Below are 72089 nucleotides of genomic sequence, written 5' to 3'. Positions count from 1 at the left end.
ACAAACAGCCCTTTTCACGGCTACCCAAACCTTTAAAAAAGAAATAGCAATCCATTTGCCATTGTGTGTATGTAGCGTAGTGTGAATATAAACACTGACTCTTTTTTCCTAGTGTGAGTGTATGAGTTTATGTATATGATTGTGTGTTTATAAGCGCTAGCATAGGTTATTGTGGATAGAAGATTATTGGGATTTGATTTTAATGCTTTGCGTGTGTGGATGGTAGATTTTGGATTAGTTTATTGCTGGTTCGCGTATGTGGATAGTAGATAATATGAAATGAGAAAAGTAGGGGATGTTTTCCTTCACGTCCGCGTGTTTTAAGTGATAATCTAGGTAATATAAGTTTTGGGTCTTAGGAGGATGTTTTCCTTCACGTCCGCGCTTTTCGTATAAGAACCCACAGTGTTCGTCGTTCGCACCATTCTACGGAATAACTGAGACAAAATGACTCAAGTATCAGTTTTATTTAATCTATTGAGAGACATCTACTTTTGGATAATGGATGTAGAATATGTGGTGGAAAGAATAGAAAAGGAATGGAGGCATGGAGATATGAAAGACTTGGTAACCAGTCAAGTTCAAGGTCTAAAGGCAGCCAGAGATATCATAGCAGGGATGATAGAAGAAGAAGTCAATAAGTCAAGAGGCTTCACTGACCCATCTTATGTCAGAGTGGGAAGTTTGAAGGAAGCACTGGATCATTTCATCCAAGTCCGGTGCTTCCTAGAAAAGATATTGTACTGGACAGAGTGGAGGAATGTAAAATGGGGGTTGGAAAAGATGAAGAAAGGGGAAGATCTGATGAGAAAAGTAATGGAGGAAGAAGTAGAGAAGATTAAAGAGACATTGAGTAAAGAAAGAAAAGATCAGGAAAACAAAAAGAAACAGATTTTGAGAGGCTAAATCAGGATTGGATGAAGATACAGACCAAGTTCAGAGAGTTGGGCCATCCTGACTGGTTACCAGAGTCAGAAATAAAGAAGAAGAAGAAAGGATTATTAGGAAAGATAAGGGGATTGATAAAGAAGTGGAGGAAATAGAAGAAGAGGAAAAACCAAAGGCCCTTTTCAGGGCCACTCCAATCTCTCGAAAAGACCTTGACTTTCATTGCTTACCCCTTTTTTTATTTATTTTTTTTTTTTTTTTTTTTTTTTTTGCCTATGTTAAATTTCCCTTGAGGCTCAACTTGCCCACGATTTTTTCCCATGTTAATTTCTCTTGAGGCTATCATAGCCCAGGGGTTTCCGTAATGTTAAATTTTCCATTGAGGCTATCATAGCCCAGGGTGTTTTTTTTAATGCTAATTCCCATTGAGGCTAATCTAACCCCCTTCACTACTGATGTAGTTAATAAAAAACCAATGGAATAAATACATGACCATTTACAAATGTCGTTTAATGATATCAAAACCAGAATTTGTCTTTATTCAGTGTCAAACGGTAAATCGTAAAAGGTTCCACCATTCTGAATTTTATATATATGCTAAATAAGAGCGATTAATCTCGAATTGAGACGCTTTTTACAGTATCAGCTATACACGAAGAAGTTATTTTTGGTGAAACATTGATCTGTGTTACGTGTTTTTAATTTCTAAGATGTTGCTGTAGTCTGTCACCTTATGGTATACAACTCATTTTCCCCAATTTCTGTAGCCTATCGATGCAAGTTGCCTTGCACTATAATGCGAATTGTTAGATGTGACAACAAAATTACATTCTTTCCCTAATGTCTGTAACAATCGGTAGTTATACCATCTTAACTAGGGCTTTCTGTCTGTTATCTCTCTAAAACTTCTAAATATTCGTCGTACATGGAAATCTAAGGACAGTGTCTGCAAGTAGTCTTTTTGGTATATACACTTTCATAACAATCACATATCCACTGGAACTGTCATAATTTAATACCCTGCATGTATAAACGATTCAAAATTTTCTTTAACCGTGTATATAACTTTTCATTTTGAAATGGTATATGTGACTCATCATCTTTCACTTACATGGGCACATTTTTCATTTATTTTATCAAGGATACATACATACAATGTAACTTCGTCTACTTCGAAACTTGTTTTGCCTTTGAATATGTTAAAATTCGTTTCTAATTCGTTAGTGACCTCTAACAGAATTGTATATATTCTGCATTTTCACAAGATAATTATTAAGCTTCCAAAAGTGTTAACGGTCAGTTTTTATTTCAAATTCATTTGTCACCATTGAGTGACATGGCTTGTATCATCGTTCAATCAAAAGTGTTGGTACATTCCCATTAAATGTTTTGTTATAAAAAGAAATCTAACCTAACCTGTTTGAATGAGATTTTCTTCATGCATACATGCGACAATCCATACCTAATATTCTCCAAGTATCGATCAAAATAACTCATGTTCAAAACGCTTTCAATTACCCTGGAATTAATGATATTTGATTATTTGTAAGAAGCTTTCGCACAGTTTTATACCAAGATTACAATCAGATGGTAAAATTAAATTTTCCTTATGCATATTACCGTATTTGGTGTACGTTAATTATAAGATTGTGTTTGAGTATGTATTAAAGTCATTTTGCGATCTTGAAGAGTAATATATAAATTGAACGTATTACTTTGATTATCAACTTTAATGGCATGTTGTCTGAATTAACAATTTGTATCCAATAATATTCAAACACTTGTAGTTATTGATATATTGGATCATGAAAAAGAAAATCAAGATAAAAAATGGACCTAATATATATTTCCAGTTTCCATCAAAATGAGTATCGTAAAAATCATGCACAGTTTTCGCTTTCAAAAGGTTAAAAATATCTCCTCTCTTTAGGGGGTCACGTAGGCTCTGGCAATTTATCGTACATATATCAATACCGATCAATTTGTTACTTCCATTACAGTCTTGATTGCTAAGTACATCTTATGCAAAATGCAAAACTAATCTGTTCAGAGGTCATGTTGAATAAGTTTATTGGTGTGGTCCTTCTCAGACATCATATAGGAGACCCCCTAGTGTCTAAAGTTAAAGGTTTTTATGTGCTTAATAAATCTGGATTTTATTAAGTTTTGTTCTAAGGTTTGTACACGTCCCTGACAAGTGTTTAAGTACTCTTTGACACTGGCTGGTCTTAGGGTTTAGTTTACAGAAGTGATCCGTGCCAGGGATCAGTGTTGTCCGATGTTTGCTATGTATTTCGTTATATATATATTGTTTTGTATGCTAGCATTTGTATTTTATACGGACTGGCTAGTAGAGATTAAACATTTGAGTTGTTGTTTAATTATGCAGAATTAAAGTTTGTAGAAGCAATTTAATGTAAGAAAAAGAGAATGAAGTAAATGTAATTGTTTGATTCAAAAGCGAAGCCAGGAAATTGCTTCGCGCATGAGTTCAAAATATGGTCGCTTAGTTATACGTTATTCTAGTCTAGCATTTGATAACAAGTCTGGTAAAATCATTTGGTAACTCTAAAATAATGAGTAAGCTTTATAATTATCAAGTTACTTCCTCTTGAAGTTATTTAGTAGATCTGAAATAATTCTAATAATTAATGAACGTAATACTTAGTTATAAGTTATTATAGTCTAGCAATTGGTAGCTCTAGAGTAATGAGTAAGTTTTACAATTACCAAGTTACTTTCTGTTGAAATCATTTGGTAGATCTGAAATAAGTCTAATAATCAATGAATGTAATACATAAAAAGTACTGGAATGCTTAGCGCATGAGTTCTAATTAAGGTCGCTTAATTAAAGCACGTGCAGCGCATACACTGCATGAGCTAGTGAGCACTGATCATGCAAGTTCACGTGCTGCGAGTTTATTATCAATATAGCTGATTCGGTATATGTATGTATTTGAAAAGCTCGAGTTATTGCAAATAATATCAAATCTGGTGAAATCATTTGGCAAATCTAGAGTAGTTCTAATAATTAGTACAAAAGAGCAAAACAAATGTACGTTCAAGAATCGAATTACAAATTACCGAGTTATTTTATGATGAAGTAATTTATTGAATCTAAAATGAGTCTAATAATCAATGAATGTAAATACATAAGAAGCATAATATTTTGTGTGGTGTTTGTATGTTTACAAATAGTTTAGAAGTGTTGCAGTAGTATATAAAAAGTAATTAGGAGTTAAGGAAGCTGTTAAACATGTCTCTTCATTCATTTCTGGTTATTTTCTTTAGAAGTATGAAAGTCCTTTTCCTATTGTAGAATGTCTGTTTGTTCTTGTGGAATGTACATTCATCGATATCCTGTTTCCTTCCTAGTTGTATACTTTGGTATACTTCTATCGTATTATTACCTTGTTCTCGAGTTATATGCCTCGACTTGTATACAGCTATGTTATTGAGACTTTGTATGAATTCCATTAAGAATATTTTATCCGTCGTCCTTATTAATAATAATAATAATAATAATAATGAGGACTTTGTATAGCGCCTAATCTTTAGAAGCTCTAAGTGCTTTACAACTTTAGACAACACCTATAAGATAAGAAACATAATATTATTACAAAAACAAACAACATGAAATTAGAAAAACATTATTCCGTTTTAGTTTCAGTATTGTGATATTATATAAAATTCCATCCTCCTTCATCCGACAGCATTCCTCCTGCTTGAATGAAATAGGGGCTATCCGTCTCGACGAACACCCGGGAATTTTCTCTTAAAGTATTGTTTAATATTTAGTTCCCCTTGTATCCATTGTCCGAATCATAGTCCATATTCATTCCTGGTCATGCCTTTGTAAATTGTGACCATATGTGGATATTTTACGCTATGTTATTATCAATCAAGTGGCAATAATGGCTTCTTGGTGAAATTTCAAAGTTGCCGATAAACCATATTTACTTTTAATGCGCAGAATTTCTGACTCAAACCGCGCCATATTTTTACTACGATGTGTTTACGTTTCCAAATAAGGCCTCAATGTCCTATATGGCACACAAACAAACGAGGCTGAGAACGGAAGTAATCATTATTTGAACTGATATGGCGAACGATCTTAACGAAAATATCGGATAGAAAAGGTAAACGAGATTTTACAACTATTTCTACAATGATTTTCGATACTTCTAGTATTAAATAAGAGGACTACTCGATGTATTGGATTATATGCAAGGAATATGTTCAGCTTGTTGATATTAGGCCAAACGAGCGCCGGGTGTGAATCACAACCGGTTTGCTCCATTGAAACGTATATGCTCATGTTAGTACCCTGTCCACGAGGTAGGAGTAAGGGTACTAATATTAATACTAATAGTACTGTAGCAACTGGCCATAATACATCTGAGGATGAGTTAACTCATCATTGTTGTCCATATTTGTTCAAGAAGTTAGCAAACTAAGGAGAGAGAGAGATAGAGAGAGAGAGAGAGAGAGTAAATTCCTTAGCCAATCGAATGTATCATAAGCAGGCTTTTGGAATCACCTTCATTCCATTTAATGTATTAACTAAATGGCAAGGCTTTGAGGAATCTGCCTTTGGTGTTCATTGTTTGCAACTAATTAGACGGGTTAACTTGTTTATTTTCGGATTATTCATTACCATGTAGTCATAAGGGTGGGGTGGGTGGGCGGAGTTAAGATGAGAGTCACGATGCAGCAACCTGAAGCTCCGGTATGACTAAAATGCGAAAAGTTAGGAAAAGTGCGAAAAGTTACGAAAAGTTCATTTAAAATTATAGCAAAATAATAAAATATAGACAAATAGTAATACTTACAATTACATTCTTATAAAGGATATACAACACATAAATCTTTTAATTTACATTTTTTTACATACTTGTATAGTGCCTTGGTGTTATCTTATGAATCCATTAACTTTATTTTATGAGGTTGTTCATGTCTCCATGCACAATATCTATTGGCATGAAAGAAAAAAAAATTAAGTAGAGATCTGAGTGATTATTGGTATTAGAATTTATTGCAATATTAACATTTTATACAATTTTATAGAGTTGAAGTGTTTGCCCACCATATTGCATGTTACATTTCGTACAGGTTATCAAATAAAGCACATCCATTGATACGCAGTTAGTGTTATAACGTAGGGAAAATACTTATTTTGTATTGGCGCTGCTAAAAGAAGTGCTTTCTTTTATATTTGAGAGCACCGCTGTCTGTTACATTTAGATGATGAAAACTATCTCTTTTTATTTTCTTTCTGTTTAGTTCTATTTAAATAATTCTTGCAAATTTTGGGGTCTTCTATAATCAAGAATTCAACATGATAATTTCAATTTAGTTTGTTAGTATGGATGGGAGCTATGTGCATGACGTGAAATTACTGCAGTATTTAGACTGAATTGATCCTGGTTTACATACTTATTGAATGTACCCTATTTGATTGTATAGTTTCTAATACAGTGTATTTTTGTGTGTTCCCGTTCTGATGGCAACAGTTCTGATACAGTGTTTATTGGAAATTAACCACAAAGCATTTACAAATGCATAGTACAATAGATCTTTATCGCCAATAACTTGTTAACATAAAAATGTCCCCTTTTTTGGCATAATTCGGCCTGGGTTCCAACCTGCGACCTCCCCAATCCAATGAGGAAGCTCTAACCACTTAGGACATCGGAAAGGCCGATGATAATGCTGATGACTGTGATGATGATCTCAATAATGATGCTAATGATTTTATTGAGTATGAGTTTGTTTGCTTTCAGAGCGCTAGAGAAGGTATAAAGTCATTTACATTAGCTGCTGAAAGAGAACATCTCTTTATAAAGAACACTGATTTAGACAACACGGTCATTACAAACTTTGAAGGTCTCAGACAGGATCCAGCCTCAAATACTATCATGGCGGCTTACCATATGTCTTCAAAAACTGTATTGTACAGTACTGGTGACGGAGACTGCCTGTTCAACACCTTTTCCACCTACCTCGTCGACAACGAATCAAAAAATATTGAACTCCGTTACAGATGCAGCATCAACCTTGTCCAAAACAAAGACAAAATTCTGAACCATTCCATGTATTCAGGCTTTATACTTTGCTCGCCTGACTTTCAGACGCATACCTGTCCAACGCTTTGAAGGCCTGTATCAGTTTTTTGTACGATGGCCTATTAAGTTTGTTAAATTTGAAAGTATAATCAGTGTACCGTGCAATGACTGGGTCGAAGGATTATAGTTTTGTCAAAATAAATTGTGTATTTACACCAATGTTCTGTGATCCAGAGAAACCAACCATAACCATCATGTGGAAAAACACAAATACTGCAAGCAAGAACGGTTTCATCAATGTCATGTTTACCCCGACCCAGAGTAACCCAGCTGAACATGTATAATCAAAGTAATTCTGACAAGCCATTGTTTGATGTTAAACATTGCCGCAGGCTAGCACTAATCCATTACGTAAGATTGCCGTAGCTAGAAGTGGAGAGCCGGACCTCGGAGTTGCGAAGTCACAGATAGCCAATTATCACCTAGGTGTGGAAATGTTTATCCAAGATCAAAAGAAGTTGCCTGAAGAAGTGGGAGTGTCTTAACTTATTTTCCCTGCAGACAGACAGGTTGAACTGGCCGCTAAGACGATTGGACAGGGTCACAGCGCCACCCAATCAGAATCGAGATAGGGGAGAGACCTTGATTTGGGTAGAATGATATCTCCGCGTCTTCCGGCAAGAATTAGTTCGCTAAGAGAAATTACCCAGAGTGGAGGTTAGCGTAACTCCGAATAGCCATTCGTTATTGGCGGGAAAATCTTAGAGCAGGAAATTCTAAGTACAGAGAGCTTCAAATAAGGTCAGTGGGATATTTGTTCGGTCTTTGTGGAATGCGACTGCATTTTAATTGTAGGTCGTATGTATACTTTATTATTACTAGAATCGTAGTACGAAGAATTACTTTGTTTTGTTAATATGTTTGCATATTTTGAAGAAATGAGTTGATATTTGTAAAGAATTATATAGCTTGCTAGCCATCGTAAGAGTTAATATTGTAATTCGCTATGTAGGTATTTTATAGTAGACTAACACATGTGTTCATATGATTATAGATTTTGCCATTGTTGAATATTTGTAATGTACAGACATGCGTCTGATTGTTGTCAGATTGTAGTACCATGAGGTTAAATATATATGTGTATATACTGATGTGACGCAATGTATTGATGTCTGTGTGACAATTCGCTGATACCATGTTATTACGCTATTGTTTACCCTGCAAGAAGTGTGTGGGAATTTCGATGTGTACGCATGCGTGACAGAAACCGTGATGGCCTTACCTGATGATTAATTGTCGATATAGTGTGAGGTGAGATTCGATAAAACGGATGTTAACGCCTTGTGGTTTTTCACAGGAAGCTTTGAGGGACAGACCAGTTACAGTTTGGTCCCATAGTCTCAGATAGAGAGACGGAGGAAAGGAGAAGAAAGGAGAAGTTGAAGTCCGGGAGCGAAATTGGAGGAGGAGATAGTAGAGAGGGAAACGGAAACAAAGGAGGAGTTAGAAGAACGGAAAGAAGGAAGGAGTTAGCGGGAAAGAAAGAGATGAGTAGATGCAAGGACGGGGGAAAATCGAACTCAACTGTAAATCACGGGATGAATTAGGCTGTCACTTGGTCGAGGGAAAGACGAGTGATTGGAAGTTATCGTTTTAATTAATCGAATTTATTAAATTGTTATTGATTGAATTTTCATCTTCGTGTTCTCTATAATTTAACCGTCGGCATTGCTGACTGGGGGCTCAGAGCTGTAAATCTACCTCGTCACTAATTTAACTTTCTAACCTCACGAGCCAGGGTGGAACTTTCATCATAATTTAATTAAATTATATTGGAAGAACCCCACCCCAATGCGTGCAAGCGTCACAATCAAGAAAAGAAAAGCACCGTGGATTCCCAACCACTTTTACCCCTGGTATATATGACTCAAACGTCCGAGCGCGTAGAGTTGACATCGAATTATAATGTGATCACTGCCTCGCCCAAATGCCCAAAATCGGTGGTAAAGACTCAGGCTGAACGTATCCGTGAAACCGGGATGGGATCTACAGCACGGTCTGAGAAGCCTGCTATGGAAGAAATTCCACCATCTCAATCAGCTTTAGAAATATAAGACAATCAGAGGAATACGCGCTCACAGCAAATGTGTGATTCTGAATTAAGTGACGATTGCACGTACATTCCAAATTTATCTACAATACAGCAAGAGTCATCTCCAATGCAAACAGGAAGAAAATCACTAGATGATCCTGTTCCTGACATAAACTTTGAACAAATACTCAGTTCACAAACAGACATCAATGCAACTGATTCCAAAAAAGACGATGAATTATACCTTGAGGAATATGTGCAGCTCCTTTAAAGAAGTTCATGGATCTCAAACATGTCATAGACGTGATGAAAGTTCCACAGGTTGTTCTACAAGAGATCCCATCTGTAAGAAAAGACGGCAAGTATTTTATTATCCGTAACGTCGACAACATCATGAAACGTTCTTCGGAAAAAGGTCCGAATTCTGGGACGACTGTGGCGCTTGGGCCAAGTGTGTATCACCATCCACAACATTTATTGAAATAAATGGCATTCTCTTGATGATTGTTAAACGCCAAGATGTGTACTGCATCGAGAGAAACGTCAACAAAAAGCGCATCTACGATCCATTACAACCACAACCATTAGCATAAGAGATCATATACGTTCATAGAATTTACCAAACTCAAAAGAGCTCTCCGTCCGGACCTTATCAGTTCAAGCGGCGGATAACGTGGTTCTAGAAAGCTGATAATCTCCTTCCTGATATTGCAACCAACGTCGCCCTTGCTGAATACATTGGAAAATTCTCGTCCAGAACTTATCATGCATCTGTGAAACATCCGTTGAAAAACGTAATATGCATTAGAACAAAGCATTCCGTTAGAGAAAGATTAGCAAACGAACTAGAGCACAAAATGATGAAGGTAGTAGAGAGAATGGTACATTCTGAAAGAAATGACGATTACCAGCAACCAAGAAGCGAGAAAGTACTCCGAAATATTAAACATTCAATAGCAAGAACAAAGCACAACCCGTCCAAATCAGGGAACATCGCCAACCATATTGTCTGCGTGGAATAAAGGACCAAATCAAGCAAATTCGTCCAAACTGTGAAACATATGAATGGCTTACAAAACCCAGTTGTGACTCTTTACAACGAACAACAGATCACAGACATTAAGAGGTTCTGATGTATTGAAGGCGGTAGCGTTCTTGGAATGGACAAGACTTTTTTCACGTGACTCCGACAGTTTTCAAAGACTTATCCGTTATAAAGAGATCTACAGATGACCATCCGATTGTGTTCGACCCAACTTTCATCCATACCAACTCCAGCACCAAGGCTTATTCTGCATTCCTCCATGACGTCTCTGACAACTTGACAGACAACCAGCTCGAGTTACTGACAATCGGCACAGATGAGGAATTGGAATTCAAAACCGCTCTAAAACGCTGTTTGCCTGGTAGTACACACGTTCTTTGTACTCGCCATCTAAAGAAAAGTGCAAACAGACAAATGGAATATATAGTTGTTTTTCCGTTAGAAGATCGCCAGGAAATTATTGGTTTAGTGTTTTCTCAAATGGTCTTGTACAAAAAAAAAACAGACGTTGACGCCCACCAAGAAAGACTAAACCAACTACGTTCCGTCATCAATGACAAAGACTCTCATTCCTGCGAAACAAAGTTCCGCACCTACTTTGATACAAGATTGTTGCCAGTGCTAAAAGAACACGTCATATGTCTGGTCAACAACGGCAGAATTACAAGCACATGGATAAACAACAAATCCGAGAGTGCAAATCACATCCTATAATGGCCACAAAATGGAAGCTACTCGAATTAACACAGTTTGTCAAACTGCTTCAGCAATTAGTGACCAGCGAGCAGGCAGAGAGATGTCGTTCCCCGAAAAACATGGGGAATTATCGTCTCAGTGAAATATATTTATACCACCTAGTCGACATTGATCACTGGGTCAAAATGACGGAAGAACAACGGGATAAAAAAAACTAGAAGATTTCTCACTGACTGCGATAAAGACCATCCAAATATAATGTACTCAACAGATGGCAGAAGAACTTCAACCAGATCTCCATCTGCAGGTCGGAAGCCGAACCAAATTCGAATAAAGCGGGCAGAAAGGTCTAGAACACCATTAAATAAGCCAAATGCGAAACGCAAACTGTAAAGTACAGTCTATATAAAGGAGTTATATAGCCACACCAGGTGCCGACTGTCGTCACATGATACTCAGACGAATTTTAGCTAATATTCAGACAGAATATCAAAATATATGGTGCATGGAAGCTCGTGAGAAACAGTAAAAATTAAAAACATCACTACCATTAATAACAACATCTAAAGAAGAAAGAAAATTGACAAACCAAAATAAGAATAAATAATAAAAACGAGAGACAATATTTAGCATAACTAATCGTGTTTGAATTTAAAATAGTTATACTGTTTTGAAAGAAATCTACAAAATAAAGATTATAGAAGTACTTTTAGCACCTGTTTTATCTTTATTTTTTCGAAGCTAAAATCAAGTTATTATAGCAGTTTCGAAATATGTATTTACAATGATGCAAATGAAGATAACGAAAACCTTTGCAATTACTTACTTGTTTTAATAAATGAATGTCGAGAAAATGACTTTGTTGTAACTTTGAGCGACCGAAATTTGGATGCAGTTGCGGAAACAAAATTTCTTCTGAAACATTATCAAATAAAGGAAATCTTTTATATGGCTTAATGTAATTTTAGACATAGTATATCTTTTGGGAACAAATAAGCTTAAATAATCAATTCAAGGCAACTTTTCTCGTCTTAGCTTACATTAATTTGTTGTATTTTTTTACAACTTTTTTGTGTGTAATTTTTCGTTTTTGTGACTTTTCTCAACTACTCATAACTTTTCGCACTTTAGTCATACCCCCTAAAGCTCATTTATTGTTAAAAATACTTTATGAAAACGTACAATTCAACTCATATACTTGTGGGATGGCATAGTATTGTTTACTACTCTCTGCGGCGATCTATACTGACAAATATAATATTCATGTAAGGAGTGTAGGTCACACGAGTTCCCCTACGTCAAATGCGCATGACCGTACCAAATGCGGCTATGATATAGGTTTGGCCAGATAAAAATATTATCTGAAAATGATCTTATGTTGGATTCATAAGCTGTGTCAGGCATATTTTTTTTTCTTTCTCTGAGAGTGCAATAATACGGTTTTATAATTAACTATTTGAACACCGGAAGTGCTGCAAAAGTCACTCGTTTTAGTGCAAAATACATTTGTCACCTTTTTTCATCAGAGGAACATCGTATTTCAAAATAATGAACATGATGAGGCCGGATGTCACATATGATAATATATGTATATAGGTTACTACTTTGCATTTAAATAGTTTTTATTATTTTATTGATTTGTTCGATATTACACGTTAACCGATAATACCCCGACTGACGTTAGTGAGTTCTTTCAAATTTGATGCCCAGAGTCTAGAACAACCTGTTAATTTAATTGAGAACAATCGCAGATTTACCAGAATTCAGCAGGCTAATTCGGATATAAGGGGTTTCACGATTAGTATCTCCCTTGAAAACACCAGAGGGCATATCGGTGCAACTCACTTCCGGATAGTTCAATCAATTAAGATGGCAAATGTAGATCAATAAAATGTGACAGACCGCTCACATTATGCAAGCAGGATCGATATCTCACTATTTTAAAAAGAAATTCTATCAATATTTGATCAATTTTTTTACATCTTTTTTCCCACTAACTTGCGCTGCTCCCAGCTTTCAAATAAATATTATCTGCCCATTTCAGAACTTCATTATCTTTCCATTACTACCTTATGCTCTAGTTTGTATTATTTGATTGTGGAAAAGTGTATCATCGCGTAAAAAGTTCTTGCAATTTATCACGCTTGAAGAATAACGAAAATATGTTTATTTTGTACAGCTTCAATCATAGCCGTTAATGGAGGTTGAACGACGATGAGAAAACAATTCTAACTTCTTAAGGTTATTTTATTATTGATTTAGACCAGGGGTGGGCAAACTACGACCGCATGCGGCCCGCCAAGGGTTTTCATGCGGCCTAGGAACAAGTCATCATTCGCACTGACTCTGTTTGTGTTACTCTGTTTATCAAATAAATGTGCTTCTTTTGAAGTTTAAGTTTTCAGATATTAACAACATATTAACAACTGAAAATTAATTATGATGTTATTTAGAAAAACCTTTTGTTTTTGCTATTTCAAATATTAATTATTTTACTTAAAGAACTATGCGGCCCACGACAAGGTGTACATTTGTGTATGCGGCACTTGCACTTGAAAGTTTGCCCACCTCCGATTTAGACTGTTGCTTTTCTATTAATGTTCATTATATTTTTCATGAAATAACTTGAATTGTTTTTCTTAAAATGCACAAATGTCAACCACGCTTGAACAGACAGACGCACGTACGAGTCTCCTTGATGATTATTTTAATTTTATTTCCTTGAACGGTTGGAAATTTTAGAGTATACATGTATAGGATATTTGTGGCTCTCACCTATCTGTCTGTCTGTCTGTATGTATGTTTCCTTTCATCTGGTGCATGGGTATGTATATCCTCAAAATAAAGGTGTGTTCGCATACGTATATTACATAAACATACGTTTGGTTAAAAACGAGTATAAAATGATACTAAGTTAGAAAGAGTGACTGATAGATAAAGACAACAAATATGAATATTTGTGAGTATCCATTTATTATTGAATTGTAGAGTATGTTCTTACAAGCAGTCTCTTTTTTAAATCATACTGTTTGCAATTTTACATCCGGTCACGTGGATCAATATTGATTCAAAAGGCGAACCAAAGTAATATGACGGAATCTGTGAAATAATTGGATCTTTAAAACTTACATATTTGATGCAAGGAATGTAAAACAGAATTAAACTAATTTTAAGAAGGCTGTTCTGTATGAATTTGCTGGTGGTAATCAGAAATGTTTTCTACAGACCCCAGCAAATTTGAGAGTTATTACGTGTCAGCATAAGCAAAGAAAAATCATGCTGAAAGTTATTGCATTTACCGTCCGATACTTGATGTTTCAAAAGTCAAAAAGAAAATGAAAAACAAAAAACGTCATTGGGCATGTTAATTAATCTGAATATTATACGATATTTACAGCCAAATATGAATAAATATTCCGTCTGCATTAATTACACTCATTTATCGTTATGATAGTTAATGTAATTATTGCTTTGTTAATTTCCTCTGAATACATGAAAATACTGTGTTCCATTTTTGTTTTAAACAAAAACTTTTCTGGTTTAAAATATTCAGCATTACAAATCAGCTAACTTATCGAATTCGTGATATAATTTTCTTATCGAACTTGTGTTATATTTTTCTTAACTCGTGTTATAAACGAAATATTAGGCTTGCGAAAGTAACTGATAAAGAAGGGTGTATCAACATATGAAAAATGCAAATTGTTGAGATTGTTTTCGTTAAAGTTCTATAATCAAAAATGTGCAATAAAGGTTTAAAATCGGAGAGCAGAATGAAATGTTCCTAAAAATGTATCTGAAATTATGGATAATGAATCTATATTATCAAGTATGGACAGTGTATTTAATTTAATTATTTGATATCATTTAAGTATGGAAAGTAAATATTTAATTTTCTGATACAGTGTAAATATGGACACTGAATCTAATTATCTGATTTAATGTCTATAATTATTCTCCTAGTATGAACAAAAGATGTTTGACATATATAATTGATTCATTGGTTTAACCATAATGATCTGTGTAGTACAGCTAAGATACCTTCCTTTGTTGACCATGTTTCGCTAACCAAGTGTACAACGGTGAACTATTCGGTACTGGACATTTTTTGTGGGCATGCGCATTGGAGCTAAGGGACGTAATTTTAAGCGCTACGATCAGTAACTCCGTTGAAACCGTTAAAACCCTATAGAACACAGCGGGCACAGGTGCTCGACGTGAACTTGATGTTGAGAAGAAAATAAAAACGATAATCTGAAGGGAAAAAAATCATACAGAGTGACAAAAATACTTTAGATTACTCCCATGACCCGTTCTGACATTGGACCCTCTCTATGATATAGACTGGAATTAACTTTACATTTGTAGTGAGCAGGGGCAAGTTTTTACGTACAAATTTAATGCCGCAATCAGCGACCTAGTGTAAGACAATTCATAACAAATCAAATACACAGGTGAGGTCAAAAAGGTCCATATTTGTGGATACCTATATTAAAACAAAGCATAGGGATATTATCCACTTGATCAAAGAAGTCGATGGCAGGTCGTAACAGAAGAAATGTATGCATATCAACCCATAGTCCTACAACGTAAACACATCACCCGATATTTTTGTTGTCGTTGGGGGTGGGGTTAATAAAACCAATATGTGCTATGTCGTACATTGTCGGACTACCCAACCCCAAATTTCTACCTACAATTTTCATGTCCTTACACCATGTGATGCTCAGAGTGCAAACTAGTACTACTATTAGTACCCTTACTCGTACCTCGTGGACCTCAACCACAACAAATCAAGTTGAGGCTACGACATCGTAGCTTAGTGCAAACAAGCCCTTTTCCTAGAGGACAATTCTATAAAACAGTGTGTACTATAAACAGGCTGATGCAGTTAAAAATAGTTGTCATCAAAGCTGTTTTTCAGATATTATATTTGCTCCAGACCCGTGTGTTTACTGCTATGGGAGGCTAGCGACTATTGGTATTTCACTATCAACATACTGCAGAGTAACTATGGAAGGTGTACATGCCTGAAATCAATTTCAAGAACAGCACAAGTCCAAAACACCCAGTTCACAAATATATCCATATCTTTAAATAGTAAACAATAATAGCTGAAAAAATCACACCATAGCCTTAATTAAATAAATGTGCCATGGGGCAAATTTATGAAACTATCCTGGCACCTTAAGAATTTGGCTGAAAATGGTTTATGTCAAAAGTTATGTACATATCACATATTTAGATATTATCTAGTAAAATGATATAAAGGAAAACTTTTTGTGCACAAAACTAAAAATGGTATTACGATTTTGGAAAAGTTACTACTTTGCTGCAAAAAGCACTACATTATTTACATTGTGAGTTATGACTGCATTTCTTGAAAGATTTAAAATTGTTTGCAACCTACAATGCTTTTGGTCTTTGTTTACCACCATAGCATCATGACAGAACCAAAATCCCTTTACAATGTTTCATGAATGTCTAGAAGAGATTTGGTAACCACACACATATAACTGACTGCGGCGGTTCGAGTCCAAGATTCAGCCAATGTGGGTATATGAGAAAGCTTGCCAGTAGCTTCTCGAGGGTCGGTGGTTCTTTCCGGGGTTTTCCCGGGTTCTTCCTCCACCATTAATACTGGCTGCCATGTATAGCCTATCGTGTGCTGAAAAATGGCGTTAAACCCCACAACAACAACAACAACAACAACATACAACTGACTTTAATGCTTTCTGGAGTTTACAGAATCATAGTAAATAAAAAGGTAAAACAAATACTTAGTGGAAAATTCAGTTCAAGGCAAAAAGTATTTTACCTGCTTGGCTTTTAATAAAGCACATACCATAAAACAACTCCTGCAGAAGCAAAATCTTTCCGTCAAAGTCACTCTCGTGTGCACTTAGATCAGATTGAGTATCTGGATGATATTGAAGCTATTGTTTCTTGCAGCATGACTAACCAATTAATCCTAATTTTTTACCATGCAAACTGAGACCTGCAAAAAGAAAAGAAACATGATATTGATGTGCTTTTAACATTCAATGAAAACATAAGAATTTCAGAGGAAAAACTTTATGTGTATTGTCACATGCATGAAACTGCCACTTGATATTAAGCTTTTCCACCTTTTTTAACTGAAACTAGAAATTACAAGATATATAACATTGAAGCATTCCCTATTAGCACCCAAGTCTGAGATATGACCCTCTTATGTCAACTTCACAGTGGGGTCATGAAGGTTGAAATTATGTCGGTGGGCTAAAACTTTCTTCTCACCAAAATATAGCAAGCAATGTGCCATATGCATCGCTATTTTTAAGACCATTCCACTGGTGACATTCAAAATAGTGTGTTTATGTATGATTCCTCTGAAGTCTATCTGCTCATGTGGAGTTGAATTACTTTTAACAATGCATGTTGACATGTTATATCATTGTTTCTGTGTGTCTGTATTGAAATGTGAATAATATTCATAAAAATAAGGGTGCAAACCTTGACAGCTACAAAAAGATCAAGACAGTACATTATGGTTACCATTTTGTTCCCATATTTAGTAAGTTAAGTCCAAAATATACTACTTTGTCATGATGTAAACAGTTCTCACATTGTGGTACAAAACACAGTTACCTACCTCTCCAAAGAGCATTACATACAACACTAAGTGATATATGGAAAAAGGAAGGAAATATAATGAAGCTAATGCATAAAAATTGTTTAAATAAACATAAAGAAACATGAAAGTGTAATAGATGTGGCTGACTTCACCAATAAAATTTTCAGTTTTCCTTATGGGGCAGGCATCAGTTTTTATGTACAAATTTAATGCCTCAGTCAGTGACCTAGTATAAAAAATCAAATACACAAGTGAGGTAAGAAAAAGGTCCATATTTTTGGATACATATATTAAAACAAAGCATAAGAATATTATCCATTTGACCAAAGAAGTCAATGGCAGTTCATAGCAAAGAAGTTTATGCACCACAACCCCAAATTTCTACTTGCAATTTTCATATCCGAAGGTAATTTCTGACACCATGTGATTTTCACCGTGCAAACACAAGTCCTTTTCCTAGATAACAGTTCTGCAAAACTCTGTTTTTAACAGGCTGATGCAGTAGAAAATAGTTGTCATTCAAGCTGTTTTTGAGATATTCTGTTTGGCCAAACCCATGTGTTTACTGCTATGAGAGGCTAGCTCATCTTTCTAGCCGACTATTTGTATTTCATTATCAACATACTGCAGAGTAACTATGGAAGGTGTATATGCCTGACATCAATTTAAAGAACAACACAAGCCCAAAACACCAAGTTCACAAATATAGCCATATCTTAAAATAGTAAACAATAATAGCTGATAAAGTCACATCATAGCCTAAAGTTAAGAAATTTGCCAGGGGCCAATTTATGAAACTGTATGCTGCCACCTTAGCAGTCAATGGTAGTTGGGTTACCAACTCTGCTGAGACACTTGTGCTTAAGTCCTCAACCTATAACACAAATTGTAATTACTAATACATTCTTTGACTTCTGTTTTTATTTTTTGCCTTCTTTTAGGCATCAGTGTTTAGCCCCTTCATTCTCTGGATGGCATATATCATATCCAATATATGCCTTTCAGTGATGTGATTTATATGTTGATGGATTTTCTGTGAGTTGTTATGTATGTCATTTTTTATGTCTTATATATGTTCTAATTCTTAAAAGTAAAATAATACAAAATATTTGCATGCTATGTATTGTTTAGTTTTTTAATCTTATGTGTTAGATGTGTATTGTTTCATTGTAAATGTGTTGCATCTGTTCAATTGCAAAATAAATTTGTTACATCAGTAAAATAGCATGTCCAGAACTCATTTGTTATGTATTTTAGCCAGACACGGACATTAAATAAAATTTCTTGCATCTGTTGATGAATGGCAGCTGCCATATACTGCACTCATAAAAATAATAAAAGCGTTTATGCACGTTAAAATTAAAATTTGAGTAGAGTAAAGCAGTCCATTTTGATCGGAATGATAAGATGCCAATTTTTTTGTGACTTATAAAATATTTACTTGTACGAAATTGATGATGCATTATGTACTGTATGTACTCGCATATAAGTCAAGTCCAACTGCAGACAACATAGACCCTGGTCTGCCAGCATATCAGAGTCTGCTGTACATTCTATTGATTACTCCTAACAGGCAACATATATCAAAGATATGCTGGCACATTATGTGATGGCGGCTCTGGTTCTGTGCAGTTAAACTTAACTTTAAAGCAGGTATATATGGTAATGATACCCTCACCCCTTTCATTCTCAAACCCCTTCCCTCCACTTCCATTTGATTTTAATTATGCTAAGTCTATATTATTGATACCACTGTAAATATTTTTCATACTGATATATCAATGTATTACAGCATTGTTGTGGCCGAGTGGTCTAAAGCGCTCTCCATTATGGATCACTGCCATCTCACCTCTGTCTGCATGGGTTCGAGTCTCGGATTCGGCCAATGTGGGTATGTGAGAAAGCTTGCCAGTAGCTTCTCGAGGGTTGGTGGTTCTTCCGGGGTTTTCCTTGGTTCTTCCTCCACCATTAATACTGGCCACCATGTATAGCCTATCGTGTTCTGAAAAATGGTGTTAAACCCTACAACAACAACAACAACAAAAACAACTACAGCCATTGTTATATACCATGGTTTATATTAATACTACAGTATGAAATAAAATGTACCTTATTACATAATTCCTGATGCTGGAATAGACAGCTTGCCACACTTATCCTTGGTATTTCAGTAAAGAGCAAAGTTGTCAGACACATGCTGCTCAGACAGTAAGGAATACTATAAATAAATATAAGGGTTGCAGCTCGTATTATTTCTTGTTATTTAGCCTGGTTATGGTAAAAAAAAAAAAAAATTATATGTGTGATTAATAGAGTGATTATATGAATTGCCAGAAATCTGATCTTGAGGATTTTGCCCTGCAAAAGATTATTTTAAAAGCAGTTTCAAAATTTCCTTCTGAATCAACAGTATGTCAAGTGTAGCTTATATTTTGTAATGCTTTAGTTTTTATGACAGTGTCATGACAATTTCTCTTAAATATTAATATTTTTGATTTCCAGAGAGTGTTGATACAGATTCTCTTGTCATTGCAGTGATCTCTAAAATTTTCTGACAATATCATATTTTAAGTTTCTGATAGTATTGCTACAGATCCTCTTGTCACATTAATATTTTTGATTTCTGATACATTAACACTACAGATCCTCTTGTGACATATTTTTTATTTCTGATACAGTAACACTACAGATCTTCTTGTCACATATTTTTTTATTTCTGATGCAGTAACACTACATATCATTTTGTCACATTACTATTTTTTATTTCTGATACAGTAACACTACAGATCCTCTTGTCACATACTTTTGATTTCTGATACAGTAACACTACAGATCCTCTTGTCAAATATTTTTGATTTATGATACAGTACCACTACAGATCCTTGGGGCCCTGAGTGGCCAAGTGGTCAAAAGCGCTCACCGTTATGGATCACTGCCATCGCATCTCTGTCTGTGTGGGTATCTGAGAAAGCTTGCCAGTAGCTTCTCGTGGGTCGTGGTTCTTTCGGGGGTTTTCCCAGGTTCTTCCTCCACCATTTATACTGGCCGCCATGTGTAGTCTATCTTGTGCTGAAAAATGGCGCTAAACCATATAACAACAACAACAACAACAGATACTCTTGTCACATATTTTTGATTTCTGATACATTAACGCTACAGATCCTCTTGTCACACATTTTTGATTTCTGATACAGTAACACTACATATACTCTTGTCACATTAATATTTTTTATTTCTGATACAGTAACACTACAGATCGTATTGTTACATATTAATATTTTTGATTTCTGATACAGTAACACTACAGATCGCTCGCCAGTAGCTTCTCGTGGGTTGGTGGTTCTTTCCGGGGTTTTCCCAGGTTCTTCCTCCACCATTAATACTGGCCACCATGTATAGCCTAAAGTGTGCTGAAAAATGGCGTTAAACCCTACAACAACAACAACAACAGTAACACTACAGATCCTTTTGTCACGTATTTTTTAATTCTGTTACAGTAACACTACAGATCATTTTGTCACATATTTTTGATTTCTGATAAGTAACACTACAGATCATTTTGTCACATATTTTTGATTTCTGATACAGTAACACTACAGATCCTCCTGTCACATGTTAATATTTCTTTATTTTGACAAGGTATTGCTACTGATTATCTAATTGAATATTAAGGAGAGACATCAAGAATCATATGGAGTCTGAAAGAGATTTTAATCAATCCCATTGCAAGTCTTTTCTACTGCATCAGATTCTCACCCCCCTTACTACTGAGAAACTCTTTGTGGATGTCAATAACACTATAGCAGATATATCAATCCCATTCCAAGTCTTTTCTGCTGCATCAGGTTTACAATGGTTGGCTGTCTGAGCAGACTGTTTTGGAAGCTAGGATTAGAAAGAATCAGATGTGCTGTTCCAACCAAGACCTTCACCCCCTCCCTACTCAGAAACTCTTTGTGGATGTCAATACAACACTATAGCAAGTATATAAATCCCAAGGGTAAGAGGTACAACGTGGGTGTGATTGGTGGGGGACGAATTGCTGAGGTTCACTTGCCCAACATTCTAAAAGGTCAGCGACTGGATCTAAAGTGGGTCATCGAGGACAATCCTGGCCGTGTGTCAGCGCTGAAGAATATGTATTTTATACAGGACATGCCATTTTACACATCATCAGAGCTAATTAAACTTCTTAAGGACAGCAGGTAAATTTTTCACCCCAAAAATCTTTTAATTTTAAATGGATGAGCTTGAATAACTTATCTGAGTCAATAGTTAAATTAAATTATCAGGAACACTGAGTTATGGGAGCATTTACTGAGTTATGGGAGCATTTACAAAGTTATGGGAGCATTTACTGATTTATGGGAGCATTTACTGATTTATGGGATCATTTACTGAGTTATGGGAGCATTTACCAAGTTATGGGAGCATTTACTGAGTTATGGGAGCATTTACCAAGTTATGGGAGCACTTACTGAGTTATGGGAGCATTTACCAAGTTATGGGAGCATTTACTGATTTATGGGAGCATTTACCAAGTTATGGGAGCATTTACTGATTTTGGGAGCATTTACCAAGTTATGGGAGCATTTACCAAGTTATGGGAGCTGACATTTATAAGTTAAGGTTAAAGTAACTAAGTCTATTGTTCAAACTGACAATAATTTACCAAGCCATTGTTTTGAATTTTTAATGAATATGCACAGGATAGTTATGTATTCTGGAAATAAAATATTAGCATAAATACTGTAGTTTCTATTTTATCTTACAGCCTTGATGCAGTATTTATATTAGCACCTACAAAGCTTCACACAGAGTACATCTGCAAGAGCATACAGTATGGTAAGGAAGGCAAATTATTGTTTTGTTAAAATTTATGGTCACACTATCTGGTGAGTATACACAGGACAGCTAAATACTTTAAATTAGAACTTATGCTATAACGACAAAAAGTATTTCCCAAATTCAAAGAGATCTATTTTATGATGTGCACTTTCATAATTTATTCCAGTTTTCCAATAACTACACAAATTTCAAATAAAAATATATGCAATCAGCACATGAAATTTTGACTTCTACACTTGTTTGCTGACAATATGTTTTGTTATATAATGAGAATAAATCTTTCATTATGACTCGGATTTTACAGCAGTGAAGTTATATAATCGTTCTTATTTTCAATGCCTAACTGGTGCAACTAATGAATTACAGACTTAATGAAGTGCAAAACATCAGTAATTCAAATATTGTAAGACCATTCATGCAGACTGTTAGTTCAACATCATAGCCATATGTGATCCAAATCACACACAAATCCATGCTGTTTGCTGAAATAGGCAAGTTAGTTCATTGGTGTGAAGGGTCATATGACCATATTTTTCTGCTGCAAATGAATGCTATACATTTTTAACATGTGTTGTAGATATCAAAAGGTTTCAGAATGAAACAAAATAAGCAAATGATGATATGAATTTGACTGTGACATTCCAATGACATCTTGAGAAAGGAAAATAGATATGCTTTTCTAATCGACATTATGATGGAAAAGTGTGTAACACTATTTGATTTGTGTTTTTTTAATAACCTATCACCTTTATTTTAAATGCATTACATGTTCATTTCAATAGCTTTGGGCACAATGTTTAATTTTAAAAATTATAGACATTTGTCAATATCAGAAGATCATCTAAGGTGATTATATAGCATTTACCCTATACGTTGGGACACAGTATTTGTTGGGACACAATAAAATTAATTTTTAAAGTAATTTTTTATGTGCACTGTATATACTGGGACAAATCATTATTTTTTTTATTGATAACTTGTACGAGACCATATAAATCATTAAAAAATTACATATCAGAAAATGCATTCCAACTTAAATTTTATTTTTTGAAAATTTAAAACTTATATAAATTAGATAAAACTCTTTAAGCCACTGCAGCATCATCTCTTAAACCCAGCCCTTCTCCTGCTTATATATGATTCATCCTTTCAGTGCCTGAATATCTTTTAGCTTCTCATGCCATTTAAGATTATCATTGGACACAACTAATCTACTGAAGCGGAAATGGCAAGGACTAAAAGTCTGATTTTTTAAAACTCTGCACCAGTCATGCTAATTTTCAGAAAAATGCACACATCCAGATCTGCCATCCCATAATTCTTCAGCAGATCCAGGTCCATGTAATTTATTATGACTAATCAGTAGAACAAACAATATAGACCCTGATTGCCAGCACATTATCTGATGGCAGATCAGGGTCTGTGTTGTTTGCAATTGGAACCAATTTATACACAAGTATATACACTATTTACCTCTATTTATTTACATGTACCAAGTTGCATTTACTAAATGATAATTTCCAAACAACTTCATATCTAGTGCAGGCAAGTTCTCAGTGAAGACACTTTTAATATGAACTATACAACATGTTTTTAGAAAAGGCAGGTAGAATCCACAATCTACCAAAATGGAGTTGTTTAACAAATTAATTTGTCAACAGTTCTTAGTCATTACTTTACAAAAAAGACTATTTGCATGTGGATATGAAGGGTGAGCTGTTTGATCATTTATAATAACAATAATAATGAGGACTTTATATAGCGCCTAATCTTTAGAAGCTCTAAGTGCTTTACATTAGACAACACCTATAAAATAAGAAACATAATCATTTTATTAGAAAAACAAACAACACGAAATTAGAAAAACATTAAAAAATAAAAAACATGCTGAGAATATTTCAGGTAGGAAACATTATTAGGTCTTTAAGTTTGTTCTTGCAGTTGAAATAAGTGAGTTTTGAGAGCCCTCTTGAATGTGATCACTGTGTCTTTGTGTCTGAGTTCAGTGGGCAATTCATTCCACGTTGATGGGCCCTGGTATGCAAAAGAACGCCGTCCATATGACTTTGTTTTCATAGTGGGAATAATGAGTATATGATTGTCAGAAGAGGAATGTAAGTATCTTACTGGTGTGTACACATGGGTGAGGTCAGATAGGTATGTTGGACTGGAGTCCGACAGTGAAATGTAGCACAGAGAATAAATTTTGTGTTTGATTCTGGATTGAATGGATAGCCAGTGTAGGATACAGAGCAGCGGGGAGGTGTGCTCTGAGAAAGAGATTTGAAGGCATTCTAATGGCCACACTGTAAGAACTGTTTCAGAATGGCAGATGAAGTGTCTCATGCATAGATTACTTTGGTGATGCACAGAAGGTTCTTTTATGGTAAGGATACAGACAAGTGGATGTGTGGTGTCTGTAGAGATGTTTTGTTGTGTAACATGCACAGCTTAGTCATTATATAAAGTTATACTTATGAGTGTAGCATACATCTCAGTAAATACAACCTCTCATGATACTATGATATACAATATATAGCTGAATAAAAGTTGAGCCCATATGCAGCTCCAATTAAGAACCCTCTGATGATGTGTATGTGATGTCTGAGGAGTTCCACGTCTTACTCCCCATGTGGAAAGGTCGAGGCATAACTAAACACATCCAAAGAAAATAGAACTATTCCAAAGGAATAAAACACTATCAAATGAAAGCTATGTTTAAAATATAGATGGGTTACAGAATTTGTGTGGAATATGGAAATGCCATAACAATGCTGTTAACTGTTCAGCTGTGATCTTTGGATGCATTTGATCCAGTTCTAGCAATCCATGCTGGAATTCATCTTTCCACAGAGTGACCTAATTTCACAGGCAGCTGTATTTTGAATACCATAGTCTTATCCATTGAGGCAGGGTCTATTCCTGATAACAGTTATTGATGACAATTCAGTGAAAGAATGTCCCAATCCTGATCTTACTCTAGTCATCAATGTCAGCAATAGATTCTGATTCCCAAATTGTGTTTGGATCTGGATCTTTTGGAGTGTAAGCATCAATGTCCTGATCAGCAAGCAGTGTTATGATAAGCAAGCAGTGTCATGATAAGCAAGCAGTGCCATGATAAGCAAGCTGTGTCATGATCAGCAAGCAGGGCCATGATAAGCAAGCAGGGCCATGATAAGCAAGCAGTGCCATGATAAGCAAGCAGGGCCATGATCAGCAAGCAGGGCCATGATCAGCAAGCAGTGCCATGATAGGCAAGCAGGGCCATGATAAGCAAACAGGGCCATGATAAGCATGCAGTGCCATGATAAGCAAGCAGTACCATGATCAGCAAGCAGTGCCATGATAAGCAAGCAGGGCCATGATAAGCAAGCAGGGCCATGATCAGCAAGCAGGGCCAGGATAAGCAAGCAGTGCCATGATAAGCAAGCAGGGCCATGATAAGCAGAATTTAATAATAAGCAGTTGCCGAAGAGTGACATCACAAATCACTACTTCATATTTAACACAGAATTTATTGCCAGCTTTTGACAAAGGATAATTCTATTGCAGACCAGTAACATTGTTTAAATTATAAAGTACCATACTTTGTAAATGCTAGTCTTGCTGCCTGACAAGCTGTACATAAGACTATTTGCTCTGTTCTATTCTTTCATATCTTAAACATATTTATAAATGTTTTCTTGTGATTTAATGCACAGTATTTCTGTACACGAACTGCTATTTTAATGTCCATTTTAGATTCATTATTTATTTTTCTGATTGTATTGCATTTTTGTATTTTCAACAATTTTAAAATTTGACTTCTTTTTCATTTTTGAAAATAAAGATACATATTAATTAAAAACATTGATTATTTTTCATTTCCAGAAGATTTATAACTGAATAATTAAAGATCACATTATAATAATAATAATAATAATGATAATAATAATAATAATAATAATGATTATTATTATTATTATTATTATTATTCGTATATCTTTTTGCTGGATAAAGAAATGCATAGAAGTTGGAACAGTCAGTCCAGTTTCCATAGCAACAGTATTTCATAACAATTATTTAAATATCCCTCTTGGACAACATGCAAAATTTATCACTTAGATGAAAATGTAAACAGCATAAGGGTTTACTGAATGCTGTATCACATGCTTGTCCAAAAACAGTATGGCCAATTTCACAATGCCTAGTCAGTAAATGTCATTTAATACATTTAATGATTGACAATGTGATGTAAATATCTTATTTTGTGTTCTTTTTTCAATTTCCCATGTATGATTATCAAAATGATCATGCCAAAGGCTGATATTCATGTCTTGAGTCATTGACTACAGTTTGTCTCCTTGTATAATACAATTTAGGACCAGTTAGTTATGGACAGGGCCTGTAACGCTTCAATGTTACTGGTCCTCTGGGCTTGTGGGAGTTGTTGGCATGTTTCACGTACTGTATATAGTATGCTGCAACAATTGTTGTAAATAATTAAAGTTGTTTAACATTTCCCACATTATGTTATGATACAAAATGTCACATGTAGAATTAATACATCTGTCTGATAATGGTTTGATAAAAGGTTGTTATCACTTTGAAAATTGATGGCCATTCTGGGATTCAAACCCAGGACCATCATTTATCTAGGCAGGTTTTGATTTTGTAAAAGAATGGTCACCAGCAGAGCTGAACTGTTACAGTTAGAAGGTTATTGTTCAATAAGTTTGCCATAAAAGTATTTATAGATGTGTGTATTATATAACAATAGAAATATATTTGTGTACATCTTATTTCAGGAAAGTCAGTTTTTTCAGAGAAGCCTTTGGGGGAGAGTGTGTCTGATATCAAGACTTGCTTTGATACTGCTGACAAATTTGGCAAGGTGCTTCTGGCAGGATACAAAAGGTCTTTATCACTTGGATTCAGTGCTGTATATATGATTTTTCCCATGAGAGGTTAGGGTTAGTTGTAATGCTAAGAACAATTGAATAATATCCATGAAGTATAGATATGGATGTGTTATTTATTTTACTGTCTATAATATTGGTTGTACGCCTATATCTCATAATGAATGCTGAGTTTACTAAGTTTTTCAATGCAGTTAGAAATGGTCTTAAATTGTATGCAGTTAAATCAGCCCCCCACCTGGTATATCCTTAAAGGAATGTAAGGGAAGCATCCAATGATATTGACTTTTGAGGACCACAGATTTGGGTTGCACAGTTCTTCCCCTTGTAAAAATAATGCAAACCAGATATATGACATATACAACAAATGTTGCCCTAATAATTGCATTTTTTTTTAATTTAGCAACTTTATCATTAATATAACAAATACCATAAAACGTTTTGTCTTCTGAAACACATTCAGATTTAATTAACAAGAGTAAAGAAACTTATGGCCCATGCCATTGGTTATAACATCAATATCTGTGAAAGCTATATCATTCTGTAGATCACAAATTTAAATAGCCCATGCCATTGGTTATAACATCAATATCTGTGAAAGCTATATCATTATGTAGATCACAAATTTAAATAGCCCATGAAATTGGTTATAACATCAATATCTGTGAAAGCTATATCATTATGTAGATCACAAATTTAAATAGCCCATGCCATTGGTTATAACATCAGTATCTGTGAAAGCTATATCATTATTTAGATCACAAATTTAAATGGCCATTCCACTGGTTATAACATCAATATCTGTGAAAGCTATATCATTCTGTAGATCACAAATTTAAATAGCCCATGCCATTGGTTATAACATCAATATCTATGAAAGCTATATCATTCTGTTGATCACAAATTTAAATAGCCCGTGCCATTGGTTATAACATCAATATCTGTGAAAGCTATATCATTCTGTCGATCACAAATTTAAATAGCCCGTGCCATTGGTTATAACATCAATATCTGTGAAAGCTATATCATTATGTAGATCACAAATTTAAATAGCCCATGCCATTGGTTATAACATCAATATCTGTGAAAGCTATATCATTCTGTAGATCACAAATTTAAATAGCCCATGCCATTGATTATAGCATCAATATCTGTGAAAGCTATATCATTCTGTAGATCACAAATTTAAATAGCCCGTGCCATTGGTTATAACATCAATATCTGTGAAAGCTATATCATTCTGTAGATCACAAATTTAAATAGCCCATGCCATTGGTTATAACATCAATATCTGTGAAAGCTATATCATTCTGTACATCACAAATTTAAATAGCCCATGCCATTGGTTATAACATCAATATCTGTGAACGCTTTATCATTCTGTAGATCACAAATTTAAATAGCCCATGCCATTGGTTATAACATCAATATCTGTGAAAGCTATATCATTCTATTGATCACAAATTTAAATAGCCCATGCCATTGGTTATAACATCAATATCTGTGAAAGCTATATCATTCTGTAGATCACAAATTTAAATAGCCCATGCCATTGGTTATAACATCAATATCTGTGAAAGCTATATCATTCTGTAGATCACAAATTTAAATAGCCCATGCCATTGGTTATAACATCAATATCTGTGAAAGCTATATCATTCTGTAGATCACAAATTTAAATAGCCCATGCCATTGGTTATAGCATCAATATCTGTGAAAGCTATATCATTCTTTAGATCACAGATTTAAATAGCATCATCTGTAAAAGTTACTTTTAGAGACCTCGAATAGCTTTGACTATCTACTGTAAAAATGACTTTAGAAATTCAACATCATATGACGTTTGAGACAGTTGATACAGTTTGTTATTACATGACCATACTTACCGAAATGATGAACTGTTAAATGTTTTATAAGACAGCTGAGCGATATCAGGCCCAGGTTAATAATTATGGAAAATGTGGTTTATGTATTTTGAAGTTTAAAAGCTGCAGTTTATTCACCTAGTGTTTAACAGTAAATAAATGTTTTTTATGGAATAGAATACATTGTACAAGGGGTATTTACATTTTTTGTTTTGTTCTAACTTTTTTGTGTCTTTGAACCTGTCAGTACATCTAATGCAGATCAATAGACAAATAAACAGAATAAGGTTATATACAGATTATCATTAGCTGCATGTACAGCAAGCCAGACACCTGTTGATGTATGCATCTGAGGTAACATAGGTAAATGTCATTGAAATGACACAGTTGAAGAACATTTATATTATAGTGGAATGAACATACTGTAAAATCCAGGTGCTCTTATGGTATTCTCTAACTGCTATCGAGGCTGACATGGAAAAGGTTTATGGGTGTCATTTTCCATCAAATCATACTGTAATGCAGTAATTTCAGCATTTGAAAGATGGTCATGAATCGACAGAAGATGACCCATGTTCCGGAAGACCGTTGTCTGCAATTGATGAGCAGAAAGAGGCTGCTGTGAAGTGGGTGGTTGATGAAGATGCTTAGTATGCAGTGAAAATATTTCTATTATCATAGGCAATAATTCATCACCTGATTTTGACATTCTGAAGAATCATGTAAAACTGTAAAAGTTTTGCACAAGATGGGTTCTGCATGTGTCAGTGACTTATTTAAAAACAGGCTCAGGTTAAATTTGCCCAACAGCTACATGCCAAATAGGAAAAGAGTGACCAGAGATGTTGAAATGAGATTGTCACAGGTGCTGAAACATGGATTTATTTTTTTCAAACCCCACTCTATAGAAAAGGATAAAGTTTGAATTAGAGAAATAATGTGCATAGACTACAAATGATTTCACTTAGTCAGACTGTCAAGAAAGTATATGCATTTTTTAACTTGACCTAATAAAAAGTGAAGTTTTAATTGGAGAAAAATAAACTGAGACCAGAAATCACTTGGCATATTTCGACTATCAGAAGAGTTCTATGCACAGTTATTATTTTTTATGCAAGGGGCCTAGTCATACAGGCAGCTGTGCCTGATTCTGCTAGTATTACTGGACTTTGACATGCCTCCAGAAAAGTTGTGGAACACTACCGAACTACCTGTCAGTGCATTGGTACCTAATGTATATATCTACTTCTTTATTGGTAGCTATTGTATATATCTACTCCTTTATTGGTACCTAATGTATATATCTACTCCTTGATTGGTAGCTAATGTATATATCTACTCCTTGATTGGTTGCTAATGTATATATCTACTCCTTGATTGGTAGCTAATGTATATATCTACTGCTTGATTGGTAGCTAATGTATATATCTACTCCTTGATCGGCACTAATGTACATATCTACTCCTTTATTGGTACCTAATGTATATATCTACTCCTTTATTGGTAGCTAATGTATATATCTACTCCTTTATTGGTACCTAATGTATATATCTACTCCTTGATTGGTATCTAATGTATATATCTACTCCTTGATTGGCACTAATGTACATATCTACTCCTTGATTGGTACCTATTGTATATATCTACTCCTTTATTGGTAGCTAATGTATATATCTACTCCTTTATTGGTACCTAATGTACATATCTACTCCTTGATTAGTAGCTAATGTATATATCTACTCCTTGATTGGCACTAATGTACATATCTGCTCCTTGATTGGTAGCTAATGTATATATCTACTCCTTTATTGGTAGCTAATGTATATATCTACTCCTTGATTGGTAGCTAATGTATATATCTACTCCTTTATCGGTAGCTAATGTATATATCTACTCCTTTATTGGTACCTAATGTATATATCTACTTTTTTATTGGTAGCTAATGTATATATATATCTACTCCTTGAAAATGCACCAACATTTGAATCTGCTAGTGTGACAGACTTCCTGAAGGAGAACAGAATTCAAACTTTGCCATGTCCTCAGTACAGTCCTTTTGGATGAATGCTTTTAACAAAGTTTGTTGAGTGCAAGACAATTTGAAGGTGACCATGCAGATTTCAAATGTGCAAACAACAAAAATAGATATAAAATGTTATTTCATAATTTGATAATTAGATGTAGAAAGTGTGTAGACATACATGGAGAGTATTTTGATTGGATGACTTACTATTCACTTAAAAAGGACTTTATTGTATAGCACTGTCATATTCAGATACCGCTCATATGTAATTCAAACAAGCAGCCATTGACTTGGGTTTAGAATGATGATGGGGATTTTGCTTAAATCTGCAACCAGGTATCTTTCCTTCCAAGTCGCTGTGAATAAATCCTCACATTTTGTACAGAATTTTGGTAAATATATTAAAATGTTACTGTTTCTGCAGACGATTTGACCCAGATTATCGAGATGTTTATGATGCTGTAAAGACTGGAGCACTTGGTGATGTTCACATTATCAAGACAACAAGCCGGGATTCTCCTAAACCATCTTATGAGTTCTTAAAAAATGCAGGCAAGTTTTTGTTATTGGATTTGGTGAAGACTAATGAGCTACAACAATATATTATATATATATATATATATATATATAAAAACAAGTTAAGACTCTTGTAAATTGCTGAATTTCATATTTGTCATCAGACCTAAGTTACCATCAATACTTATCAGAAATTTAGGTATCAGGTTATTAGAGTGCTTGGATTTTATTTCTTGCTTGAACTCAAATTGTCATGAAATGAAGAACAAAAATTCCAATTTTGCTTTATATTTTATTTTATACTTTGTACATGTAACATTAGATTTCACTCCCCGTCAGTTAAATGTTTGACTTGCATCCATGGGACAGTAGAATGGAATTTTTTCATAAAGAAATAACAAGCAGTGGTGTTATCTAATTCATCTTAGAAAGGTCATCTCTTTTGTCTTCATAACCATCACCATAACCATCATGTACTTAAGAAGGAACTCCCACTTATGTTAGTACTTTTGCCTAATATTTGGGATGTGACAGCGACTTATTTTTGTTGTATTGCATTGATCCGGTCCATTGTGCACTCATACTATAAGTTTGGTCGAAATAGATGTACTGAAATTATAGTATGGACTGACAAAATAAGTTAATATTACTTGCTGCCTGCAAACTACAGCTTAGATAATAATAATAATAATAATAATAATAATAATAATAATAATAATAATAATAATAATGATATGGTTTTATTTTAGATTCCTCTGGATGTAATATCTTGGCTGACCTCTGTGTTCATGATGTGGACATGATTACTTGGATCACAGGATCCGCACAGCCAGAGTCAATCTATGTCAACTGTCACATTAATGATCAGCAACTTAAGGTGAATAGCACACCGTATACATTGACCAAAGTGAATAGCACACCGTATACATTGACCAAAGTGAATAGCACACCGTATACATTGACCAAAGTGAATAGCACACCATATACATTGACCAAAGTGAATAGCACACTGTATACATTGACCAAAGTGAATAGCACACCGTATACATTGACCAAAGTGAATAGCACACCATATACATTGACCAAAGTGACTGCATGGTTGGACTTTTAGTTGCGTAAATATATATAATTGCAGGTTTTTCACACTCTTGTGCACTGAAACCATATAACACATGTAGGCAGCTCATTGGACTTAAAGATGATTTGTTCTATGTTTATGTTCCCCACCTTGTAGAAGAAAAGCAGTGGACATGGCATCCACATTTCCATCTGTCTCACCTACTTTCATCTCTGTGTTTTAACTTTGAGATAGTTTGAGATTAAAGAACGAAACTTGGTAATACTGGTACATTATTTTTAGTAGGTCTTACAGTCATGGTAATATGGGTACATCATTATTAGAAGGTGTTTCAAACTTGGTAATTCCGGCACATCATTATTGGAAGGTGTTACAAACTAAGTAATAATGATAGGTCATTATTAGAAGGTGTTACAAACTTGGTAACACCGATACATCAATATTGGAAGGTGTTACAAATTTGGTAATACTGATACATAATTGTTGGAAGGTGTTACAAACTTGGTAATACTGTTACATTATTATTGGAAGGTGTTGCTAACTTGGTAATAATGGTAGGTCATTATTAGAAGGTGTTTCAAACTTGGTAATTCTGGCACATCATTATTGGAAGGTGTTACAAACTTAGTAATAATGATAGGTCATTATTAGAAGGTGTTACAAAATTGTTAGCACCAATACATCAATATTGGAATGTGTTACAAACTTGGTAATACTAATACATCATTATTAGATGGTATTACATAACATGGTAATACTGATACATCATTATTAGATGGTATTACATAACATGGTAATACCGATACATCATTATTAGATGGTATTACATAACATGGTAATACTGATACATCATTATTAGATGGTATTACATAACATGGTAATACTGATACATCATTATTAGATGGTATTACATAACTTGGTAATACTGATACATCATTATTAGATGGTATTACATAACTTGGTAATACTGATACATCATTATTAGATGGTATTACATAACATGGTAATACTGATACATCATTATTAGATGGTATTACATAACTTGGTAATACTGATACATCATTATTAGATGGTATTACATAACATGGTAATACTGATACATCATTATTAGACGGTATTACATAACATGGTAATACTGATACATCATTATTAGACGGTATTACATAGCATGGTAATACTGATACATCATTATTAGACGGTATTACATAACTTGGTAATACTGATACATCATTATTAGACGGTATTACATAACTTGGTAATACTGATACATCATTATTAGACGGTATTACATAACATGGTAATACTGATACATCATTATTAGATGGTATTACATAACATGGTAATACTGATACATCATTATTAGATGGTATTACATAACATGGTAATACTGATACATCATTATTAGATGGTATTACATAACATGGTAATACTGATACATCATTATTAGATGGTATTACATAACATGGTACTATTTTAATGAGTGTGGTCATGACTCCATTACTCTTTTCCTTTCATTTTTTAACATTGTAGCTGTTTGAAATTAGTGGATGAAATTTATTGCATTCATACAACATTAATTTGGACATTTCATCTTCAGTGTCATGGTTATGCTCAGTATCTGATATTTTACATAATGCTTCCCCCCATAGCTGTTTGAGGACAAAGATGAGTGTTGATAAATTTATTCATCATAAATCGAAGCTGTGACATATACCATATTGGCTGTACTGAAAGAGAATTTTCTCGAGATGCAAGTAGCTTTAAAGAATGTTATTTGACCGGATTACAATTCCAGTTACCATAAAATTGTCCATCCCTTTCCCAAGGACTTGAGTAAAGTAGTTTCTTTGTTTGACCATCGACATGAACATTTCAGAATTCTTCACATGTGTGTTTAGTTGAAGTATTAAACAAAAAGGAATTTTGAGAGCTATGGTTCATACTTTTTCCCATTATGAGATATCTGTGATATTTCACGACAGTGTTTGAAGTATTGTAGGGCTCAAAGTATGTTTTGAGGTCCCGGTCGGGGTCAGAGCATATGACCCAAAACTTGAGGTCATCCAACTGAAATGTTCAAATGAGCCTTTAGAAAATGACTGGAAATTCTAATCTAAGAAAACTAAAATATTTTCTTTTGAAGGATTTAAGCACTTGCAATAAATAATTGGTAGACTTAGCATGATGAAATATCATCATTCTGCACATACACATATGTGCTCACACCTTGCATAATCACAACCACATATATATTAAAAAATACAAAATACACCATGTTTCTGTCCTTAAATCCCCTGGATAGTGAATTATAGCATTAATGAGATGCAAACTTTCTTGATCTCAGTTGTTCAGTAATTGGTTTGAAAGTAATGCATGTGTTAGTTGCATTTATTTTTCTACTGATTAGAGACTTCAGACATCACTGAAGATCATGTTGAATGTTTCTCAGCATAGAAAATGATCTTTATGCATCTGAATTGCTGTGAGGGAGTGTCAAACATGCTGGTGGTGTTGCTGTGTTGATGAATGTTGTACATTCCAAAACACTGTTGATATTGCATCTGCACATAATAAAATGCTTCCCTGCTTCTGTGGTTCATGAAGTAAAATAACCTCAAAAAGTTCTGAAATTGAGTTTTTGCTGGGCTGTACTCACTTTTTAGATGACTCAATGTCTCTTTATTACAGCCTATCGTGTGCTGAAAAATGGCGTTAAACCCCACAACAACAACAACAACAACATATTACAGCTTCATTTCAACAATTTTGCTTAGAAAATGAATCACACTCAGTATTCTGATGTGTTTTGGATTTTATATATGGAGTAACTTGCCAGTAATCTTTAATAAAGATGCCATAAACATTCTCACTCAAGACAGTTACATGTAACAACCTTTGATTTTCAACATGTATCTCAGAAAAATTGGGTTGTTCCACTTAGTGTACTTTACCTATGCAAATTAGCCTACTGGGAGTTCCCACATCAGTATCCAAGGACTTAATACTAATTTAAATTAATTTTACAAAATTGAAAGGAATAGGCTTCCCCATGTCAGTGCCCAGCATTAGAATCAATCCTATTCTGTAGTGGACTTGGTCTGATTCTTAAAGGTCATGTAGAGTGCCACTTGGGTTGATCTGTACAAGTCATATAAAGCACTAAGTTACTAACACTGCAAAGTTTTCTGTTTCTTGTAATTGTCCGCAGTTTTTTTACATTAACAAATGAAGAAATAATTATCCCCCTTGTATGAATGGTGGATCCAGTAAACTATACATGGAAATAATTTAATGCTGAACAGTTGTAGATTTCTGTTGTTTTTATTTGGGAGAAAGAAAAAAATTCACTTTATTCCATGGTAATTTAACCAAAAGGCATGAGTGTTGGGGTTTTTTTTGTACCACTTAGATCTGCATCACTGAAAGATTTATATTCACTCTCTAGAACAGATCATACAATCAGACCAGTCTAGGTGGACACCTTTATATAGCAGTCACCTAGTCTCAGTGGCCATTCTAATTTTCCCCTGGAAACTTTGTATATAACTGTCATGTACATAATGGTCACATACTTTGCACAGCCAGGAGCCTGGTGTTAACTAAACAATGGTTTCCCATGGCTTTAATTGGTCACTGCAGTATATTGACAAAGATCACTCACTGTATGCAAACTGAACTTTTACTTCATGATGAAGGCATTGTTTAGATATGAGAATATCACATGAATCATTTTGCAAATTCTGTCACCTAGATGCTGTATGTCTGTATTGGTCTATCTAAAACTGGATTGTGTATTTTGGGAATGTGTACATGTATGATTACATGTGTATTATTTTTTTCCTACACTACATTTATTGTCCCTAGATAATGTGAGATTGTAACGTGACCTTGTGATGGCTCCCCGACCCAATGGTCAACCTACTATGGGGACAATACAACAAAATTCACAAAATACAATGCCTCCATAAATTGTTTGTCCCTTAGCATAGCTGGGCCATGCAATTCATTTGAAGGATGGTGGGAAAAGTATTTGTTATTTCCGCAGAACTTGAAGTCACTTTTTGTGTCATTGTGACAGCTATAATTTGATATCTTCATCTATTTTGCAGCTGTCAAAGGTCATCTTTAAGGAGAGATACAAGTTATATCTTTTTCATTAGGGTCAGGGGTCATTCAATATTTAAAAACATGTCTTTCAGTGCAGGTGATGTTTTGGTACATATTCTAGTAACAAAGGCCATATAAGGCTTCTTTCATTTTCTATTCATCACAAGTCAGTCACTGTTGTTTGATCTTGGTAAGTTGAGCAGCGGCTAATCCACATATTGTTTGAAATGCAGACAGAAATTACCCTTATGATATAGACTTATGGAAATACAATGATGGATGGTCTGTGTTTGATTCACATCTGGGTATAATATTAGATTCAGTGGAGTTGGTCAGGGAACCAGACTATAATTTTACAGGAGTACCTAAGATGCCTTAAACTGTTCATACTTTTTCATACAAAACATCAGCATGATTAAGCTGTTGCTTAAAGAATGTTCTAAAAATGGTGACCAACAGGCTATACATGTTCAAGACAAAAGGGACAATAAGCTTATTTAACATTTTTAATAGTCATTATGGAAGAATAAAAAGGAATATTCAGATTTTTGGGGGAAGAAAAAGGAAGGGCAACAATTGTGTTTATTGGATTTGAGTATGTCCCATAGTGAGAGAATTGATTGCCATCGTGACATGAAATTTAAAAATAATAAACAAGGATTACATCAGGTTGAGAGATGGCAAGAAGCCATTGAGATCCATAAGGTTTGGTACTGCACTTTGTGAAACTGTACCAGAGGTAATTAAGGTCTAAGTGTACTTTACAATGTTTTGTTGTTGTACATAATGTTTGCCGTCACTGCGTCAGTCTTGAATCACACTTCTGAACTTTATAAATGCATATTTTCCAACTTCACAAAGCAGTACATGACATTTTACTGAAAACTGGTCTTACTGACAGAAAGAAATTGACTGTCTTGCTGAGAAAGTCTTGTTAGGGTTGGCAGTTCTGGAACAGCATATCTAAGTCTAATTGCATGGAAGATGAGTTTGGGAGAGAGCAACATAGTGTACATTTTTTATGATTTTGTTGTATAGTACTCTTAGCAAAATAAGTTGATAAATTAATGATAATAATAATAATAATATTGTGTGCATGATATTATTTCAAAGAACAGTTTGAAAGCTGAACCTGCATACAGAAGTCATCTGTGTACAAAGCCCAGTTTGGCCTTTTCTCATGGGTGGCCATTATTGACAGGTTTGACTATATAAATCCCAGCTTTTATCGACTGTATTATTCATAAATGTTCAATGAAAAGAAAATGTTTGTGGTGATTTATCTTAAATTGTTGTGAAATATTGCATCCTGCATTTACTTTGCTAATGCTCATAATCATGTGCTTGTCTGCAAATGGCTGATAATTGTTTGCATGTTTTCAGGACTCCGGTGAGCCTGACACTGTGGCTGTCATCATCAAATATAAACAAGGTATCCTGGCAACCCTTGATGGCTCACGGGATTCTATCTATGGATATGATGCGAGGCTTGAGGTATGGAGCACTGATATGGCTTAAGAAGAGAAACAGACTGTAGCTGTGATATTTGTTTCCCTTTTGTTACTGTATGTGAATGAAAGCATTCTAAGAGTTGGTATCCATCAGTCTGTCTATTTTCAAGTCCATACACAAATCTGTGAACACTTTGGCTCCCACATATTTCATTTTAATGTAGTTCTGTTAATCTTCACCTTGATAATGACTCAAATGAGTTAAAACAGGCATATAAAAACTCAAATGAGTTAAAACAGTGATGAGTACATTTCACCTAATCAACTGACTTTCATGTCTATTTTCTCTTGTTTCAAGCAAATTTGTTGGGTACGTGATGTATATAGTTTGATTTGCTTTTCAGTTTTTCAGTTCAGTTCAGTGCATTGGTAAATGTACTTTCCCTATTGTTTTAGAGTTCTGTAGCATTTCATTTATTAGTTATCATTGCCAACCATTTAAATAACAAATTAAACCAAATCTGCTATGAAATTTTATTTCTTAACATGCTCTCATTATTTGATTTAAATGACAAGCAGATTTATTATTTTAAGACTGTATTACAGGGCTTGTAATTAGTATTTCTTTTTGCTAACTCAGAGGATCACCAAAATACATTTCTTACTAACCCTGCTAAAATCAAAGAAAAGTCAGTCCAATTTCTAATTCAACATTGATTACTCATTCACATAAACTCAAAACAATTACAGTAATTGTATTTCACCAACAATACTCCTAAATAAAGCACCCTGCACAATATCACAGGCTCTCATGGGTGATAGTTAAGCTATTTTTGTTCATTTATCCAGCATTTTGCAGTTGATGTCATTTAATTCCTACCATATGATGAAGATTGTTTGATAATAATCACACCAATTTACTTGATGAGTGTCACCTGTCCATTTGCACCACAAGCATTTATTCTCCATGATGAAGTGCAGGATATATGTAGTTACTCAGTTAACCCTTTACCTCATAGAGCATCTGGCTTTTTAGGCCTTTGATACACATGTAGCAAAGTTACCCAGTGCAGTGTGCTATAAATAGAATAGAGGTTACCTACATGGTCCCATACTAATAGGACAGACAGGAAAATATGAGACAGAGTAGTATAAGCTTATTTCAAACTAACTTTTAATAGTTTTCCTCTTCCTGTACATATTTGTCATGTATGGAAAACTTTTAGAGGAAAAGGTGATCTTTATTGCAGTATAAATATTATTTTTTAAAAATGGAATATGCTTTCAATACACCAGATAGTGAGCTAAGAAGAGTTGTGTGAAACTTTATTTTCTTTACATGGAATTTTCTTTGCCATTTAAATTGCATTTGATTTGTTACTTTATGTTAATAACTAATGTACAATATTCTTATATATATATATATTTATATATATATATATATATATATATATATATATATATATATATATATATATATATATATATATATATTTATATATATAAATACAATATGATATACTAATACTAAAGTTTATCATATTTATTTAACTTAAAGAGTATAGAACATAGCAATGCACAACTTATGTATGAAATGGAAGGCATCTGGTGTTGACAATTCACACAAATTAAGGATCATCATATGATTTGGTAACATAGCTTTAACTTGTATATTATAATTTATAATTATTTTATAGTATTTTATTTTTTAATTTTAAACTGGCCATTAATGAACTTAACTATCGTAAATTACTATTTAAATATAACAAGAATGAAAATAGAAATATATTATATATAAACCAATTGAACTAGAATAAAAATGCAAACAAATAAAAATATAACAAGACAAATAGAATTAAAATTTATGAACAAATAACAATAGGTAACAGGAAGACAAATAATTAGAAACATATAATTAAAAATTTAAATGACCAACATGTAACAGGAGAATGAAAATGAAAAATATAAAGTAGATATAGATCTAAACTGTATTTATCACTATTGTGTAAAGGATAAATTAAATAAATGAACTTTTATGACTATAATGTATTAGTTGAAGTATAAAAGAGCAATAAAGCCCTATTCAACTTCATATTTCCAAAAAAATATTTAATAAACTAAATATCCACCAAGTGTAATGCATCAATTATTTCTTGAATAAACGGAAAGTTATTTCATAAAAGGTATGTGGTCATACAGTGTGAATATCAACAAACTATAAAATACTTGAACAAAACAAATTTAATTACATATATTTAAAATACGAAATTCACAAATTGTGAAATCTGGTGTGGCACCCTTCCCTGCACAGATGCACACCACATACTGAGCATCCATACACAGTTTCTCGCCTCACTTGTAAGTGCTTCAAGTGATAGCGACAGCGTCTTTTAGGTCCAGAGATGCGTACATTAATGTGACCCATGATGTTTTCAACTTCTACCAGCCCGGGACGATCAATTTCCAACCCAGATCTTTTACGCTTGCTGTACCCCCCTATCAAATCCCTCACTAGCTCTAATCTGAAGTCAAGATGGGAGTAGCGCTTTTTTGTTTGGCGTTTGGAGGCACAGCGATACAAGATGAAGGCGTTAACAATGGCACTATTCAGTAAAAACCAAAACAGGTATTTCCACCATCTCTTTGAGTTTCTACCCACATCATACTTCATCTGGAGCTGGTCATGAAGGTCTACCCCTCCCATGTATTTGTTATAGTTATAAACTGCGTGTGGTTGAGGGACATCCAAAATGTTGGGGCCAACACGCCTTTGAGCCTGCATTTGTAATGTTGGGTCACTCAGGGTGGAGAGATGGTAAACATTTTTCTTGTCTCTCCAGACTGATGCAGTTAAATTTGTCCCCTCCTTCTGCAAGATTTTACAATCCCCCCTTTTCTTAATTGCCTCTGATTTCTTAAAAGATTTAGGAAAACCTTTACGGTTTAACCTGACTGTCCCACATGCATACAAGCCATTTGCTTGTAGATCTTCCAACAAATTGATGCTTGTAAAATAATTATCAAAATATACATGATGGTTACGGCCATGCAATTTGTCTGTCAGCTTAGTTACTACATTGTAAGCAAGGCCATGTTCAGGGTTGTTGTTGTTACCTTGCTTACCAAGATAAACATCAAAACGTGACATATAGGCAGTATTAGCATCACAGAGCATCCAAATTTTGATTCCCCTCTTTATGGGTTTTGCAGGCATGTATTGGCGAAAAGAGAGACGTCCAGAGAACTTTACCATAGCTTCATCCACAGATACCTCTCTGGATAAATTGTAATACTGAGGGAATTTCTCGCTAACTTGTTGTATGATTGGCCGTACTTTGTATAGCCGGTCAAAGTTTGGGGCATCTCTAGCGGGTTCATTTTCTCTAGCAGACACATGAAAATACTGGCTCAACTTTTGAAACCGGTTGCATGTTAAAACATTCTGAATTCCTACATTGCCAATTAAATTGTCTGTGGACCAGTACATAGATAAATCCGGCAAGTAATTAATTCCCATTAAGACATTGATGCCGAGATAGGCTCTAATTTCCGCAGGAGTGGTTTCAACCCACCGTGTGTCGTCTGCCCTCAACTGCCCCATTTTAAAACGTGCATAGTTATTGGTGTGATTTGAAATATCTGCAATCATTTCAGGCGTGAACAATTGGCTGAAAAAATCAAAAGCTGAAGCTATATTAACATCAATTACCTGCGGCAGTATTGGTCCTGATGCGTGCACGAATTTACCGTCACGACATCGAAATTATGTGACCAAATATGGCCTCCCTCGACCTCTACATCAAAAGGCTCGAAATCCGCGGCAATATCACACGAATCGTCGGAATCTGACGAAGTATCACAATCCACATTATCGAATTCAATATCAGAACCAATATCTGCCTCACTGAAGCCTTCGAAGTTAAAATTTTCATCTTCAGAACTTTCAAGAAACGGCCGAACGAAATCCGTTGACTCCATCTTTTTGAATTAGGTGAATCTAACCGTGTTACTATTTTTAGCTTGCCGATTACGACATTATTTTGAATAGCGACCGTGTGATATAACGTGATTGAATTTTCCCACGATGCCTATAGTTATCAGTATAGGGTTTTCCCAGGAGGTGGCGCTAGTAAAACCAATAGAAAATGGATGATGTGTAGATAGGGTGTCAAAAGGCGCTTCCATGTGAATGGAGTAATAGCGTCAAAAGGCGCTTCCATGCGAATGGAGTAAAAGCGTCATATGGCGCTTCTATGCGAATGGAGTAGAGGCGTCCAAAGGTGCTTGTATGGGGTAAAGGGTTAACACAATAAACAGCTCAGGTAATGATCAAAAGGAATGCCACCTCACTTTTTAACTTTTATGATATCAACTGGCAACAATTTTTCACAGATCCAGTGTTAGTGACAGCTGGGTTTTAGAGATCTGTCTGCAAAAGTCATTAACCATCGGCATGCAGATTAGTACTGATTTCAAGCCCTGATATTATAACATTTGAGTGGTTTTGGTTAGAATAGACACTCCAGTAGCTTGAAAACATTTTGCATTTCATATAAATCATATTGTCTGTAAAGCTTCATCTAAACATACAGGGTCTTATATGAGCTTGAATTTAGATTTTGGCTTTATTTTCAGAGTTTTGGCTTTGGCCAGTTTTTAATTTTAATGAAATATTCTAGGGTCATTTAGATTCCATTATTTGATTTCAGTTCTGTTTTCTATGAAGTTTCATCTTAGAATAGTTTGAAAATTGATTATATTTTGCAGAGTAATTGTCTTAGACAACATCCTAACACTTTTACAGTAATGTAATTAACATTTTGGCAAATGGAAATGATAGACCTCATGGTGACAGTGTTCTGCTAATTCAGCTTTTTTCTGTTATGCCCTTACAAATTCTGGGGTAACCTTAAATTTGTAGCTTGAAAAGTTTTAATCAAAAAATTCATCCTGGTTATTTGTTCGTATTGGTACCTGCATCCAGTCTCTGCATATTGCATTTGAGTTTTGCTTTGTTCTGCTCCGTTTTGAAAATTGTAACAAAACTCATCTTTTCACATTTTTTTTGGACTTCATTCTTAAAAACGATTAAGAGTTACTTAAATTTGAGTATCCATCAATACAAATTTAAAAAATGTCAAAGATGTTTTTTTATCTTCTTATAAATCAGTTATTTGGAAGCAAGGGAATGGCTCAAACAGTCCACCAGAGAGAACCGGGATGCATATTTGATGGTGCCAAAGGGGCCACCCTGAGAAGATTGCAAAACTCCTATCCTCAGCGATTCAGAAGAGCCTTTGAAGCAGAGATTGATCACTTTGTGGATTGCCTGGATGGTAAGGATTGAGTCTTCATGATTTGTTACTTCAGCTTATAAAAATGATAGTGTATACTGCTTATGAAAAGGAGGGTGTATGCTGCCTATAAAAACAATGGGGTATACTCCTTATAAAAACAATGGGGTATATTTCTTATAAAAACAGTGGGGTATATTCCTTATAAAAATAATGGGGTATACTCCTTATAAAAACAATGGGGTATACTCCTTATAAAAACAATGGGGTATACTCCTTATAAAAACAATGGGGTATATTTCTTATAAAAACAGTGGGGTATATTCCTTATAAAAATAATGGGGTATACTCCTTATGAAAACAATGGGGTATACTCCTTATAAAAACAATGGGATATACTCCTTATAAAAACAATGGGGTATACTCCTTATAAAAACAATGGGGCATACTCCTTATTAAAACAATGGGGTATAATCCTTAATAAAACAATGGTGTATATAACTTATAAAAACAAGTGCATATACTGCTCATAAATTGTGCATGAAGTTTTACAACTCCTTTTCTGTACCTTAAGTGCAATTTTTATACACCTGCCATTAGGTGGAGCAAATTATATCATGATTTCTGTTGGTCCATTATTCTGTTGCCAGTTTTGTTTTTAGACAATAACTCAAGTTGCCCACCATGTACAGTTATCAGACTTCACTGATAGCTAGCACTTAGGGAAGGAAGATTACTGTCACTTTAGGATTCAGAAAGTATTGGTCACTGTGACTGGACAACACACAGTGGTTTCCACACAAGAACTTGAGTTTTACACCATCTAGTTACCAAACTTAATGGACTGCTTGCATTTGGGAAAAGAAACAAACTTTGTTGATTTCAGGTTCAAAAGGTCAGATATTTAGGTCCCTGAAAGAAATAAAATGTATTTACAGAAAGTTTTCCACCATCTATTGTTGCCAAATGTTTTGGATGGCTTGCATTTGTGCTAAGGAAGAACCTTATTTCAGGTACTAAAGGTCAAATGGCATAGTCACCCTGAAATAAGAAATTGTTTTTTGCACAAAGACTTAGGTTTTGCATTATCTACGAGTATCAGTCTTTGTGAACGTCTTGCATTTGTGCTAAAGAAAAACCTACTGATTTGGAAATGAAGTATGGCTTCCACACAATAACATTACGTATGCATGGCGTAATGTACCTCAGAATGGCATGCACTTAAAGGTAAGAATGAAGTCAATGCATTTTTCTATTACCTCATCTTCAAAATGTATTGCCACTTCATTGTTTGCTAGAAGTCTTTTGTCTTACATATTCATGGACTGGAAACCCCTGCAATACATATGATTCACATTGTTGTAGCTATTAGTTCCATGCTTAATCTGGTTTCTGTGGCTGACTTTGAGCAATATGACTACAGTCTTGATCCCACCATGGATAACTCTTCAAACAGACATGCTGTAGCATCTGACTCACATATTTATTTCCAGTTCCATAGCTGCTTCCCTTGTCTTCCACACCATGGAGAGACATGCCTTTCTATCCATGTCCATGCTGCTGAAAGATAACCATAAGGCAGGTATGCCAAGGAGGCAGGTCCCATGACTCGGAGATCCCCATTCTTTTCATGAGATGGACAAGAAGGAAACCTCTAAGGCAGGTCCAGTTGGAAATCCCTTCTCCACACCTGACTCCTAAGCTTGGACCCAGTTTGCAAAATTAAGTGGCAACATAGAAGAGTGAGAAAGGGTCTAATTTTGGTCCATTTCCTCTTCCTTTGTGTTTCCTTCCTGTAGAAAATAATGCCATGCTGTCAGTGTTTCCCTTGGTGCACATTTGTGCATCAGGGACACACTGGAGAAAATTGATGCACACATTTTGTTGCTGTGTGTTTTTTGGACGCAAAGGATTCGCATGCCATCAGGATTTATTTAATATCCAATGCTTTGGATGAGGGATGGCATCATGTATACTTCCAGCAGAGGCATAGACTGGTTCCCTGCTTTGTAGGCTTCCTGCATTGCACTCCACTATTCGTATTGCAACACAGGGAGCATACGAAATGGAACCAGACAAGCATAGGCAAAGTTATGACAGAGTAGCTTCCTCTAATCTCGCTAACTCTTACATGTTTTCCATCGAGCTCAGCAAGATGTTATCCAGATGTTTAACCTCAATGCTTGTTGCACTAGAAAGTGATCTCCAGATTAAAATGGCGTGCCCTAAGAATCATTAGCAAAGAAAGTGAAAGAAGCAGAACACAAAAGAGTAACTGGATCTAACTTTACTGAAAAATGGAGAAAATAATTCCCTTGACTGGAATATGGCACATCCATTAGGATTACCTTTGTGACTTCTGATCGCGTGATTGCGCAGACTGCAAAAGTGAATAATCCTTTCATGACAGGGTTTAAGAAATTTTAAAACTCCGCCCTCAAGATATATGAAGAACACACTATCACCCAAGACATTCTTTCACAACAAAGAAATCAGTAAACTTGCCGAGACAAATGCATTATTTGGATTACAAAGTCAAGGGGGCATTGCAGATTTTGTTGGTGGTTTTTAACTTCGCTGCAATAAAAGAAAGATCTTAAAGTTCAAGTGTAACTTATTAGAAGGAAGATGGATTATTAGCCTCCTTGATCTTTGGATAAATGTATTCTAGGATGACGTACAGTGAAACTGATGATAGTACACATTTTTTGACAGGCAGTAAATTGACTTTCTTTTGGTCAAAAAGATTTATTTGGCTTTTTGTATTGGCTTATATGTAATGTTGCTACAAAAAGATTATACGGGGACTGTTAAAAGTACAACTTTAAACTAAAAGAAAAATGAATAAAATTATTCTTTGAATGGACATTGCAAATTGTTCAATAATTGTGCATGTTGGTTTATTTGTGTTTTTAAATAGAGTAGGTTATGCAAGTTGCAATATCCTATTTCAAGCTGAAAAAGTATGGATCAGATGAAACATTGTCAGTACATTTTTGACCCCCACATTTTTTATTTGACCCCCAGTTTTGACACCAAGGGTTTTTTTAACCCTCAGTTTTACACCCGTGGGGTTTACACAGTGCTCTTGTTGGCCGATTTTAATATTCTGGTGGAAGGATGGGAGAGAAGAGAGTTAAGTATTTTACCTTGGAGTTGGAGTTTCATTGCCCTAACGACTTGTGGGTCTTAGAAGTTATTTTGCAAGGCTAGCAGGTCACACCTCCTTCTTTTATCATGGGTTCCCATTTCTTTTGACATCATCAAAGACACATAGAAGGAAGATGTTCTGCAGCAGGAAATATAATATCTCTTCAAGAAAAGGGCAGTAAAGATATTTCATAAAAAGGAAACTCATTAAGATTTTTCTTCAGACTTTTCTTAGTCCCCAATGGCAATGCAAGCTCATACGAATCATCAACCTATGCTCTCTCAGCCAGCACATTCAGGAACACAGGTTCAGGATGGAGACCTCTGAGGTCAATTCTCATTGTCATCCAAGAGAGGGACCATGGGATCAGGATTGACCAGCAATATGCTTGCTTTCAGAGCATACCAGTTCCATGCTCTCCCATTTAGTCTAAATTGTAGTCACTGGGTGTTCACCAAAGTCATGGACCCAGATAGTGTCACACTTAAGAACAAACTCATGTCATTGAAACTGAATTACCTAAAAGACATTCTTTGGACAAACTCCATGTCACTCAAACTGAATTACCTGAAAGACATTCCTCAGACAAACTCCATGTCACTCAAACTGAATTACCTAAAAGACATTCTTCAAACAAATTCCATGTCACTCAAACTGAATTACCTTAAAGACATTCTTCAGACAAACTCCATGTCACTCAAACTGAATTACCTAAAAGACATTCTTCAGACAAACTCCATGTCACTCAAACTGAATTACCTAAAAGACATTCTTCTGACAAACTCCATGTCACTCAAACTGAATTACCTTAAAGACATTCTTCTGACAAACTCCATGTCACTCAAACTGAATTACCTAAAAGACATTCTTCAGACAAACTCCATGTCACTCAAACTGAATTACCTAAAAGACATTCTTCAGACAAACTCCATGTCACTCAAACTGAATTACCTTAAAGACATTCTTCAGACAAACTCCATGTCACTCAAACTGAATTACCTAAAAGACATTCTTCTGACAAACTCCATGTCACTCAAACTAAATTACCTAAAAGACATTCTTCAGACAAACTCCATGTCACTCAAACTGAATTACCTAAAAGACATTCTTCTGACAAACTCCATGTCACTCAAACTGAATTACCTAAAAGACATTCTTCAGACAAACTCCATGTCAATCAAACTGAATTACCTAAAAGACATTCTTCTGACAAACTCCATGTCACTCAAACTAAATTACCTAAAAGACATTCTTCTGACAAACTCCATGTCACTCAAACTGAATTACCTAAAAGACATTCTTCTGACAAACTCCATGTCACTCAAACTGAATTACCTAAAAGACATTCTTCAGACTAACTCCATGTCACCCCCCCCCCCCAGAATGTGCCTTGAAAATCATCTCCATGATTTCCTCCATCCACTTGAGAAGTAGAATTTAGCTTAGGAATTTCTTCTTTTTTGTGTCTTCCTCCTTTGGCTTTTTGAGAAGAAGTGTCCAAAAGTTAATGCTCCATGCTTTCTGATACATATTACTATCATAGTACATAGGTCAAAACAAAATCTTGTCAGATCTTCTAACTTATTTTGATTTACCTCAATCAAAGGCCTTGGTCCATGTCAAAAATGGAACTGGCCTTGGGTTTTAATGTGGTTGAACAAGTTAACCTTTGAGCCACTGTCTGAAGCATCAGAGACTCATCTCGTATCAGACATGCATTATAGTCACCTGAAGCATCATTGACTCATCTCTTATATCAGACACGCATTCTAGTCACCTGAAGCATCATTGACTCATCTCTTATATCAGACATGCATTCTAGTCACCTGAAGCATCATTGACTCATCTCTTATATCAGACATGCATTCTGGTCACCTGAAGCATCATTTACTTATCTCTTATATCAGACATGCATTCTAGTCACCTGAAGCATCATTGACTCATCTCATATCAGACACGCATTCTAGTCACCTGAAGCATCATTGACTCATCTCTTATATCAGACATGCATTATAGTTGCCTGAAGCATCATTGACTCATCTCATATCAGACCCGCATTCTGGTCAGCTGAAGCATCATTGACTCGTCTCTTATATCAGACATGCATTATAGTCGCCTGAAGCATTATTGACTCATCTCTTATATTAGACATGCATTCTGGTCACTGGAAGTATCATTGACTCATATCTTATATCAGACTCGCATTCTAGTCACCTGAAGCATCATTGACTCATCTCTTATATCAGACATGCATTCTGTTCACCGGAAGCATCATTTACTCATCTCTTATATCAGACACGCATTCTAGTCACCTGAAGCATCATTGACTCATCTCATATCAGACACGCATTCTAGTCACCTGAAGCATCATTGACTCATCTCTTATATCAGACATGCATTATAGTTGCCTGAAGCATCATTGACTCATCTCATATCAGACATGCATTCTAGTCACCTGAAGCATCATTGACTCATCTCTTATATCACACATGCATTATAGTCGCCTGAAGCATCATTGACTCATCTCTTATATTAGACATGCATTCTGGTCACCTGAAGCATCATTGACTCATCTCATATCAGACACGCATTCTAGTCACCTGAAGCATCATTGACTCATCTCTTATATCAGACATGCATTATAGTCGCCTGAAGCATCATTGACTCATCTCTTATATCAGACATGCATTCTAGTTACCTGAAGCATCATTGACTCATCTCATATCAGACACGCATTCTAGTCACCTGAAGCATCATTGACTCATGTCTTATATCAGACATGCATTCTAGTCACCTGAAGCATCGTTGACTCATCTCTTATATCAGACATGCATTCTAGTCACCTGAAGCATCATTGACTCATCTCATATCAGACACGCATTCTAGTCACTTGAAGAATCATTGACTCATCTCTTATATCAGACATGCATTCTAGTCACTTGAACCTTAGTAGGCAGAATCATTGAAATTCATGTGTTATCAGTCGATCTGAAGTACTGGCAACTGGATCAAAATGGTTAGGTATCTTCATGATAGTCTCGTGTAAAATAATTCCTCATAATTCCCATCTCCAGCAGACCCTTCTTTCCTGGGGCATGTTCAGAACCACATCATCGCACAGAAGCGGTATGTAAAACATATTGAACCAACACATTCAGGGAGATCATGATTATCTTTCAAAGAAAACAAAAGATAATATTTCTGCTTATGTTTTGTTCATTCTGTTGGGCTATCAGATCGGCCTACAAGGACTTAACCCAAGATTATGTGCATTTCTTGCCTAGTATTCAAGCAAAACTGACTGATATTATTAAAACAATGGGATGAAAGTCTGAGACAACATTATTGTCATTTTTTTCTGAGAGACCTTTCATCTTAATAGAATTGATCTGACCTGGTCCCTCAGCAGCTTGTTAATCCTGCTGTATATACACAAGGAAATATTTTTTCCTCCCTTTTCATTGATCTGTATTATCCTCAGCCTGAATCTCACATAAGACTTTATGCTACTTGGCCTGTATCTCACATAAAACTTTATGCTACTTGGCCTGTATCTCACATAAGACTTTATGCTACTTGGCGCATATCTCACATAAGACTTTATGCTACTTTTCATTCATTAGAATACTGGAGCCAGGACCAATTCCAAGATAAAGGGATATAAACCCATCCATCTCTTATTTCCTCTTCTGACATAGTATAGTTGGGTAATGTATTTAAAGAAGAAATTAATTTTCATGGTAAACTGTGTTTCTTTGAAAATACTTACCCTAACATAATGCATTAAGTCACTCCCACTCTTATCAAAATAGCATGTATTTGATATATAAATGACATATGCTTAACTTACTGAGACCTACAGGTCACTCATAAGTTACTGGTAATTTGCATATTAATGAAGTAAGTAAAACTTCATTATAGGCATGTGTACAATATCAGTGAAAAAATTATGAATACGTTCTTCACCTACATTTCCCTTATAAGTGATATGCATGTCATTTAGAGGTAGTTTATGCTTTTGTCAGTTGATTATAAGTGAACTGTAAGTTTGTGGACATTGTCATTGTCAGACTAAACTTTGGTACAAGATTCAGTATGAAGATGAAGGTTTACTGCACAATATAACAAGTCCAACCATAGACGCAACTAGGACAGTTTTGTTAAAAAATGTGCTTGCCATATTTATCAGTTTCAATGAGGATCATATCAAAATAAAGAGAAATTAAGCATGTTTTATTTTAAATGCTTTAAGATTTAAAAAATATATAAAATAACATTAAAAGAAGACTTCCAATTTTCATGGACCTTGTTTATCAGCTTGCAAGAATAGACCATATCATTTGTTTGTTTGTTGAGGGCTTAATGTCATTTTTTGGTGGCCAGTATAACTGCTGAAGGAAAAACCATGGAAAAACTAGAAAAGGGCTACCAATCCATGGGGATCTAAAGTAAGAGAAAGTATCACATTTTACTTATATCGCTTTTGAGTGTAGTAAGTAAATAGTCCACATTTCACTTATATGTAATGCTTAATCGTAATACCATAAGTGAATGACTTGTATTTAACTTATATATCTTGCAAGTTATATAAGTTAACACATTTAAGAGTCAACAGTACATGTATTTTACTTATAAGTGAAGTATATTTCATTTAGAAATGGAATGTCTAGTCTGCATATAAATCCCTATATTCATTCACCTGTCTAATCTGCATATAAATCCCTATATTCATTCACCTGACTAATCTGCATATAATAGGTAATATTTTTAACTTACCAGTTGTTCAGTTTGTTTAGGGCATTCTGTAAAGAAACTTTGAGTTCATGCTTTGTGTTTTGGATGTCTGACAATGTTGTGTCATCTGCACAGAGATCTGTAGATGATATTGAGTCTCTTAGTAAAAGTGGTACGTCATTAATAAAAAAAATTAGTAATGGACCTAAAATTGAGCTTTGTGGTATTCCATATCTAATTGTTCCAGGTTCAGACAGAACATTATTTACATAAACATGCTGTGTTCCCTGATTTAAGTATGAAGTAAATCATCTAACTGTTCTTTCATCACATTGGTAGGTTTTTAATTTCTTCAAAAGGATATTATGATCCACCATGTCAATAGCTTTCCTGAAATCTACAAATACAGATCCTATTATTCTACCTTAGTCAAGTGCTTGAAGACATCAGTTAAGGAGATCAAGGCAGTCTCACATGAATGTTTCTGTCTAAAGCCTGATTGATTAGGGTGTAAAAGCAAGTGTTTGGTTAAATATGACATGATTGAGTCATGGACATGTTTTTCAACCAATTTTGACAAGTTTGGTAGTATTAAGATTGGCCAATAGTTATCAGCATCATCCTTAGAACCAAATTTGTGAATAGGAGTTACTTTTGCAGTTTTCCATATTTTGGGGACAGATGAGGTTGTAATACTTAAATTGATTTTGAATGTTATGCTATCTAAAATAGCAGAGGCAGAAGATTTAATGAGTTATGGATGAATCTGATCAAGTCCTGTAGCTTTCTTGGTATCGCTGAGACATTTTTTAACAAAGTTCTTTTTTATACTGGTGGCATAGAAAAACCTACATCCTTAGAGGTTTTGCTGCAGCTGCTGAACGTGTTCTGTTCATTAAAGTTGTTTTCTATCACTGGTTCTTTTCACATTGTGGTAATGTTGGTGAAAAAATCGTTGAAAACATTTGCAATGTCAGTGTCATCAGTGACTTTGGTGTCATTTACCAGAAGTGAGTTAATTTTATTTATCTGATCTCTTGTGTGTTCCTCCAGTGAGTTCATTGAAGACTTTCCAAATGGAGTTTATGTTGCTCTTTTTGTTTTCAAGCAATGATTGACAATAATTTTATTAGCTTTTTTAATCATACTTGTTATTTTATTTCTGCATTCTTTATATTGTGCATGGTTTCCCATAGCCTTGAATTGGTCTCATGTTTTCATAGCATCAAGGATTTTCAATAGTAAACCAGTTAGGTTTGATTTCATTCATTACTCGATGTGCTCTTAGTGGTGCATTCTTAGAGGCTACATACATAAATAAGTCAGTCCACACCCTCAGATCTTCATCTGTGTCATCCAAATTTTGGAACATATTCCATGGAACTTTATGTAGGTCATTGAGAAATTGTTCTTCGTTAAAGATTTTGAACAATCTCAATTAACACCAAATATTAGTTAACACAAAATAGTGTTGTGTGTATTTTTCTTACTCTTGTCAAAAAAGTAGGATAGTGGTCACTAAGACCAACATTAGGTACATTAACACAAGCCACATTGTCTGGTAGGTTGATATAAATGTGATCAGTAAGAGTGCTTGATTTTTCTGTTACCCTTGTAGGCTCATTTACCAGCTATACTACGCCTATTGGTTCATTAAATTGCATCCAGTTGGTCCTTATTTATAACATCAAGTATATATGTTTTTTTCTCCTGTGCAAGAACATTTTCCATTTGTTTCAAAAAATTATCATTCCAAATTGCTTTGGAGGAAGGTGGCCTATAATAAAACCAACTAGGAATGATTTTGCATTATTTTGAGAAATTTCCACCCTGATGCTCTCAATTTCATGTCACTCCAAGTCAAGTCGCCTTGCTGCATTTACATCTTCCCTAATGTATACAAGACCTCCCCCTGCTGTCTCTCTGTCCCCGCGTAATGGTTTATTGTAGCCTTGACAGTGAAATAGATTATCATTGTGGTTAGCATTTAATTTGGTTTCAGTGAGTCCTAAAACATGTATATTATTTTCCTTGGAAGGCAACCTTAACTTAATATGGTCTATTTGTCCCACTATTCCTTGTGTCATTTAAGTGACCTATGTTAAAACCTTTGTATTAGTTTCATATCAATTATATGTATGTCATTATGCAATGGGGTACTCACTAAGATTGTCTCCATACTAATTTTATCATTCAGACATCCTATTTCTATATTTAAATGTTCATATATATTAGCATCTTCAGAGTCACAGACCCTGAAATCTGTTAACTTTTACATTTACAGTATTGTCCATTGAATAGTTAGAGTCAAGAGTCTCACTAGGTACATTTAGATTTGTTATAAATGAAACACTGGCATCCTCATTTTTGCCAGCTTCCTAGTGTGTATAATACATTGATTGACAGAGTCTTTAGTTGTGTCCAGATTTATGGCATCTGAAGCATTCAATCTGTTTGCCATGATGGCATACCTGTGTCATGTGCCCAGTTTCTCCACAGTACTCTTTATTATGGTGCCTGAAAATGGGGGCATACATGTTAATATTTCTCAGTAGTTGAGAAGTTCCTTTTTTATTTAAATTAATTTTGTCTCTGGTAGAGGCTTAAGTTGACATCCTGGTTCTGAAGAAAGAAAGATGTGTATTGTAGAATTGACTGTAGGTTGAAGTCTTCACATAGGTCAATTATCAGATCATTGATTTCTTTCACCCCGTGTCCACAATTGGAGATGATCCTAATATCATTATTTTACATGTATCTGGGCTGCAGTACCTAGCAGCATACAATAAACTTTCAAAATCTGTTTCGATTTGATTTAGTGACCTTCCATCACTGGCATCATTTTCACCTACTAAAATAATAATTCGGTTGTATTTGGTTAGGTCAGGATTCATTATTCTGTCCGTGATGTTGTCAATTAGTGGCCCCCAAAAGTGAATTTTGGAAGAAACTGATTACTTATTACTATATCACTAATGGATAATCTGAATATCTTATCTCCCTCTTGCTCACTTTTATGTACACACAAAAACACAGCACCCAAATACCAAATGCATTTTTCTATTTCTTTGACAACCATCAAGTTGTAGAAATTGCTGCACTGCTGCTCTTATCACCTGTGTTTGTGTGTGTGTGTGTGTTTATTTCTCACATTCATTCTGATGATGTACGCTCTTCTCTCACTTTAAAAGACACATGTACTTATATCACCAAACTAACTCTCCCATTGTCTCTCACACATGCAGCCAAGTGGTGTCCTCTTCTCCATGTTTAAAGATTTCAAAACTTAAGGAAAATAATATGCAGATCAAACTTGGATAAAACTCCATTACAGCCAGGCTTTACAAACTCTATACTAATTTAAGCATATGGTTAGTGCCTGACTAAATAGTAGAAAACCTGAGATCAAACCCAGTTACTCTCCATCACAGCCAGTCTTATAGACTTATGCACTAAAATGTATAGTTGTGTACCTGACTATATTTTAGAGGATCTGAGATCAAACCCCCATCCTCTCTATCATGGACAACTCTCAAACCCACATCCTCTCAATCATGGACAACTCTCAAACCCACATCCTCTCTATCATGTACAACTCTCAAACCCACATCCTCTCTATCATGGACAACTCTCAAACCCACATCCTCTCTATCATGGGCAACTCTCAAACCCACATACTCTCTATCATGGGCAACTCTCAAACCCACAACCTCTCTATCATGGACAACTCTCAAACCCTCATCCTCTCTATCATGGACAGCTCTCAAACCCACATCCTCTCTATCATGGAAAACTCTCAAACCCTCATCCTCTCTATCATGGACAGCTCTCAAACCCACATCCTCTCTATCATGGACAGCTCTCAAACCCACATCCTCTCTATCATGGACAACTCTCAAACCCTCATCCTCTCTATCATGGACAACTCTCAAACCCACATCCTTTCTATCATGGACAACTCTCAAACCACATCCTCTCTATCATGGACAACTCTCAAACCCTTGTCCTCTCTATCATGGACAATTCTCAAACCCACATCCTCTCTGCCATGGACAACTCTCAAACCCTCATCCTCTCTATCATGGACAGCTCTCAAACCCACATCCTCTCTATCATGGAAAACTCTCAAACCCTCATCACCTCTATCATGGACAGCTCTCAAACCCACATCCTCTCTATCATGTACAACTCTCAAACCCACATCCTCTCTATCATGGACAACTCTCAAACCACATCCTCTCTATCATGGACAGCTCTCAAACCCACATCCTCTCTATCATGGACAACTCTCAAACCCACATCCTCTCATGGACAACTCTCAAACCCACATCCTCTCTATCATGGGCAACTCTCAAACCCACATCTTCTCTATGATGTGCAACTCTCAAACCCACATCTGCTCTATCATGGACAACTCTCAAACCCTTGTCCTCTCTATCATGGACAACTCTCAAACCCACATCCTCTCTATCATGGACAACTCTCAAACCCTCATCCTCTCTGTTATGGACAACTCTCAAACCCACATCCTCTCTATAATGGGCAACTCTCAAGCCCATATCCTCACTATCATGGACAAATCTCAAACCCACATCCTCTCTATCATGGACAACTCTCAAACCCACATCCTCTCTATCATGGGCAACTCTCAAGCCCACATCCTCTCTATCATGGACAACTCCCAAACCCACATCCTCTCTATCATGGACAACTCTCAAACCCACAACCTCTCTATCATGGACAACTCTCAAACCCACATCCTCACTATAATGGGCAACTCTCAAGCCCACATCCTCTCTATCATGGACAACTCTCAAACCCACATCCTCTCTATAATGGGCAACTCTCAAGCCCATATCCTCACTATCATGGACAAATCTCAAACCCACATCCTCTCTATCATGGACAACTCTCAAACCCACATCCTCTTTATCATGGGCAACTCTCAAGCCCACATCCTCTCTATCATGGACAACTCCCAAACCCACATCCTCTCTATCATGGACAACTCTCAAACCCACAACCTCTCTATCATGGACAACTCTCAAACCCACATCCTCTCTATCATGGACTACTGTAAGATCTCTTTGCTGAAACAAATGTTTGTTTGCCTGATTGTATTTTAGAGGGCCTGAATTTGAAAATTGATGGAAGCTTTGATTCCTAATTCCTTGCTAAACATGGGCAATTATTAAAATATATTTTGTGTCTTTGAAGGATTGACAACTCCACTCATCACCAAAGAGGAGAGCATTATCACAGCAGATATCATCGAGAAGGGTGTTCAGTCTTACAATCAGAGGAGAGTTATCTACTTTTAATCCTGCATACAGCTTAAATTAGTCAAATTCTCCATGATGGTTGTCAAAAGAGTGCTTCAGTTTCATTTAATTTCATCATTTAACTCAGGGACATGATATTTTTGTGTTCTGTTTGTGGAATCCAGTTGTTATGTTATCTAGTCAAGCAAAATTCCCATGACACTCCTGCCCATTGTTAATAATAAATTAAAAATTTGAATTTATATATATATATATCCAAATTTTGCCCTTTTTTTCAATACAAATGAGTTGCTGGACAGTCTAAACCTTTAGGAATAGGGAAAGGGGTGTTAAACATGGCGTTTTTGTAACACAGCTTTTGGGTTTTGTACTCTCCAAAAGCTCTTGGAATGTGTACAATCCAGACAATCTCAACAGTTCTCAGTAGGACATAAGTTAAATACATTTTCTTTGAAGTAAACACTCGGCCACAGTCATCTAGAAAATGCAGAAAGTATAATTATATAAAAGAATTCACAATATTGTTGCTTTCTAACAAGGTACATACATGTACAATCTGTTTTATGTGCAGTGGTCCCCCTCTTATATGGCCACCCTTTCTGCACTGGAAAAGTGGCCTTATAAGATGGGTGACCTTTCCAGAGGGGGATTTAAAAAAATTTTGAAAAATGTAAATAATGTACGTAGTAAGAAAGCTGCATCAAAGCATTTAATATCTTCATTTAAAAGTAACATTAATTATTAAAACCAATGTCTTTGAGTAGAATAACTTACTTTTTTCTATAGTAATACATCTCTGTTTACATGATGACATGGTAATTTTTGGTAATAATGTATTTGGATGATGCTAACTATATGCAATTTAATTATGCAGATGAAACTTTTGTAGAGTGGACGAAACGCATTCTTCATAAAGGAAGCGATAGATGTATTGTCCCGTGCTTTTTTGGTCTTTGCCTATTACCCTGTTTTGTTCAAGGTTAATTTTCTGTTCTTGTTAATCCACAAAATCTATATTTAGCCTGTGCTGACCATGTTATGATCTTGACAATTATGTCCAGTTGTAATCGTCAAGGAGAAGAACATATGTGTGAAGACCCAAACTCTATCACAACATTGTTACGCCCATTTCCTGTAAATGTCGACTTTTATAGATAATGATATAATATTAATCTTAGTATTACATGTACTTTAGCTAACACTTCTTTCAGTAATGGAAACCAGACATTGCGAGACGGTTATCGATGGTAGATATAATCTGATTACTTACCTTATGATATGAATTAATTATTTTTTCTGGACACATTTGAAATAAAAAGTGGCCATTTACGAGGGGAACAGTTTACTTTTTTGTACTAATATGCTGGCCGCTGGTCGCATTAGAGGGGTGGCCATTCTTGAGGGGTACTTTTGAACACAAACTCATCAGTGCTTAGGGATTCTGGCCATAAGAAGTGGGTGGTCACTGGTCAGAGGGTCCGTTCAAGAGGGGCACCACTGTACTACAATTGACCTTATTCCCTTAAAACAAGGTACATTATAAAAGAGGGTAGTACATAAACAAGGTTAATTATCTGCCAGAATTCACCATATTAACCCTGTAAAACAAAGTATTTACATAATAACAAGTTTGAATGTACATCAGAACATGATGCATTGTATGTTCACTATATTGATCCAATATTAACTCTTTGTTGTATGTTCCAAATATTAGTCAACTATAAAACAGCTAAAATACTGAATTTAAAAAAAAATATTCTTTTATTTTATATTTGCCACTGAGTATATGAGAATTGACTTTTGTGATAGAAAACTGAAACTGCAATTCATTAACATTTCTTAGGGTCAGTTGATTTCAGTTTATATTTTTCTTTATTATGTCAGAAGCAAATATTTCACTGACATTCATAGGGGTGGGTGGGTAGAGGAATTATTAGCTAAACGTAATTTCTTTTATATCCATGTATTTTGTAAAGGTAAGGTCTTTTATATACATGATTTTTTTAAAGGTAAAGTCTTTTATATAGATGTATATTGAAAGGAATAACTTGATGGTTATCCAACATGCTGTGTTTGAGTATTAGACATTTATCAGTATGCTGTGTTTGAGTATTAGACATTTATCAGTATGCTGTGTTTGAGTATTAGACATTTATCAGTATGCTGTGCTTGAGTATTAGACATTTATCAGTATGCTGTGTTTGAGTATTAGACATTTATCAGTGTGCTGTGTTTGAGTATTAGACATTTATCAATATGCTGTGTTTGAGTATTAGACATTTATCAATATGCTGTGTTTGAGTATTAGACATTTATCAATATGCTGTGTTTGAGTATTAGACATTTATCAGTATGCTGTGTTTGAGTATTAGACATTTATCAGTATGCTGTGCTTGAGTATTAGACATTTATCAATATGCTGTGTTTGAGTATTAGACATTTATCAGTATGCTGTGTTTGAGTATTAGACATTTATCAGTATGCTGTGCTTGAGTATTAGACATTTATCAATATGCTGTGTTTGAGTATTAGACATTTATCAATATGCTGTGTTTGAGTATTAGACATTTATCAATATGCTGTGTTTGAGTATTAGACATTTATCAATATGCTGTGTTTGAGTATTAGACATTTATCAGTATGCTGTGTTTGAGTCTTAAAAACAGAGTTTTTTATGAAAGTGATTGTAAATTGTGGGACATTCATGGGGGTTAGTGAGGGACATGATTTATGAAAAGGTAAGGTTATTATATACATGGATCAGATGGGGTAATACTTGAAATTTGTATAAATACTGCGTTCATATTTTAAAGAATTTTGTAATTGTTACTGCCAACTGTGTTTTTAAAGTGCAGGTACACAGGTATGCATAATATGTACAATTTTTCAATCATCTGCTTATCCTTCAAATGTACACAGATAATCTACTTATCCTTCCAATGTACACATAGATAATCTGCTTATCCTTCCAATGTACACACAGATTATCTACTTATCCTTCCAATGGACATACAGATAATTTACTTATCCTTCCAGTGTACATAGATTATCTACTTATCCTTCCAATGTACACATAGATAATCTACTTATCCTTCCAATGTACACATAGATTATCTACTTACCCTTCCAATGTACACATAGATAATCTACATATCCTTCCAATGTACACACAGATTATCTACTTACCCTTCCAATGTACACACAGATTATCTACTTATCCTTCCAATGTACATATAGATAATCTACTTATCCTTCCAATGTACACAGATTATCTACTTATCCCTCCAATGTCCACAGATAATCTACTTATCCTTCCAATGTACACATAGATTATCTACTTACCCTTCCAATGTACACATAGATAATCTACTTATCCTTCTAATGTACACCTTTACATGCATGCTGGGGATTGAATTTGTCTTTTGTTGTGCTTTGGCAAGGTTTTTCCAACCAGATGTTTTTACATTATTATGTACCTTTTGTTGTGCTTTGGCAAGGTTTTTCCAACCAGGCGTTTTTACTTGTTATGTACCTACAATGTTTTTCTTTACTTTGTTATGCAGAATTGGCAAATTTAAAGATTGAAAGTGTGGGCAATGTGCAGATTATATATTTTTAAAAATTGTTTCCTATGTAAAAATTCCCCAGAAATGTTTAAAAAATACTTGTTATTGTGCCTATACATGTGCAAGAATTTAAGGTAAAAGGACTAATTGTGTTATATTCACTTCATGTACATCACATCCCACTTAGAGTCAAGATGCATGGTAAATGAATGCAGTTCTTTCTGTATTTAAATATATGAAAAGAGGTTGGTCACCATGACCTAAAGTTCACACTAAACTGACTTTGGTTGGTATTTATGTTTAAGTAAATGTCCCATCATAACAGTCATAACAGTGGTATGGGTGTCTGTCCATCTACACGTCTTTCCATTTGTTCTTTTCATGTGTATTAAGATGTACATTATCCGTATTCTTATTACAACATGTTTTAACCGTGAACTGTATTTAATTATTCAGATAGTGCTGTTAATTTCTATATTTGATTTCTCAGGAATTCTTCATAATGGTTCTAAAATTTCATGAAGGAATGCAGCTTTATATTTGCCACATCCATTAGTAAAATATAGGTTGCGTTGATCTGTGATGTTTTCATCACTTGTTAATTTTGGTATTAAGTACATTTTTCCTGCTTTTTTCATGTTGGACCCATGAAAGTTGTTGAGATACATCGCAAGAAATAGACACCTTTTAAGTTGAGATACATTGCAAGAAATAGACACCTTTTAATTGAAAAAGGCCACTATGACCTATATTTCTTTACTTTTACACTTTGGTTAATGTTTTGTCTTTAAAAGTTATTACAGATACTTTTCAGAAATGTAATGAGAAGATATCATTTTATCTGTAATAAAACATTTAGCCTGTTGTTCATTCTATACTGGCATGTAATAATTTTAAAGAGTGAGGTATATTTTTAGCCATAAGCATTTGACATTAGCAAGACCTCGGTATCACTGACTTCACCAGGTGTGGCAATGGTGGGACAGGCAATGGTGGTACTGTGGCAGTGGTGGTACTGTGGCAATGGTGGTACTGTGGCAACATTGGTGAAGGTTTAGGTTAAAGTTTAATACTACCCAAAAGTCTACATAATGATTAGAAATATAAGAGTACCATGGTACATCAGTTAAAACCAAATATAGCTCTCAACTCCCTGTTTGACAAACGGGGAAAAGAGAACTACACCGAATTAAGATACATGCACTAAAAAGTAGAAAAAATTGAACTATAAGAAAAACCACCACCCTTCTAAAAATCTATAAAAAAAATAGTATGCAAAGACATACTACACAAACCTCCCCAAGATACACAAACATACAAACATATATACACACTTTATTATTCTTATATACTTACCTAAGAGAAAGACTGGAACCATTTGACATATATAAGCCAATAAAAAAAAAACATACGTGAAACAAAATATTAAAAAAAAAAAAAAAATAGAAAAAAATATATATATACATATATATATATATGCACAAAATAAGACACGAATAAAAGGGGTTATATGACTCTGGCAAAGTCAACTACATAAAAAACAATGTAAAGAAAAACAAGTGGGAGGAAATTGGCCCATGACATTAACATGTCACGGGGGCAATAGTACGACCCTAAATCGGAAGTCAAAACTTATGGAACTCGGACCCCTAAAAAGTCCTATGGGGGTCGGTAAGTACATAAAATTTTGACTTCGTGGGATTTAAAAAAACTTATAAATATGATGATAAAAAAGAAATTAACCCTGCAAAATTCAAAATCAACATTATTGTTTTTATACAATGAACATACACAGATAACTTATGGGAGGACAGGGTCAACCCACAATAAAATACACTTTTAGATATAATCAGGGTGTCACTTCTAAGTTCTAACCAGCTATATATGCTGGGACGGAGCTAAGATGAGTCAACAATAGGTTAAAGTTGTTCTGTATGGCCATATGTCCAAAACACTGGAAGTGACAGATGTCTTACTTTGTATAATCTGGAAGCTGTTTTTTAAAAAATATAATGCAGGCAGTCTTATTTAAAAATCATACTTAAGTTTACAGTTAACATTTTCTGTACATAGTTCCCAAACCCCAAAATGTATAGCCGCCATATTTTTGGACTTCAGAATCAGGAAACACTACCCTTTTATATCCAAGCATCACTAACATCCCCATGACCTTCAGGAAAGGTTAAGGTCATTTTAAATTCATTTTAAATTCTTGGTCATATTTTCAGTGAAAGTATTTCAGTGTGGTCAAAATTTCCAAACTTTGGGAACAGTTACCATTCTTGGACTGTACAGAAAGGGAATTTTCCCCATTCATATTCATGTACCCCAGCTCTTATTCTGACACCAAGACATGGTCACAGTAAGTTGAAGTCCTTGGTTAAGTTTTAGTTAAGGTTTTTGTATGGTCATAAGTCCAGAACCAAGAATGAGACAGCTATTACACTTTGGCTACAGAATCAGCACAGCATGAGTCAAGTACTCCTACCCTCCTTCTGATCCTCAAGGAAGAAGGTCTAAGTCTTTTGATAGTGAAAACACACATCTATCAGCATCTGGTTGGAGACCAAGCAAGACATTTAATTCCTTGGAATTTGTTGTTTTTAGGATCTACAGCTAGTTCCATTTCTTCTCCAGCATATTTGGAAATGACTGAATATGGTTTGCATTGCTGTTATTTCCCCATCATAGACTTCAGTTATTTAGTCACTTTATCATAAATTCTTGGTGTTGGTTGAATTGCAAAACCAGTGTTTCAAAGAGTATATTTTTATTTTACCATTTGTTAATCAATAGACATAAACGAATATATTCTTTTACATGTAACTGAAATAAAGACTTGCCCAAGACAGGTTTTCTTGCATTTTTGTTGTTGTAGATTGTAGCAACCATAACTATTATTTGTTCCATCCATGAGGATGTCAAGAGTATATATAGTGCTAATTATGAACCTAACCCTAACCCTGTATTTACTTGCAAATATTTATCACAACTTGATATATTGGGATTCCCAAAAACTATATCCTAATAAATTATTAGTAAAAAAATTAACTTTTTAAGATTTACAATATGAAATTGGGTTATGAAAATTCCTTCCTCTTCCAACATGTTTTCTTCCTTTTAATAACCACTGGTGTCACTCACTATATAAGTGATTATACAGATGATTCAACAGTGTTGCCTGAGGGGTGTGGTGTGAAGATCCATCTAATGCAAGATTGTTATTATTTAAAACCAAAACTTTGGATATGATTAACATTTCTTTATGTCTGGCATCTGTTAAAATTAATAGTAAAACATCAACTTCACCAGGTAAATTGAAGCAAAATTGAAAAAGGTCATATCAGAAGAAATGACATTTGTGGTGAGAACATTAATTTCCCAGTTTAATATTCCTAGACATACTTGTCAACTGTTCACACCTTAAATATATGGGGTATTCAAAGTCAAAGTGTCCCTCAAAAAGGGTGTCAAAAACTGTCCCAGACCTGTAGCAAAAGCACCCCACCATTTTTCAGCAAGAGCCCCACCCCTGGTACCTTAAGATTTTTGATTAATCATCATTGCTGCAGTAAATAAGCTTAAATAAATTATATGAATATGGGTGGATAGTTTTGGTGTCTATGCCATCAAGGTCATTTTAGAATTCATCATTTCCTTTGTAATTCAGGATATACAGGTTGTTAGGCCGATTTGTAAAAGTATAGGATGAAGGTATGCAAATTGACCACAGCAATTTATATTTGCAACACTGTTAGATATCAAGCAATATCCATTTTTTGGAAAACACTGTTAGATATCAAGCAATATCCATTTTTTGGAAAACACTGTTAGATATCAAGCAATATCCATTTTTTGGAAAACACTGTTAGATATCAAGCAATATCCATTTTTTGGAAAACAGTTAGATATCAAGCAATATCCATTTTTTTGAAAACACTCATAAAATGTGATTCTGATCTTCACATTAACCTCCCCCTCCAAAACATATGTAACCATTAACTGCTTATAAAATTATCAGATGTAAATCAGTCAATGCAGCATTTTATTCCACATTTATTTTCCCCTTCGCTTTTTTTTTTTTTCATTATATCCTTTTTGTCTTTTATTCTAACAGGTGCTCCTTGAGAGACAATGCTGACTCATCTAAAACCTATGGCAATGCAAGTTCATTGAGGCTCTATATGGGTTAGCACAGTTCCTTGTATTTACATGACCTATATGACATGCAAAACATGTTGTTGCCCATTTATTTTATTCTTTATTTGTTATTGAAGATGTAAGAAATCTGTTGCAATCATATGTTCAAAACAGACAAGCATTCAATCTTGAAAGAGCTCAGTTGCATCTGCAATTCATGGGAGATAACTCTTAAACCCATGCTTATAACTGAGTAATGCACCTCTGTTTTTACATGTTTGGGATTTTTTTGTGTTATGGGTATACTGAATACTGAAAGGAATCAGCATTCAACCTTTTTATGCATTTGTGATCACAACTAATAAGAACACAATAATGTAAACAAAGATTTTACATGTGACAAGCTAAAGATGTATTTAAAGAAAATTCCTTCAGATGGATTGGAAAAAGCTACAAATACATATCTACATGTACAATAACCTCTCAGAGTGCAGAGTCTCTAGTAATATTATAAATGAAAAGGATGTGAATACCATCTGTATTGCATGCACATACATTAAAAATAACATGGCATTTAAAGTGTTGGTTTAAACCAAATTGATATGCCAGTACTATTGGCATATCAAATTGTAATCTGCCAATGATGAATTCCTACTCATTCATTAATCATAAATGACATGAAAATAACAATAACAAGTATAAATAGTCCCTATTTTCTAAATGATATTAAAATGGTACACAATTTCATCATAAGCCTTTCTTTTTTCCATTCTGCTCTCCCCTCTCTTGTGTAAGGGACAAAATCAATAAAAATCTTGAGTGAGAGAAAAAAACATTGCGCTGGACAAAAACATTAAAACTGAACTTGTACCAAGTAACCTACAGTAAACTGGTTTGTTGTAACAGTGTGTTTATGCTTTCCTTGGAATATATCTACAGTGTTCATAATATCAATGATACATAGTTGCAATAGCCTTTTGATACTAGGCCTATGTTAAATTTGTTAGTTATGATGCACACATACTCTAGCGTATTTAATGCTTTGTTATTGTTTATTAAACCTATTATAATGTTCTAAAAATCAATTATTAATTATGTAAATACACACCACAATGCCATAAGACGTTTATACCATGTATGACTATGTAAATACACACCACAATGCCATAAGAGTTTATCCATGTATATCTCTGTAAATACACACCACAATGCAGAGAGTTTATACCATTTATGACTATGTAAATACACACCACAATGCCATAAGAAGTTCATACCATGTATGACTATGTAAATACACACCACAATGCCATAAGACGTTTATACCATGTATGACTATGTAAATACACACCACAATGCCATAAGAGTTTATCCATGTATGTCTCTGTGAATACACACCACAATGCAGAGAGTTTATACCATTTATGACTATGTAAATACACACCACAATGCCATAAGAAGTTCATACCATGTATGACTATGTAAATACACACCACAATGCAGTGAGTATATACCATGTATGACTATGTAAATACACAACACAATGCAGTGAGTATATACCATGTATGACTATGTAAATACACACCACAATGCCATAAGAAGTTCATACCATGTATGACCATGTAAATACACACCACAATGCAGTGAGTATATACCATGTATGACTATGTAAATACACACCACAATGCCATAAGAAGTGAAATCAATAAATGCTGACAGATTTTCATGCATTTATTTGCATTGATCCTGACATGTAGCTGATGAAGGTGTGGATGAAGTTCTTCAAACTTAAATGCCATACCCATAATAAGGTCTCTTTTACCTAGAATAACACTACTCCAGGAATTATGCCAACTATGAGTCTGGACCAGGCCATGCTTTACAAACAAACCAGTTATCTCTATGTAATAAACATAATGCCATGCTTTACAAACAAACCAGAGTTATCTCTATGTAATAAACATAATGCCATGCCTTACAAACATACCAGAGTTATCTCTATGTAATAAATATAATGCCATGCTTTACAAACAAACCAGAGTTATCTCTATGTAATAAACATAATGCCATATAAAACGTTTTAAGATTGTGAATTGCAAAATAATGAACAGTATAAATTATCTACTTGTGATATGGAGAAAGTTTAGAAGAATTGAATTAACAACTCGGAGTAAGCTTGAAATATTTTACCATGAAAACAGATGGAGAAAGTACAATACATATATCTATGTGTTATTTCACAGGAAATTTGTGTATTCTTGAAATAAAATGAATTTCTAGAATGTGAAAGATGAGTGGGGGAGGGTAATGATACATTAGAAAATGAAGGAGTATAAAACCTGCATATTATGTGAATTTGTTTTAATCATAAAACTTGAAGGAAAAGACAAAGTGCATTCAAACATCACAGGTAAAGAGCCAAATGTTATACCAGATATGGTGAGTACAGTGTGGACAGTGTCAAGGCAGGGCAGCAGAAGAAATTAAAAGGTAAGATATTTTATAAAAAGATATTTAAAAGTAGTATAAGGGGACGATATATGGACAATGGGAATTAGCATTCCAAGACACCCTGGGACAATATACGGACAAGGAATATACAGACAAAAGGTTGAAACTGTTTAAGCACAAGGGAAAGTGGGGTTGTTGACAATAGGAATGGAACAGGTAAGGTTATGTAACAGTACTGAAGATGGGTAACAATGTTGCAAGGAGCTGACCTCAATCGACCAAACAGCAGGGGTAAAAAAAAACTATAACGCTTGGCAGGAACGGGACTAGTGGGACAGAGATAAAACATACAGCAGACAACATACAAAAACAAACAACTATACAACCGACTATAAAACATTTTAGGCAAGAAAGCAAATCTTTTCGAGGCATATGAGTGTCCCTGAAAATGTTTTTTTTTTTAACACCTTTCCAGTAACATAGAGGGAAATGCATAGGTCTTCTTCTCTTCCTCAAACTTCTGACTTCCAGCATTGATGATATGAGAGTTGATGATTCTAGTTTTGTCCACATCTTGCGACGAGAACATGAGAAGGGAATGCAGTGAATTGCGGTTATTTATAGTGGAGGAGCGGATTGAAAAGGATTGAGTTTATTCACCAATCCTAACACGTGTTACAAAATTCAGTCACAAATTCAAACCCAGGCAAATTTGGAAAAGACGTCGATGACAAAACAAATATTTGTTGCCTCGATTGTAGGTGGCCAAATCGATGCCATCTGGAAAATTTTCGTCAAATGGGTTTGTGTAAAGAGTAGATGGCTTGTTCTTGTAAACATTGTTGCACTTGAGGTAAACGGAGACCTTTCAGACGGGTTTTGGCAGCATGATACAATTTCTGAACTCCTCCGTACCCTGCAGGATGGGATGGATCATAGTAAATACTGGCTAAAACCTCCATTTTTTTAATAAGTCATCCACTCTTCGCTGATCCTACTTTGGATGAAAAGGTGGTTTGGACGTGACTGATGGGCCTCGGGAGTAGAAGTCGAAGATAATTGTCATTGTGGAGGTGGTAATGGAATGGCTTTGGTCTTATTTTTTTTTTCACTTCTGTTTTCCCTTCTTTCTTTTTCACTTCTGTCATAGGAGGAGTGAACATCATCTTTTTAACTCAAGCTTTCAGTTCTTCACGTTTGTGGGGGGAAAGGGGTCAAGAAGAACGCTGCAATCTTACAAGGAATGGGAGCTGCTGACGGTGTTTGAAAGACTTCTCTTGCTTCTTCTTCCTCAGGCATTCGTGCGGTTGTATCTGTCTTGACCGCTAGGAGTGGTGGTGGTAGTAATGGTGATGGACCTTTCATCAAGGCGTTAAAATCTTTCAGAGTGAGCCGATTTGTTTCGTCTAAAGCTATGTGGTGAAAGAGTGGTAGTCGTTGCAAGAGTTGACCGTACTTTTGCGATTTTTCTGTTGCAGATATATAGTTGCGATCCATCAACGACTGCAGTTCGTGTTGTAACTGGGACATCTCGGTCAAATATGGATTGGGAGGTAAATGTGGGGTCCGTTGTTATTGCTAATGATGTATTCCATCCATCGTTTGTAAGGCACTAAAACCAGCTTTTGTCCTTCCTCCTTCCATTCAATTTCAAGGATCACGTCTGAGATGTTTGGACTCCAGGGGTCCCTTTTATCTTCTTGGTCCTTTTTATCTTGCTCCCACGAGTCCTCTCAGCAATGTTCCCAATACTCCTTTCAGCAAGGGTCGTAACAACAGAGGCAAAATTCCTCCGCAATGTACCAACATCTTCTTTTGACGAAGGGGATTTTCTTTTGAACCATTTGGCGAAGAATGTGACGATGTTTGGCTAGCATTTATTTTTTCTGGTGTTTAGACAAAGGTATCTTGCCTTTTAAGACGTTCAAACAACATTCGCACATGGCATCGATGGCATCTTTTGAGTCAGTTTGAGTTTTTTCGCATGGGTGGATAAACTTTGGACAGGAGGGACAACATGTCCTCATGTTTGATTAAACTAGAAGGCAGTCCTTCCTTTCCTTTTCTTTCCTTTCGGTTTAGAAGAGGGATGGCTTCTGGTGGTAAAATCTTCGGGTCTTCAGTAGCACAAAACACTGATTCCCATTCTTTTCCTCAGGCCTATTTTATACTGGAACCCGTCACCACTAATTGTCTTTACTTTGTATCAACTTGATGACAGGCATCACGCGTCGTGGAGGGGTTCGCAACAGACTAAATCGGGACAGTTCTTGCATGGACAAATCCAGTGAACTATCTACCATGCCCGATCTCTCTTGGACTTTGATTTTAGGTGCATGTACTTTGTGAGCAGCTGCCACTGAAGCAAACGAGGACGAGGCTGTTACCTCTGGAGAAGATTGTGAAGACGCGGGTTTCCATTGTTTCATCAACTGAGAAAGAACGGGTATCAAATTGGGTTTGGCTGGCATCACCAGCAACGGGTACCTGGAAGAACCCGAGGCTACTGTAGACGCGGTCACTGTCGCTGCAGGTCATGGTTTGCGAATGTAAGCTTGTGTCTTGGCTGAAGTGTCTCTCTTGTGGGAAGAAGCTGTTTTCTGCTGACTTTGCTTTTTTTGGGACTTTTCTTTACCTTTATCTGTGGGCTTTTCTTTCTTTGAGGTTGTGCCCTGGTCTTGCACCGTTGCTCGTTTTCTTCTTTGGGGTTCGTTTGGCTTTTCTGGGAGTGGCTGTTTTCTTAGGGAGAAATTTGGGGTCATTAGGATCCAATTGTAAGAAGGAGCGAATGATGACACATCCTAGAGAACCACTCCTTCCAGGTTTCAAAATGATTTGCTTTTTGGTTTGAGTGTTGATGCGGTGATCAGCTAGTTGCGTCAAGGCTACTTTGTTTCTATCAAAAAAGCATTTGGTTTGGTGAGGAATGTGAATGATCCCTTGAAGTAATTGACGTGCAATCATCGTAAACCATCGTAAGACTTTTTTGAGACTGGTTTCTAAGACACGAGCACGTATTTGTGGATTGTTTTCGCGAATGATGCCGTACAAGGCACACGTCAATTTGACGGGAAGATGAGACTGAAGGGACATGATGTTGATGCTGTATGAGACAGACCCACAGTGTCCGATGTTTTTATAGATTTTTTGTTAAGTCGACGTCGAGGTCATATACACGACAGGCCCTCCGTCGTGGCACCAGTGGTGAAACAGATGGGTACGAAATCGCAAATAATCGAGGGTGGTGGGTTTTAAATCCACGAGTTAATAGGCGTGTGTGGTTTGAGTGGCATCGTCGTACGCATGAACCAGCCAAGGCGTTCCCAACTGTTTAGCTAAGACTTGCACTTGCAATTTATCTCTAGGGCTTTAAAACAAGTAACTAAGACACACACCACACGACGACCCGAATTCAATGCACACAGTTCTTGCAATAAGTGTTGGTAATCCTCCACCGTCTAAATAGTATCATTGATATCCTTCCACGGAATTTGTTGAATCACGAGTGATAATGGTTGTGGCATGGTAGCCTGTTTTATATCCTCTTTTGTCGGAGGTAATAAGTGTACTTTCTGCACAGAGATGATCGTATGCTCAGAGATGATCCAGCGACGAATATAAATGTTTTAGTCATTAACTTGCACGTCATACTTCTTCAGAAGTTTCCTCTTGAACTAAATTTACGTTGTATGAAAGATTTTGGTAACCCTCTAATTCTTCCTCTGGAATTCGTTGCAATAAGTCTACCTACAATAGATTCAGCAGCAACAAACCAATCCTTTGTGCCAATGGTTAGTTGATCAATGTCTGACCACTGAAACAATTTTTCCTGAATCAGTCCTCTTATAGCATTCAGGTACCCGTGGTTTAATCTTTGGTGACGTAACGGATGCAATTGTTCTTTGCGTTTCATTTGTATTTTGACCAAATTTCGGTAAATGCATTATCCCAACTCCACAGGAAGATCACTAATGTTCTCTTGTAAATTATCCATGAACATGTCAGACAGTATTATTTTTTTTAAAATCTTCTCTTAGAGCGAAAGTAATAAACATATTGAGTAATTTCTGACCACTGCCATTCATGGTAACAGTCAAGAATGTCAATAAAATCGTCTGATCTAAACAGTCTAAAGCGGAATAATATAATTAGCGCACACAAATGATCCAGAGAAATCTGACACGTTAGTATAATTCTTTCACTTTCCTCTTCTGAATTTCTCGACACAAAAGTTATATAGTCACCCATTGAGATTTTGCTCTGGCATGTCCCTGCCAAACTTCCTTGTAGATCTTCTCTTGCAGTTCGTTTGGTAATCCTTGAATATTATTTTTTAAATAGGGTTTAAATACTGGTCTCGGTGGTGTCCAACGTTTGACTCCTAGCGAAGCTGGTTTCTTAAACGAAATGGTATCCCACTTCAATGACTCGGTCCCACTAAAGTTAGGTAGTGACGATTCGGAGACCATCGAGCATATTCCAGGTAAACTGAATCTTTCTTCTCCCACTGGTGAAGTGACACACCGCAACTGAAGCACTTGACTTTATCCCCTTCGAACACGTAGAAACATCCGGCTCTGGCTAATTCTTCGTGGGTAGGTCCTCTGAGATATTTAGGCAATTTTCCTTGGAAAGTTTGAAAACGGCTTTCACAGTCAAGGTATTCAGGCAAACGCACAAGGAAAGGATATTCGTCTTTCACAGGTTCATTTCGATGAGGGCAGGGTGAAATCGACAGGAGTTTGCTCAGCTTTGGATGACATCCATATGGTGGTAGACGCATGGTCTCGCGTGAAGGTTGACATTGGCAATGAAAACTAGTTAAGGCTCCATGATAACGAGTGGCATCGCCTTTGTATCCGTCTGGTTTGACATGGACAGCATCCCTTTCCATGGTAGGTGTAGTGGTAGTAGTAGTAGTAGTAGTAGTTATAGCAAAGTTCCCATGATGCTTAACTTCATCTCATCGCAAGGCACAGCATCGTCGATCGCACTCATCTTGAGAATCACCAAAGCTAAATGATATATGTTTAAATGGATTCATCTTTCTCGCTTGGTTTTGTTAGGTACTATGAATTATCGGTCTTGGACGTTGTCCTTTTCTATATGATGACCAATATCGACGTGACAGTACCGTAAAGTGAATTGATTGGGAAGCTGCACTCGCTTCGGGTACACAATTTTCCAAAGGCTGACTGACGATTTGGTGTGTGGATAAACGTACAATCAATCTTGTGCGGCTCGTAGGTGGTCACTTTACAGTTTCCATCCTGTACAGACTGC

The 72089-nt window shown here is 35.3% G+C and overlaps 1 protein-coding gene across 4 annotated transcripts; it reads left to right on the top strand.

The window, feature by feature from the left end:
• The first annotated feature begins 14982 nt into the window (after window positions 1-14982).
• Window positions 14983-64751, top strand: LOC149798530 (uncharacterized). 4 transcript variants are annotated; one of them, XR_016420984.1, is made up of 10 exons: window positions 14983-15240; window positions 21248-21607; window positions 22177-22247; window positions 27041-27149; window positions 31464-31591; window positions 32305-32432; window positions 38124-38234; window positions 43362-43527; window positions 56588-60092; window positions 60150-63067. XR_016420984.1 is itself a non-coding variant. In XM_089957344.1 (9 exons), the coding sequence occupies exons 2-9, from the start codon at window positions 21255-21257 to the stop codon at window positions 64344-64346; spliced, it is 1077 nt and encodes a 358-aa protein (XP_089813470.1). In that variant the 5' UTR covers window positions 14983-15240; window positions 21248-21254; the 3' UTR covers window positions 64347-64751. The 4 variants fall into 4 exon arrangements, 3 of the variants coding, with proteins under 3 accessions (XP_089813470.1, XP_089813469.1, XP_089813468.1); XM_089957344.1 differs by lacking the exons at window positions 56588-60092; window positions 60150-63067 and adding an exon at window positions 64336-64751; XM_089957343.1 differs by having other exon boundaries at window positions 14983-15153; window positions 56588-63067.
• Window positions 64752-72089: the final 7338 nt, after the last annotated feature.

This window comes from Sinohyriopsis cumingii, chromosome 5 (genome assembly GCF_028554795.1).
Source record: "Sinohyriopsis cumingii isolate HCF-2022 chromosome 5, ASM2855479v2, whole genome shotgun sequence".
NCBI lineage: Eukaryota > Metazoa > Mollusca > Bivalvia > Unionida > Unionidae > Sinohyriopsis > Sinohyriopsis cumingii.
This window is presented reverse-complemented; position numbering and strand designations above follow the sequence as displayed.

What these genes read in the sequence shown, in the direction of transcription:
- LOC149798530 (XM_089957343.1), top strand. Translation starts at nt 21,255, where the DNA reads ATGGTTGGCTGTCTGAGCAGACTGTTTTGGAAGCTAGGATTAGAAAGA. An exon ending in CTGCAAGAGCATACAGTATG is followed by an intron (nt 22,248 to 27,040) that starts GTAAGGAAGGCA and finishes ATCTTATTTCAG; the next exon opens with GAAAGTCAGTTTTTTCAGAG. An exon ending in GATATGATGCGAGGCTTGAG is followed by an intron (nt 38,235 to 43,361) that starts GTATGGAGCACT and finishes CTTATAAATCAG; the next exon opens with TTATTTGGAAGCAAGGGAAT.